General features: G+C 54.2%; 2 protein-coding genes across 3 annotated transcripts; one reads left to right on the forward strand and one right to left on the reverse strand.

Annotated features, from left to right (window-relative positions):
- The first annotated feature begins 5,879 nt into the window (after positions 1-5,879).
- Positions 5,880-34,248, forward strand: LOC144943517 (CD63 antigen-like). 2 transcript variants are annotated; one of them, XM_078871037.1, is made up of 8 exons: positions 5,880-5,999; positions 10,357-10,469; positions 30,146-30,334; positions 30,550-30,624; positions 31,010-31,105; positions 32,392-32,565; positions 32,679-32,762; positions 33,148-34,248. In XM_078871037.1, the coding sequence occupies exons 2-8, from the start codon at positions 10,404-10,406 to the stop codon at positions 33,211-33,213; spliced, it is 750 nt and encodes a 249-aa protein (XP_078727163.1). In that variant the 5' UTR covers positions 5,880-5,999; positions 10,357-10,403; the 3' UTR covers positions 33,214-34,248. The 2 variants fall into 2 exon arrangements, with proteins under 2 accessions (XP_078727163.1, XP_078727164.1); XM_078871038.1 differs by lacking the exon at positions 5,880-5,999 and adding an exon at positions 6,063-6,225.
- Positions 34,249-36,233: 1,985 nt separating this feature from the next.
- Positions 36,234-56,979, reverse strand: CCDC14 (coiled-coil domain containing 14). Its single transcript, XM_078870748.1, has 12 exons — positions 56,833-56,979; positions 56,270-56,325; positions 55,129-55,204; positions 54,230-54,302; positions 52,948-53,112; positions 42,847-42,992; positions 41,761-42,056; positions 41,091-41,492; positions 40,528-40,595; positions 39,303-39,530; positions 37,881-38,013; positions 36,234-37,313 (listed from the first exon to the last, which is right to left on the reverse strand). Exons 1-12 carry the CDS (start codon positions 56,869-56,871, stop codon positions 36,371-36,373), a joined length of 2,625 nt encoding a protein of 874 aa, XP_078726874.1. The 5' UTR covers positions 56,872-56,979; the 3' UTR covers positions 36,234-36,370.
- Between the last annotated feature and the right edge of the window lie 3,969 nt (positions 56,980-60,948).

The raw sequence follows: 60,948 nt of genomic DNA on the forward strand, positions 1-60,948 counted from the left end.
GGGGTGCAGGTCCTGACCAGGATGGCCCAGTGAGAGTTGCGTGTCTAACATGAACGTTGTGGTCCCGTCATGCTATGGCTGACGGCTTGACCTGACAGCCCGGAGATTGAAACACTCCGTGGCATGTCTAGCCTAGTGGGCTGTGCGCTCACATGGCTCAGAGAGTGTGGTCCCGTCATGCTGTCTGACAGCTTGACCTGACAGCCCGGAGATCGAGACACTCCGTGGCTTGTCTAGCCAAGTGGGCTGTGCGCTCACATGGCTCAGAGAGTGTGGTCCCGTCATGCTGTGTCTGATGGCTTGACCTGACGGCCCGGAGAGTGAGACACTCCGAGGTGCGTTGAAACAGTGGGCTGGAGATTCGTAAGGTTCAGGTGGAGTTGTCCTGTTACGTTGGGACTGTATCCCTCAGTTGTTAGGGTGCATGTTGTGCAATGAGTGAACGATGGGTCGTCTCAGCTCGGTCGGTACAGTTATATGCTGCGATGCGAGTCTTCGAGAGAGACTGGCTCGTCTCAGCTCGGTCGGTACAGCTATATGCTGCGATGCGAGTCTTGGAGAGAGACTGGGTCGTCTCAGCTCGGTCGGTACAGCTATATGCTGCGATGCGAGTCTTGGAGAGAGACTGGGTTAAAATCCCACCGATATGGCCGACGTGTGCTACTGGTTGTGACGCCGCGTCGGAAAGGCGGTGGGGTGGTAACATGGAAATTCCCCCCCCCCCGATATGGCCGACGCGTGCTACTGGTTGTGACGCCGCGTCGGAAAGGCGGGGGGGTGCTAACGGGTGACTGTCATTGCATGCGTGATTCTAACGGGGGGGGGGGGGGGGGCTGTGCTGGAGCGTAAGTGGGTTAGCCAGTTTTCATGTATATTTGTTGTTAATTCCCCGTTTTCTATGCGGTTCCCTTTTACCCTCGTCGATTCTGTATATATTACGTGATTGTATTTCTTATCGGTCGCCGGTCATTTATTGATGTTGTTGGTTCGGAGGCACACCTTTTCGATGTTTCACAGTTGTGTTACAGCCGGGGACGGCTGTGTGTTTATACAGGGGGGGGGTGATGTAGTGACAGAGAAAGGTCACTACTGTGTCGGCCCGTACGAAGGCTGGGGGCCCCAAGGGGGTGCCTGGGGGGTCACGTGGTGGAGGGATCCGGACCCTCCCAGAGGTGGGGGAAGTGAGGCGTGTCCTGGGAAGGGAGGCGTGGCCTGAAGAGAGCCAGCCACGCCGGGGCGGAGCCAGCCACGCCAAACCAGATATAAGCGTGGTGTGAACGCTGAGCGAGGCTGTTGTACTGCACTCCGAAGTGAAGACATCGGTCGTCAAGTCCCGAGTCGTCGTCCTGGGCCAGGCAGGCCGTTGCCTGCCTGGCCCAGTCTGTGTCGCGTTCCAGAGTGTTAGTGAGTTGAGGAAGGTGGTCACCACCTCATGTACAGCGTTATGTTATTTACCGTTTAATAAATAGTGTTACCTCCAAGCTGCGTGTGTGTGCACCTAATTCGAACCTACTAAATATGTACTAAGCCCGGTTAACGCGTCTGAATGTCTCCTCGACAGACCTATTCTCCACCTGAGGACGGCTACTTGCGTTGTGGCCGAAACGTCGTGAGAATTATTTTATTATGTTTTATTTTTATTCTTTTATTATTTCCATTCTACGTGACTTTACTGAAAGAACCAAGAAGATGAATACTTTTAGATGTTTTATGTGGAAGGGCAGATGTGATGATTTCGTGTTAAATGCGCTGTCACTGTACTTACCTCCGTTGCCGCTAAAACATTTACCAACTCAACGGTTTCGTCAATATCAACACTCGTGCGTGGCTTTAAAGTAAAGTAATATATCATACGGGGCGTTTCGGATAACGGTCTTTCTTCATGACATCATGATGATGACCTTCGCCGGGGACTCCCGCACCCTGGACCCCCCCCCACTCCACTTCCTGCTCCAAGTCCCCCCACCCCCGCGGTGCCACCCCCCTCGATCAATATCATACGCGACGTTTCAGATGTTCTGGTTTGGTGGTACATGTTGTTCACGTCGTTTATTGTGAAAATTCGGTCACAGTTCCTATGATCACTGTTACATTGCTTATGGCTTTATTTTGGTGATTCCGAAAAGTTTTTTGGTTTGGCCATGTTTTGTTTGTTGTAGTACGGAGTTAGACTGATGGCTTTAATCTAAGTTGTCTTGTGGTTGTTATTGTTGTTAGACTTGCATCCCACTGGGATTTTTGCACACAGCGTTAGTGTACGGTGCTTCTTCTGGAAGACTTTGCAGTTTTTTCCTGGATTTTTCTGTTTGCGCATAGCCACTTTAAGATGTTTTCTTGTTCATGTTTTTGTTTTTTGTTTTGTTGCGGTTGCACCCGATTCAATAGCCGAATGGTTCACAGGGCTATACCAAATAAACTGAAACTGAAAAAACACTGATCTCTATGATCATACTCTGTACACGCGATGGTAAAATAACACACACAGTGTTTACCGAAAGAAAACGCATACTGACGCCTATCTGAATGCAGTCACACCATCACCCCGCACAGAAATCTGCTCCTTATCAAGACGCTCATTCATCGAGCTAAGAAAGTGTCAGATGGTGACAGTCTGAGAAGTGGAATTGTTAACATGTTAAAGAAGCGCTGCAAATGAACCGTTACAATGATGCACAAATCAACAGGGCATTGAATACCAAAACCGAATCAAATAACAAGAGAATTTAAACTGCCCAAATAATTAAAACGATTAAAATACCGTACATTGCGGGAGTAACTGATAAACTAGCCAGATGTTTGGAAAAACAAAACATCCGAGTCAGATTTAGCTCGGTCAATGGCCAGGGTCAACGGCGGCGTGGTGTATTTCGCAAATATGGCTGACTGTGAGGGCGGGCACAAGCCGGCGTGAGTAGGTTAAACGTTGAGTTTTATAAGGGCACCACAGGGTGACCAGCCCCTCCCCACCCAGCCCCACCCCTCCCACCGTCCCCACCCAGCCCCTCCCCACCAAGCCACTCCCCACCCTCCCCACCCACCCAGCCCCTCCCCACCCAGCTCCACCTTCCCCTCCCCACCCAGCCCCACCCAGCCTCTCCCTGCACGACGGACGGACGGACACAATAATCCCCTGTGGGCTGGTGTAACCAGGAGGTTCCTACCAGTATAAAATACAGAAATGTGGGGAGCGGTGGCGTAGTGGTTAGCACGCTGCGCTACGAAAGCGGCGTTCCGAGTTCGAACCTTGTTCACGGTCAACACCAGTGCCTGTTGTGGTGTGTAAACATCACTACTAGGGAGACAAAGGCGGCCGGGCGTGGTGTTGGCAACCTAGCCCCTCGTGTGCCGTACCGGCCTTGATAAGTGCTACTCGCTTACAATACTTGCTCCTATAGTCCGTGAAGGCTATACGGGTGTCTTTGTGTGCGTGGGTGGGGGGGGGTGCAACGATTCGCTCACCGTGTTACCAACCTGGCCACCAAAGTTAAATTCCCACTCACGATCAACACCGGTGACGATTATCTTAATGGGACCTGGGCCTCCCCTAGGTGGACTCAGCCTCAAATGAGTCCCTGGTGTTGTGTGTAAAAATCGCCACTGGGGAGACAAAGGCAGCCGGACGTGGTGTTGGCCATCCACCCCCTCGTGTGCCGTGCCGGCTTTCTTCATAGGCGCTGCTTGCTAACAGCACTTGCCCCAACATCCTTTTAAGGCTATACGGGGGATCGTTGGGATGCGTGCCTCGTGTGTGTGTATCATTGTGTGTGTCATTGTGTGTGTGTCTTTGTGTGTGTCTTTGTGCCTCGTGTGTGTGTGTGTCATTGTGTGTGTCTTTGTGTGTGTCTTTGTGTGTCTTAGTGTGTATTTGTGTGTGTCTTTGTGCTCCGTGTGTGTCTTTGTGTGTCTTTGTGTGTGCCTTTATGCCACGTGTGTGTCTTTGTGTGTCTTTGTGTGTCTTTGTGTGTGTTTGTGCCCGTGTGTGTGTGTCTTTGTGTGTGTCTTTGTGTGTGTCTTTGTGCCCCGTGTGTGTGTGTCTTTGTGTGTGTCTTTGTGTGTGTGTCTTTGTGTGTGTCTTTGTCTTTGTGCCCATGTGTGTGTGTTTGTGCCCGTGTGTGTGTGTGTCTTTGTCTTTGTGCCCCGTGTGTGTGTGTCTTTGTGTGTGTGTTTGTGCCCGTGTGTGTGTGTCTTTGTGTGTCTGTGTGTGTGTTTGTGCCCGTGTGTGTGTGTCTTTGTGTGTCTTTGTGCCCCGTGCGTGTGTGCAATTGTGTTGACTCATTGCCTCACTTCCGACTGTAAGCTCACATCATGACTCAAGGTTCGTGAAAATAAAAGTTTTATTTTCCATGAATTTATTTTATGTTTTATTTACAATGCAGTATTTTTTACAGTGTTACATGGAAATGTACAACATTTCTTCTTGATTATGAGTTCAACAATACTTTCATTTTCGTTGAACCGTAACACATTTCATAACACTGACCTATGGACATTTCAATACGGTGCATGACTGTGTTTCGACTTACGAACAAATTAGATTCGTAATCCGAGGACTGCCCGAATACGGAGTAACCAGGTCCCCATAAATAGTTAGCCATTTATTGCCCAATGAATTTTTTTGCCCGTGCAGTAATAAAAAATTAGAAAAACTAAATGTGCTATGGCTGAGGAAGGGTCATTGGCCGAAACGTCACCTTTATATATTTTAAAGACAAAGCAAAGATCCCCCGTATAGCCTGTCGGGGGCAAGTGCTGTTAGCGAGCATCGTTGAAGGCCGCCTTTGTCTCCCCAGTGGCGATGCTTCTCATTTATGGCTAAGTCGACCTCGCGCAGGGAACAAGTCCGGTTCAGATATTCGCCACCGATGTTGACCGTGAACTGGGAATCGAACTCGGGTTTTCACCACGCCGCGTGTGAGTCAGGCTAGGTGCACACGCGCACACACACAGTTCCCGAGAGCAATCGATTAGTGGGCGTGTTCAATAATCGATAGTAATCGGTTAGGCGACGTTTCAGGCAATAGCCCGTTTTAACTGCACACGTGTGGGCCTCTACGTGGGCCTGTCATCGCATTCGTCAATAACAACACCTTGTGTGGCCTTAGAAGAACAATAACAGACGACGTTTCGGCAAATGGCCTTTCCTCATAAAAATCGATTAGGCGATTCTTAGCCCCACCTCCGTTCGCCCCTCCCCTTAGCCCCTTTCCCCTCCTCCCTCGCCCTTTAGCTCCTCCCCCTCCTCTTCGTCCCCCCTCCCCTCAACCCTCCTCCCCTTATCCCCCTCCCCTTACCCCCCCTCCCCTTAACCCCCCTTAGCTCCCCCTTCCCTTAACCCCCGCACCTTCCGTTAACCCCCCTTGACTCTCCATCCCCTTATCCCCCCTCCCCTTAACCCCCCCTCCCCTTAACGCCCCTCCCCTTAATCCCCCTCCCCTTACCCCCCCAACTCCCGTTAACCCCCCTCCACTTAAGCACCCTCCCTTAACGCCCCTCTCCTAACGCCCCTCCCCTTACCCCCCCCCCTCCCCTTAACGCCCCTCCCCTTAACGCCCCCTCCCCTTAACGCCCCCTCCCCTTAACGCCCCCTCCCCTTACCCCCCCTCCCCTTAACGCCCCTCCCCTTACCCCCCCCCCTCCCCTTAACGCCCCCTCCCCTTAACGCCCCCTCCCCTTACCCCCCTCCCCTTAACCCCCCCTCCCCTTAACGCCCCCTCCCCTTAACCCCCCCTCCCCTTACCCCCCTCCCCTTACCCCCCTCCCCTTAACCCCCCTCCCCTCAGCCCCCCTCCCCTTACCCCCCCTCCCCTTAACGCCCCTCCCCTTAACGCCCCTCCCCTTAACGCCCCTCCCCTTAACGCCCCTCCCCTTACCCCCCCCCACCCCCCGCGAGGGTGAGGCTGCTCACGTGACTGGCGCGAATCATTCGGAGCGAGGTTCCAGCGGCTGGGCAGCAAAGGCGACTTGAAGATCACCACCATCACCACCACCTCTACCTCGAGGTATTAAACTCTTACACCTTCTAAAGTACCACCAGCCACTCCACACACGCACCACTTACTGCTTCTGCCTCGCAGAGACTCCTTCTCCTCACGCGCACACCGATAGCTTATAAACTGATAACTTAACGTAGCGCGTTCATCTACTTCACCAACTACTGCGCGCGCGACGTCGCCGCCTCTGCTGAGTTCCTGACAGCAGCAGCAGCAGCAGCGGGGAACGCGATAGGTACGATGGCGGTGGTGGTGTGGTGATGGTGATTGTGGTGGTGGTGTGGTGGTGGTGTGGTGGTGGTGTGGTGGTGGCGTGGTGTGGTGGTGGTGTGGTGGTGGTGTGGTGGTGGTGTGGTGGTGGTGTGGTGTGATGGTGCTGTGGTGGTGATGGTGGTGGTGTGGTGTGGTGGTGGTGGTGGTGATTGTGGTGGTGGTTGTGGTGGTGTGGTGGGCTCGTTATGGTGGTGGGGTGGTGGTGGCGGTGGTGGGGTGGTGGTGGCGGGGTGGTGGTGGCGGGGTGGTGGTGGTGGCGGGGTGGTGGTGGTGGTGGTGGTGGCGGGGTGGTGGTGGTGGTGGTGGTGGCGGGGTGGTGGTGGTGGCGGGGTGGTGGTGGTGGTGGTGGTGGCGGGGTGGTGGTGGTGGTGGCGGGGTGGTGGTGGTGATGGTGGTGGTGATGGTGGTGGCGGGGTGGTGGTGGTGGTGGTGGCGGGGTGGTGGTGGTGGTGGCGGGGTGGTGGTGGTGGTGGTGGTGGCGGGGTGGCGGGGTGGTGGTGGTGGCGGGGTGGTGGTGGTGGTGGTGGTGGCGGGGTGGTGGTGGTGGTGGTGGCGGGGTGGTGGTGGTGGTGGTGGTGGCGGGGTGGTGGCGGCGGGGTGGTGGCGGGGTGGTGGCGGGGTGGTGTTGAGGGGGTGGCGGGGTGGTGTTGAGGGGGTGGCGGGGTGGTGAGGTGGTGGTGGTGGGGTGGTGAGGTGGTGGTGGTGGGGTGGTGAGGTGGTGGTGGGGTGGTGAGGTGGTGGTGGTGGGGTGGTGAGGTGGTGGTGGGGTGGTGGTGGTGATGGTGATTGCGATAGTAGTGACGGTTATGATTATCGTGGTGGTGATGGTGATTACTATGATGGTGGTGATTATGATGGTGGTGGTGATGATTATGATGATGGTGGTGATGATTATGATGATGGTGGTGATTACGATGGTGATGATGGTGATGATTATGATGATGGTGGTGATTGTAGGGTGAGCTGTAGTGTAGCGCGGTGCGCTACGAACCCGGAAGCCCAAGTTCGATTCCCTCTTCACGGGCCAATATCTGAACTGAACTGGTCCTAGTCCTCTCGTAGGTCGACTCAGCCTCAATTGAGTGACCGGTGCAGTGTGTAAATAGTGCCAATAGGGAGACAAAGGCAGCCGGAGATGGTGCTGGCCACCCACCCCCACGTGTACCACCCCCACGTGTACCGCCCTAGGCCTCCGTAGGTGCGCGCTACTTGTTGATTACTGAGAGAGATTCTCTATTGAGTCTCTAATTGAGTCTCTAATTGACGCTGAGTGGGAGTTGAGATGATGAGTGGGGTGAGGGGGGGACACGGGCAGTGAGAGAGACACGGATGGGTCATGGACAGGGGGGACACGGAAACAGAAGGGTTATATGCTTTGGGTCTTTAGTAGATGGGTTCAAAAAGCAATTAAAAAAAACTACGTTTCGATTGCAACACAAGCGGTCGTCGCCTGATTATCACCTGACAACGCCCGCTTGTGTTGCGATCGAAACGTCGTAGTTTTATTTTTATTTTAGTAACCTATCTACGTGACTTTACCGAAAGACCCAAAGAATATGAGAATTCCTGCAGTCACGAACGCTTTAAGTCAACAGAAGGGTTCTAGATAACCAAGGTGGCAGACACAGACACGGGGACTGAGCAGCAACACAGGAAGGGGAGCCGACAGGGTTGGGAGGGGAAGGGGAGAGACATGGAGACGGACAGATGCAATGAGGGACAGGCAGATAGGGATACGGAGGAAGACGCACACGGAGTGGTACGCAGTGGGAGACACGAGGGGCACACAGACTTCGAGATCTGACTGATGGGAGACAAGGAGTTGCATAGAGAGACACACACACACGGATAAGCGGAGACAGACAAGAGAGTGAGGCAGGGAAACGGACTGAAACGGAGAGCCACGTGGCGTTAGATATGGACGGACACGGAGATAAATATACAATAATGGGGGACAGACAAGACGGGGATAAACAGACGCACAGAAAGAGGGGGAGAGACGAGAGGGAGACAGCCAACCCGATATGAGGCGAGGGACAGAGAGACACACACGGGAAACAGGCCAGAGAGACGCAAAGGGAAGGAAAGCATGATATATGTAAGAGAACCACAGGGACGGACACCGAGAGAGACACAGGACACAGAGAGAGGCACAGACACACACAGAGAGACACAGGACACACACAGAGAGACACGGGGACACAGAGAGAGACACAGAGACACAGACACACAGAGAGAGACACAGACACACAGAGAGAGACACAGACACACAGAAAGACACGGGGACACATAGAGAGACACGGGGACACATAGAGAGACACGGACACAGAGAGACACAGACACAGAGAGAGACAGACACACAGAGAGAGACACAGACACAGAGAGATACGGGACACACAGAGACACAGACACACACAGACAGACACAGAAACAGAGACACAGACACACAGAGAGAGACACAGGGACACAGAGAGAGACACAGACACACAGAGAGAGAGACACAGACACACAGAGAGAGAGAGAGACACAAGACACACAGAGAGAGACACAGACACACGGAGAGAGACACGGGGCACACAGAGAGAGACACAGACACACAGAGACAGACACACAGAGAGACACAGACACACAGAGAGAGACACAGACACACAGAGAGAGACACCGACACAGAGAGAGAGACACAGACAAAGAGAGAGACACAGACACACAGAGAGACACAGACACACGGAGAGAGACACGGGGCACAGAGACAGACACAGAGAGAGACAGACACACACAGAGAGACACAGACACACGGAGAGAGACACAGGACACACAGAGAGACACAGACTCACAGAGAGAGACACAGGACACACAGACACGGGGACGTACACAGAGAGATGCGGATAAAGTTGGGAGAAAAGTGGGGGGGGGTCCGTGTGTGTGCGTGGCACTGCCCAGGAAAGCGTCACACCGCATGACACGGTGGAGGTGGGGGGGTCACAACAGTCCCACTACTCCCTGCCACTGTTATGGCCGCTGAGCACGAACGCATGGTTCCTTCCCATCCACACCCCGAACTTCACACACTAATTTATCGCCACTGCCTTATTTGTTATTACGGGAGCAGTCGGCACCGAGGGTAGTGTGGCGGTGGGCAGGGAGCGCAGTGGTAGCGCACAGCTCTAAGAACACGGCCACCCGAGTTACATTCCCGGCCACGGCTAACGTCAGGTGAAGTCTAAAGATAAGGACACTGCGTGGGGAGGCCTTCACCCAGTAGTGGATTGAGAAGGGACTGTGAATTACGTTGTAGTCACTCGAATTGTATCGTAGCATTCGTTGACAGTAATTATTCTACACGCGTGCTGCGTGTGCCGGATTTGGTCAAATGTGGGGAGCGGTAATGTGGTTAGCACTGCACTAGGAATCCGGCGACCCAAGTTTGAGTCTTGCTCATGCCCAATAACATTGGCAAATATTGGAATCGGTCCAGGGACTCCCTGGGTCGACTCGGCCTTAAATGAGTACTTGGTGCGGTGTGTAAAACATCAGCACTGGGGAGACAAAGGCGGGCGGGTGTAGTGCTGGCCACCCACCCCTTGGTGCACCGTGCCGGCCTTCATAGGTGCTCGCTAACGGAAATTGCCCCAACAGTCTGTTATTGGTTACACGTGGGAGCTTTGTCTCGTTTGGTCCGGTATATTATAGTTCTAAGTGTTCCTTTACATTCTTTGCCAGGGGTTGTCACGTTAAATTATTTATAACTTTTAAAACAACCGATGAAAAGTCTTTAATCTTTGCAAGACATTGATATTTGCCCGGTCTAGCAGTCCTCATTAGAGCCGTGTTGCTGTTTTAACGTGTAAACCGCAGGCCCGCTACTCCGGCTCTGCGGAATTAAATGAATCGGTGAGGTCTGTTTCTGCTGCGTTAACAGTGGTAGTGCACGAACACAGCCAAACACACCAACAGCTCCACGCCCTCCTTGTCATTAACTCCTCTGCCCTCAGAGGCAACCACAATGTGTAATAGGCGATGTTTTGGGCCGTGGGCCTTCTTCATGCTCTCACAGTCCATGTGGGGGTCTACCCCGTTGTGACCCCCTGACCAGCTGAACCTGCTTCGACCTCTGACCGAGCCACCACCACAGACATCAAGATGGCCGTGGAAGGAGCCAGCAAATGCGTGAAATATCTCCTGTTCGTGTTCAACCTTCTCTTTTTCGTGAGTCCTCACCGGTGCTCACCCTCGCCTCACCACGATGGCGCTCATCACTCCGCATTGTACAACACTAACACCACTCCTCATCACTCCAGTGACACTCATCACTTCTCGCTTTCCTCACCACACCAACGACACTCACCACACACATGCTCACCACTTGGCACCATGCCTGCCTAATTTACTCCTCACTTTTCCTCGCCACGCCTACTTGCACTCTCCTTTCCACACCAACACTCACCACACTGACACCACACACGCTTACCTCTCGGTGTCATACCTGGCCAACTTACTCCTCACCACCACACCGACACGCACTCCTCACCACGCAGCCACGCACTGCTCTTCACTCACTGCCACCCGCCACTTCTCCACATCCAGCACTCGCGCCTCCAGGATTTTGGTAATGGTTATTGTTTGGGTTATCTTCCTGGCTGTGGTGAGTGCAAGATCATGCACCTCAGCTGTGAGGGGTTGGGTGTACCCGGGTGATCGAGTGCGGGTGAGTGTACCCTTGGTGACTGTAACCAGGTGAACAGGAGTGAAGGATTGAACATGGGTGAATGCGTACGCAGGCGAGTGTGAGGTGGTGAGTTTGTGTACGCGAGAATGGCTTCAGGCGAGCGTGAGTATGCGTATGGGTGAGTTTACACACCACGTGGTGTTGGGGGGGGTGATGGGGGGGGGCGCTACTCGAGGCCTCGGTGCTGGAATCTCTGGTGACTCACCGCCGCCCCCCCTTTCTCTCTCTCAATGCCCGGCATCACGCGGCGGTGAGCGCGTGACACGGCCTTCCGCCGTTTGTGTTGGTACAGCAGATGTCGTAAGAGTTACGACCCCGACTGATGCGCCCACTGCTCATTTCCCTCGAGATTAAAACAGTCAGGAGACCGCGCGGGGTTAGAGGTCAGAGACGCCGAGGTGGCGCTGCTGAGATTTCCTGGGTTTCAAACTGGGTTGCGGCCACCGCCTGTGATCACGCCGGGCTCTCAAGTGTGGCGAGCTGATGACCTGTCGACTCACTTAGAGCCATAGACACACATAGAGACCTGTGGATTCGCATACAAACACATAGACTAAAGATCTGAGACTCGCATAGGAACCTGTATACTCACATAGAGGCCCATAGACTTACATAGCCTGGGTTTCTGATTCATCAGTGCTCTAAAGTGTCACGAGTTTATGATCTCAGCTCAGTCACCAATAATTTACTTATTGCGCCATAGACATAAAGACCTGCAGGCTCATAAAGAGACCCACCTTTTTAATCTCTTTAGCAAGGTGAGTGGTGGGAAAGTGCTCCAATGTGTGGTTCAGAGCACATCGAAGAGAAATACCGGGAGCTGTTGCCCTGTCAACTCCTGACCTTCAAGGACCACTCTTCCAGTCTCAACCAAACCACCCTTGTTGCACAGTCCCCGTGCCCTTTAAAGGTTTCTCCTATGTCAGGCTTGAGGTTTTCTCCATAATCTCCGACCTCCGTCTTGGTAACCTTGCCCTCCTCCATCTTGCACACGTGTCCCACCCATCACCTCCTCCTGTTTTATTGTACCATACTGTAAACTACAAGCATTCCTCCGGCCAGTTGCTTTGTTCAGAACCTCCCGACTTTGTAAGAAGCCTGTCCACCGACCAAACGGTCAACGGTTCCAATGTTTGATGTTGTGACGACACGTCTCGTGTGACGACACCCTCCTGAAGTCGTGTTAACGTTCAACAGACACCAGTCCAGCCGGGGCGGTGAGGCTCAGCTACCAGAGTTGCAGGGTTGGAGGGGGGGTGGGCGCTGGGAGATCTGAGAGGAGGAACTTGGGAAGGGTTTATCAGCTTCAGCAGAAGCATCATCACAATCACCATCAGCATCAGCAGCAGCATCGACACAATCATCAACACCAACAGCAGTAGCAGCATCATCACAATCATTATCACTACTCATCGCCAAAACAGCACGGATTTCATCATTGCGAGCACTCAGTCATGAACAGGAGTGTGGGAGCAAGGTTTCCGGGGAGCAGAGCGCGCGCCTGTGTGTCGGAGTCGAGAGTTGCGCAAGTGAACCGCTAACCTTGATTAAACAGACCAAGACTACATTTGTGAGTAGATTGATGACCCTGATTCCTGGTGACATTTACGGAAACTGGGGTGAGGGGGGCGGGCTGGGGGGAATAGTAAGCAGTCGGGCTGTGAATCATCGCTTTCACGGTACCCGTGACGCATGTGTGGAAAGGCTGAGGAGGAGGCGCATGTGGCTGGGAGTCGCCTACAAGTGGTGGTGTAGTGGTTAGGGGAGCCGGTGCAGTGATTTCCGTTCACAGTCGGCAACATCGGCGATGAACATTTGAACTGGTCATGGTCTTCCCATCAGTCAACTCAATTTCAAATGAGTTTTGTACCTGCTTGCGATGTGTGGTCAACATCAGTTTCCGGCCACACGACCTCCTCGTGTGCCGTGCAGTGTGAGTCTATCCCCCATGCTCGCCAGTGCAAGGCCCCTGTTCGCCAGCGTTGAGCGTCGCCCTGCATTGTTGTGTCAGGTGATCGCCACTTGTTGGGTCAGTTGGCTGTCTTGTGTGGACACTGCACAGGGTCCAGGTAGCCTTGTTGCTGGTTCGTCTCCGTTAGGAATCGTGTAAACAAAACTGTGCAAGCACACGTAACGAACGCTGCGTGTAGAAGAAATACAAAAATAACTCGCAGCCCTTTGTACATAAACTGCTGGGTTGAAGGCCTCACCAGGGGGTAGGAGGTGGGGGGTGGGGGGTGTTTGGCCGGGAATTTCACTCGAGTTGCTGGGTCCGTATCGCGGTTTCGGTAGCCACGCTGCTCAAACCCCGCGGTCACGCTGCGCCTGTACCCCTCGGAGTAGGGGACGTTGAAGACAAGACGGCAGTCCAGTCCAGTAAGGGATCCTCTGTTGTGTTGACCGTAGCTACGAGATGCGTAATTTTGAAGGTTATAATAGTGCGGGATAAATATGGCTGGCATGCACAATAAGTCCACTGAAGTGCGCCGTGCCGGCTTTCATAGGTGCAGCACTTGCCGCCACAGTCTGTGAGGGGGGATCTTTGTAAGTCTGCCCCCCACGCTCGCCACCGCCAGCACAAGGCTTCTTTCTGCCTGTTCAGCGTTGCCACACGCGTGTGTTCTAACGCCCACGTGTTCTCTAACGCCCGCGTGTTCTAATGCCCGCAGCGGAGTGTTACATTTAAATAGAAGTCGCTTAAAACATATATCTTGTTACTGTCACCCCCCCAACAAACTTAAGACCACAGACCTTGGGTCCTTGGTGTTGTTGGTGCGGTGTGCGGCGAGTTCCATAGGCGTGAGCTGGGGGTGGATTTTGTCGACTTGTACCCCGCAGATCCACGTCTTGGCATTGGCTTGCGTTGGTGGGGCAACCAGACTTTGTGCGTCACATGCGCGGAGGTCACAGCCGTCACATGGCGTCGTGTGACATTGTAACGTCTGTGCAAGTGAATGCTCATATGTATCTCGTCTCCAGCTATCTCATCTCTGTGTCTTGTTGATCTGTCACCTCACCAATCATTTCTGGTTAATATCTTATCTCACACGGCCTGTTGTACCTCGTAATCTCTCCCGTGGGCCTTGTCTCTGAGCTGGCCACCCCGATGGGCCATTCTTCCCAGGCCACAGTTGGTCCCTGGGCCCCCAGTTGAAACATTGCCAGCAGTCTTGCGGTGACGACACGGACGTGCGAGGTGACGTCACAGCGCGGTTTGCGTCAACTCGGGTTCACGAAGGCACAACCGCGTTCCACAGCCTAAGCCGTTGCCAACCGATCGCCTCGCCTGGCAGTCTGTTCAGCGCAGATTAGCATCACTTTTTGTTCGTCAAAAATGTTTTCCTATTTGGCCTAACATGCCAATATAGAAAAAAAATAACAACAGGCTTGACTCTGTTCCAGCAATAACATTGCTGTTGATATGTTCACACACCAAATAGATACCTATTGCAAGGCATCAAGTACGCATTAACAACGCATGCTTTTGGTAAAAACATGCACACAAACATGATTTGATAATATTGTATGAATTGTCTTTGAAACCGATTGGTCTACACCAGAGACGGCATCGTTAGTGACCTTGTCTCACCAGTATTAGACCAAAAGGCGAACAGCACAAAGGCAATGCAAAACACCTTAACACCTGCCTTGAAAGGGTAAAACCTATTTTTTTTTTCATTTTGATACTGGCAAAAAAGGGTCATATAGCTATGCCAGTTTAGGATCACAGAGCTTGGGCAATTTGATGGTAGCGTCCGTCCTGGCTGCCTTCCCACGTGTCTGTGGTGTCCCCGCTGTGTGCGTTACAGATTTGACAGCGGCGTGTGTTGAATTGCGATTTGCGTGAACGACGACGCCACTATTTGTAAAAGAAAACGGAAACATTAACATTACACGTCAACAAAGGGCAAGATTGTGCCTGTCCTGTTGGGGCATCAGGGGGAAGGGAGTTTTAGGATCTATGTGCCTTAGTCTGGCTCTCTGTGAGCCTTGGAGTAATAGCATTGAAACGCCAAGCACTATAAATCAGCCATAAAACATGCTTTCATGATAATGTATGAATTGTCTTTGAAGCTGATTGGCCACGTCTCAACAGTGTTAGATAATAAAATGTCAAAAGGCGAACAGCTTTAAAGCAATGCAAATACAAAAGCAGGAGCAGATCAGCCTTAGTCTGGCTCCGTGAGCCCCGAAAGTTAATACTTAGCCCAGAACAACCATAAATGTGCCTTATTCTGGCTCTCTGTGGGTCTCTTTACTATCCGTGTAGTTATGCAAGAAGGTACAAGTCCAGTTTCAGATCACTTTTATTCCAGTGTCTCAATCCACTGTTGAATGAAGGCCTCCCCGCATGCCATGTCGCTCCACGGTTTTTGACCATACTTGAGCATGTTGATCAATTGTGAGTTGGTGAAGGGGGAAGGATGGCGGTGAGCGTGGGGGGGGGGTGCATAGGGAAGAACCGTGCCTGGAATAACTCCGACAATGAGCGACCGGGAATTGAACTCAATCACCAGGCTCACAAGGTAGCACGCTAACCATTGTCCACCTGCACTGTATATGATGTTTATGTACACTGGGCGGTGGCTTGTACCGTGCCTCGCACTTTACCCCGCCAGGCTAATTATTCTGACGCAAGGAGTTGGGGGGGGCAATGGCGAAGGAAATGGGGACACTACTGGCTAGCATCGCTCTGCTTGCACGCGGCGTGAGCCACGAGGATGGGAACCAAGGTCGGTGTGGCTCTAGGCAGTGGTGTCAGGGGCTGACACCAGGACTAGGGTCGCCACCGTTTCCACCGTAGACCAACCCCCCCGGACGTGTTCCTCAGTCGGCACTGGGTCTGTTATATTATCAGAGCTGTGCTGCAGTCCTCTGTAATAGTGTGCAACGTGACCACAGCACCGGTATAAACTGAGTCTCGCTACAAATAATTTCCTGCTGCCACCCTAACACAGACGATGCCGGTTCCCGGACTGTACCGGGTCACAGCGGGGCAGCGGACAGGTGGCGACCCGAGGGGTGGTCACTGGGGTCTCAATGTGAGGGACGGATAGAGGATCGTGCTCCAGTGTCAGAGCGGCCAAATACACAGTAAGAATGTGGAGGGTAGCGGTGGAGGTTGTGTATTTAGGAAGTAGTGCGTGTTACACGAAGGACGAGGGGGAGAGTTGTCGAGGGACGTCGCGTCTACAGAGAGCGGGTTGTGTTTATGGGCAAAACTGAGTAGATTTGAAACGTCACGATCATGGACGGGTCCATGCTGGGCCCTTGTAATTGCTTGCCATGTTATGGCGCTAAAGCAGTTCAAGTTTCTTACTCGTGCGGAACTCGGGAGACTTGGATGAGTTTCAACTGCTAGAGTGACCTGGATGGCGATGATTGCTGCTGTGCGTGTAATCCCAATTCGTGGTGTAATTTTTTTAATTTGTCAAATTTAAACCTTGACGCCGGCGCACAACGGATTACACTTGTGAATGACAAGACGCGTCGTCGTCGCCGTCGTTATTTTAAGCAGGGTCGAAATTTTGTTGTTGTCAGGAACTCGTTATGCGTGTGGAGCATCGTGGGACAGACTTGCATAGAGACCCACAGACTCGCGTAAAGATCCATAGACTCGCTGCGTTGTGATGAAACCAGGTTCTCAAGTGTAGAGGGCCGATGGTCTCAGCCCAGTCACCAACAACTGCATGTCAAAACTATCGTCGCATTGTATTAGTTTTTTACACTTAAACTCGCGGCCTGTGCGTCCTTCGGCAGTCAGCCAAGCTTTTCTTTAGAATATAGTATGATAGCATATCCCGTGCGCTTGCTTTGATACCAGAGGTCGCAACCGGGTACCCGATACCCATACCCTACCCGATACCCGGCTACCCGTACCCGGCCGGGTACGGGTATCCATTTGCGAGCCTGGTGCGGCCGGGTACGGGTACAGCTAGACCGTGAGTCACCGTTTGTCACTCATTTCCCAACGTCTTGTCTCTTCTCACAATTCAAGTTCCTAGAATCAACCCACCCACGCCTGCAACATGACTTAATCCCAGAGGTCGCAATCAGGTACCCGATACCCGTACCCTACCCGTACCCAGCCGGGTACGGGTAGGGTACGGGTACGGCCGGGTACGGGTCCGGGTACCCGTTTGCGACCCTGGTGCGGCCGGGTACGGGTACGGGTAAGGAATCAAAACCCGTTTGCGACCTCTGTTTGATACACGGGACGCGGGTGACGTCACCACGCAGATGTGCGCGGTGACGTTACCTGCCCGCGCATCAGGATGCCAGCCAGGCTGCCAGAAATCCAGCCAGCAAAACCTTCTTTTTCTAATACAAGAAATGTGTGGCGCAACGCCATCTCTCGGACTCGACGTGTGTGAGCTGCTGACGTGGAATGGATGTTCTTGGCAGGGCATTAGCGGGTGTGGCCCCCAGCGGATAAAGAGGGCCCACCTGAAGTGACCTCAGAAGAATTTCTGTGATGTCATCTTCTGCCCGGCATGCATTGACACGTGGGGGAAGGGGGGGGCGGTGGTGGGCACTGCCTTGCCGTATTGTTCCAAATTGGGAATTTTCTTAGTGTTCGTGACTCAGTGCGTGTAGCACACTTGGTGTTTAATTAGGGAACCACATACACACGTGTGGATATGTGTCATACAGTCCGTTTAAGTGATCTGCTGCTCAAATGAGCGTTGAGGCATTGGCACTAATCTCCTGTTGACAGCCCTGCAGAGCCAGTGGTGGAAATTCCACATTCATCTGGTGAGAGGCGAGTCTATCCACGACTACAACCACAGTGGAATTTCTCCACAAAGTGGTGTACCTTTTATCGACCCCAGAGGGATGATGGGCTGAGCCAAACTTCCCCACCAGGATATGAAATCGCAACCTTCCGAGTGCGAGCCACTCGCTCCGCCGCTGGGCTGCGTAGAAACGATTTGCACAAAAATACATAAAAAAATAACCTTTAGGTCACACCGCGGAAAGTTTCTTGCACCCCCCGCTCCTCCCCCATCCTTCTCCCTCGCCCCTCCCCCGGCCCGGAATGAAATGTCGACAGACCTGACATGCGGTCAACACCAACGGCGGTCATCGCACCGTCTCTGCTATGCACGGAGACTGCATGGAGATGGCATGGAGACGATGCGTCAGCGCTTGATGGCGGTGGTGACAGCGCTTGAGTGGAAACAGAGGGAAGGGCGAGAGGGGAGAGCGCTTGGGCATTCAGAGCGGAGAACAACAAAACCAAATCGCCCCCCTAGTGCTCTCAAATTCCCTTGTGCCTACAGATGAGAGGGGAGGAGGGCGGGGGGGATGGGTGGGTCGGTGGGAAGTTGAGTTTTAATGGAAACGGTGAAACGTGTGGACGGCCAGACGACGTCTCCACCGTGGCCCCGGTGAACGTCAAATGGCGCACCATCCCGGCACGCTTCCTGCAGCACCAAACTCCCCAGCGTAGCCGTCGGCGACCCTCGCAAACGTTGCCTGCACCGCGACTTTTCGGCAAGGGAGGGGAAGACTTCCGGGTGGGGGGGGAGTGGGAGCCGGCGTGGGAGTCGGCGGGGCTTGTAGGTGTGAGTTTCTGCTCAGCCCAGCGATGGAGCATTGGTGCTCATTTCCCGAGTGAGTGGGAGCCGTGGTCTTGTGACCACCGGTGTGGTGGGTGGGTGTTGTTGTTGTGGTGGTGACGACCTGCGGTGTGGTGCTGGTGGGGGTGTGTGTTGTTGTGGTTGTGACGACCTACGGTGTGGTGCTGGTTTGTGTTGTTGTTGTTGTGGTGGTGACGACCTGCGGTGTGGTGGGTGTGTGTGTGTTGTTGTTGTGGTGGTGACGACCTGCGGTGTGGTGCTGGTGTATGTGTGTATTGTTGTGGTGGTGGTGACGACCTGCGGTGTGGTGCTGGTGTGTGTGTGTTGTTGTTGTGGTGGTGACGACCTGCGGTGTGGTGCTGGTGGTTGCACAGTGTATGGTGGACGAGACGAAGCAGTCCCGTGTGGTTCGACCGAGCCCTCAACATGGAAGGGAGGAGGAGTTGACCAGCGATTGGTGGCGGGGGTGGCTGCCTCTACGGTGTGGGGGTGCTCCCATACTTAGGGGTCCCGTATCGCTGTGAGGGTCCCACCCGACCTGGGGGTCCCGCCCTGCTCGCCCGCCCTCGTGTTCTTTTGCGTCTCCCCGTGGTGTCACAATGAGGCTGGTGGAGACGTGATTGTCAAAGCAAGTTCTTGCTTTGTTGGTATTTGATGAGCAAAGCCTGTTCGGGGGTTATTGCACATGCCCATGTACGCACGCACACACACACACGTGGTACCTCGCGCACAAAGACAAAGATCCCCCCCCCCCCCATAGCCTGAAACAGACTTTGGGGCAAGTGCTCTTAGGGAGCACCTATGAAGGCTGGCACGGTAACACGAAGGGGTGGGTGTGCCAAGCACCACGCCCGACCGCCTTTGTCTCCCCAATGACTATGTTTACACACTCCCTGAAGTACTAATTTGACGCTGAGTCGACCTAGGGTCCAGCTCGGAGAGCTGTCACTGTCGTCGGCTGTGAGCGAGAATTGAATTTAGGTTTCCGGGTTTCGTCGCGTAGTGAATTAACCGCTACTCTACCGCTGCCCACGGACACACGTACTTATAAACGCAAACGTACAAAAAAATATACATAACCGCATACTGTACACGTGAACGCACATACACAACCCTCTGCCCCCCTGCCTCTCACGCACACACTCTCTTTGTAAGCCGTACGACTTTGTTGATTTTTCCCTTGCGGAAGCTGTGGCCGAGTTTGTTGGTTTAGGAAGTTGCACACAGCCCTGTTCCTGGGCACAGTGCCGCACAGGCCCCGCACAGGCCCCGCACAGGTGCGCGGGATTGGGAGGTGTTGATTTCGGCGTCTGGGAGCGCCGTACACGAGATGAGCGACTCGCATCTGGTTACGATGGCGGGTGCTGTGATGATTTTTTTTAATGTGATGATCGCCATGGTGACTGAGATGATGGTGATGACTGTCATCTGATATGGTATGTGTGTTGAACTTCTTTCACACCATACATGGTCAACCGTGCTAATCGGAGGTGCAGGGAAGGACAATAACTAAACGCAAAAAGCAGTTCTCAAGAAATTAGTTTTCAATCTCGGTTTAAAAGTGCAAAGCTCCAGTGGCTTCCTCATATCGGAAGGAAGAGCGTTCCAGGCAGCCGCAGAAGTGCATCTGAAATTGCACGATGCGGTAACCGTCTTTGATCCATGGCTAGCCAAAAGCCGCTGCGAGGATGATCTGAGTTCACGTGATGGTTTATGCTTCTTGACAAGATCAGCAAATTATTGTGGTTCACTTGTGGCAAGCACCTTTTGTGTAATGTATTCGTTCGGTAACCGGAAGCCAATACAGCTCGGATGAGCATTGGACGGTCATGATGATGTGTGACGATGATGATGGAGACTGATCTTGCGTCACGATGATGTATGGTGATTATGATGAGGATGACTGCGATGACCCCAGTGGTGTGTGATGACGACTGCAGCGATGATTGCGATACTGATTTTAGGGATGAGTCGGCACGGGTGTGGTGTCGACCGCGATGATCGCCGTGGCAACTGTGTGGCTACGACCCGATATCATCACAAGGTTGGATGTGACCCTCCTTCCCCGGTCACGATCCTGCCAGCTGAACCGTCAGTCAGCTGACTCAGATTCGGCCTTTAGTCAGGCGGGGGACACAATCTCAATCAGCTGACTTGGCCTTAATGGGGTGACCTGCCTTATGCGCCCGCGGGGAGCGGGGCTACGTGCCACCCCAGCCCAGAGATTTGGTGAATCGCTACGAATCCAGATTGGGATTTTGATTCGAGAATCGGTTGTTGCCGGTCGTCTCGTTTGCGTTGTTTCTAGTTTATTCTCATTTTGTGCAGTTTTGTTCGCTCCCATTAGCCCTCCCTCCCACTCGTACGTGCGCGTGCAAGCGATCATTTGCATGCAGTTTGGTTGCACTAAAGACAAAGACGAAGATGCCCCATGAAGCCTTAACAGACTTTTAGGGCAAGTACTGTTAGCGAGCACCTATGAAGGTCGGCACGGTGGGTGGCCAGCACCACGCCGAGCCGCCTTTGTCTCTCCCGTGGAAATGTATACACACCGCACCAGGTACTCATTTGAGGCTCAGTCGACCAAGGGGGAGTCCCAGGGCCGTTTCAAATAATCGTTACTCGTGTTTCTAGATTTGAAGCTTTCGTGACTGCAAGGATTCATATTCTTAGGTTTTTTTCGGTAAAGTCACGTAGGTAAAACATCAAAATGAATAAAAATAAAATAAAATAAAAATCACGACGTTTCGGAGGCAACACAAGTCTCCGTCATCAGGTGGGACCTTGATGCAGCTAATCTGGCTGTGACGGTCCCACCTGATGACGGAGACTTGTGTTGCCTCCGAAACGTCGTGATTTTTATTTTATTTTATTCTTATTAATTTTGATGTTTTACCTACGTGACTTTACCGAAAAAAACTAAGAATATGTTACTCGTGTTGGCCATGAGTGAGAATCGAACTCGGGTTGGCGGGTTCATAGCACAGTGCGCTAACCCGCTGCACAAACTCTCCCTGCTGGTATCCGGACACGCGCATGTGCACACACACGCATGTGCACACGCACGGGGGTGCGGGATGGTGCAGCGGGCGCAGTACGGCGGTGTATCTGGATGCGCAAAGTTCGCTACGGGGCAGAAGTGATGTGGTGTGTCGCGCGCGAGCGACTCCATTTCATGCATCGCAAGATGTTGAACATGAAAAATCAGGGGACAGTAGTCGACAAATCCCACTGCCTCCCTCGCACGGCTCCGCTCGGGAATTTCCTCCCCCCCCCACCCCGTCGTATCAACCCCTCCGCCAAGCGCATACAGTACAATAAATAACCTCGCTCAAATCAAGAACTGCGTTAAACTTTTACCCGTTACAACTTTGATAGTGCTGGTTGCTGCTGGCCACTTACTGCCTTTTGGCACTTTAGGGGCCCTGTGCTCGGCAACCGTGTTACGAAAAGCAGCACTTGCGGAGAAGGGGGGCAGCCTAGGTCATGTTTTTTTATGAACTAACTCTAATTTAAGTAACAAGTTTGGACTGAGCTGTGCTCCGTGTTTTTGTTACAACCCGAGCAGCAGCGTGTGACCGAGTGCAATGTGGGCTTCAGAATGAATGGCCAAAGTCCAGGGGGTGATTGTATGCCTTGCTCAAGCGAGCCGTGACCCAACGGATCATAATCACAGGGCCTCGTTACCTGTTTTGCTTTGCACAATGCCCAGTTTTTTTTCGGGGTTAGGTCGTGTAAATATAAATGTGTCGTTAAACCAGTCACCACCCCACACAGCCGCTTAGCAAGGTTTGTCACATTTGCAGAACATGCCAATTCGTTACGAGTTCAATGCTGTCGGTTTTCTCTCTCAATACACCGGTGTTCTGTGCTAGTAACGTTGTGTTTACTTGACAAACCTCACTAATTGGCTGTGTCAGATGGTGGCGGGTTTTACGACCGAACCCCAAAACAAACCTTATGGATTTATCTTTTATTTATATTTACTCGAGAAAGGGCAATGAGTAATTATTTGTAGTATCATTCATATAGGGCCCAATTGAACAAACATCTTGAAATTCTTCTCGAAGAAGGTAAGATGGCAGTAGATCCGCATGCCGACAAAAGGCTGCGGATTGAGAACGCCACCGCTGCCGGAGGGTCACGTACGGCAGGCGCCAGCTCTCGCTGCGAAGCTCGGAGGAGGAACCCGCCAATCTGGTTGTGGCGGTGGCGCGGTGGTGGCCTGCACACGACCGCCGCAGTCTCACAAAGAGCCAGGGGCACACTTGCGTTCCCGTCCGGGGTGTGACGGCGCACCCGTCGACGCGTTCGTGCCCAGCTGCGCGCAGTGACCCCCCCCCCCCACATTGTTATTCGTTTTCAGGAGGGTCCTACCAACTTTTTTGCAGTATGGGGGCGATGCTGCTGCTGCTGCGTGTGATCCACATTGAAGAATTAGCGGTGTAATTTTTCAGCATTGGGATGTTTGGCCAATAGCAGTTACACTGTGTGTTTGCTTAGCTATGGCAGGAAACTGGAGAACTCGGAGAAGACCCAAGCGGAACAGAGGGAGAACATACACACTCCGCCACGGCGCTTCTGCCAGGCTAGGTGCATACTGACACACACTCGCACTGCAGAACAGGGGGATAACATACAAAGTCTACACAGAAAGATGTAAGAGTTGGCAATTGAACTCAGGTACTCTTTGCTGTGAGGCACCATTGCTATCGCTGCGCTGCTGCCACAATGCAGTCCTCGCATGGTGAGTGGGGTTGACGCATCACAAACCGACAAGGCGTGCGACGATTTCCCCTTGGGCAAAAAATATAGAAATTCATATTTCGCGATTCAATTAATTCCATCTCGTTTGTATTGTTTGCGTGTTCCGTCACGTTCCGTCTCGTTCCCTCCGCCTGAAGGCGACATCGGCGAAGCTAACAATTTGCACCCCTCGTCTGATAATTAATTGATTCTCAAGCGCGAGGCGTTGGCGCGGCCCTTGGCTGCGAGGGGGAGGGGCGCCGATGCCGGTGCCCAGCATGCGAGGGCCGCGCGGCCCGGCGATTGCCGCTGGTCATGGACCTTCGTGTCCGGGCAGCTTAAACCCGAGCGAGATGGCGAAGTGGGTAGCACACGTGGGGCATCTGCCAGTCACCTCAATTTCCCTTCGACATATTGTTACCTCAAAGTGCACTTAGCCTGGCACAAGCGCTGCGGTGACGTCACCTTCACTTAGTGGCGAATGGCGGGTATTGTCGGAGTGGTGGTGCAGTTGGTTTCACAGTTTGCTAACCTCCGTGACCCTATTTCGATTCCCAGCCACGGATAACATCAGTGTGTAATCTGTGCGTGTGTGAGTGGGTGACGGTAGTGTCACGGTTCGCACACTGCGCTCTGAATCCGGCGACCCGAGTTCGATCTCAATTCCTGACCAACACCAGTGACGATTATTTGAATCAGTCCTGGCCCTTCCCTATATCCCCCTAATAGCCTCTACATACTTGTGGGGCAAGTTCTGTTAGCGAGCACCTGTGAAGGTCGGCACAACACAAGAGGGAGTTGGTGGCCAGCACCACACCCAGCCGTCTTTGTTTCCCTAGTGGCGATGGTTACACACAGCACCAGGTTCTCATTTGAGGCTGAATTGACACACGTTAACACACACTATTATGTGTACAGACATGTACACATACAGGAACCCACTTCCCCACCAGTTCTGTGCTGATGAATGGGTTCTGCTTTTGACTGCACTGAACGATGTCACAATATCCCTCAATTGTGGAACCCAACTCGCTTGCGGTGGCTTGGCCAATTCAAATAGCCATTTTGAACACACGCCCGGACACAGTGGCGCATGTCCGCAATCATCTGGGCCTTTGGAAGCGAGGGTTGGTGGATCACACGTAAGATTTTGCGGTGCCACTGGTTTACCTGTGTGGCCAAGTGGTTTGGTTTTGTTGTTATAGCGTTCTAGTGTGCTGTAGCATGTGTTATGGGTTGCCACACATTTGTGTTATAGGCTTCACAGCGAAACCAGTGGTGCCACACATTCACACGCGCTTTCCTTCATGTTCCAGTTGGAATGGTGTGGGTAAAGTGGCTTCATTCCGAATGTCAAACAAAGATCAAACTTACAACCAACTTCGGCCAATAAGTTGCCTACGAGTAGGCTTTCCTGAATAAATGAATGTTATTTAAAATGTAATGTAGCCCTTGGCGATTTGGTGATGTGCTGGGACACATGTGCAGTATGGAGGTGGATGGAGTGAGCAATCTGGCAGGGAAGCGTCGTTGACGTAGTCGGGGGGGAGGAGGAAGGAGAAAGTTGCAATGGCTGGGACGTAGCGCAGGTTGGAGCAGGAGGCCAGGTCACCGACAGGGGCATTGGAGTGGCACCCAGAGGTCATGTGACCAATGGGAAGGAAGCTCTGAAGCCACATGTCGGTGGTGGCGGTGATGAAACTGTAAGAGCGGTCCTGGAAGGCCGTGTGGACAATGACAAGAGTAAGCCCTTGAGCCAGATGGTGGTGGCGGCGGCGATGATAATGTAACGAGTGAGGTCGGGAGATAACTTCCTTCACAACCGTTTTGGGAATCTAGCAGAAGGAAGGGAGTGATGGCCAGCTGTCACGCTGTCAAGTGCTTTGATACGACAATGTTCCGTGCAACGACCGTTGGCTGGGTTTGAACTACGCGTGGAATTGTGGCAGTGCCGGTACATGACCAACGTCGAGAAATTTCCGCCGGTCTCCCCCGCTTCTCCTCCCCCTCCCGCACACTGTGATGTCGGAGAGGGTTTTGTGCTGAGGTATGAATGGGCATAAAAAGAGCGTGCAGGAGGCATTCAGGTCACCAGAAAAACTCCAACCAACTGCTCTTGTCAAGTGAAATGACATTTCCTTCCATTGTGATTCCGCTTGCACTGAATCGTTTGTGTGTGTTGGCGGGCATGGTGCAGGCCACCCACCCCGTCGTCGGCCGTGCCGTCCTTCATAGGTGCTCTCTAACAGCACATGCCCCTCCAGTCTGTGAAGGCTACACGGGAGGATCTTTGTGTGTGTTGGGGAGCAGTAGTGTCGTGGTTAGCGCGCTGCGCTCCAAACCTGCAGACCCGAGTTCAATTTCCACTCGTGGAAAACACCAGTGACAGTTATCTGAACCGGTCCTGGGCCTCCCCTAGTTGTATTCAGCCTCAAATGAGTACCTGGTACAATGCATAAATAACGCCACAAGGGAGACAAGGCGGCCAGGCGTGGTGCTGGCCACCCACACCATGTGCTGTGTTGGCCTTAATAGGTGCTCGCAAACAGCACTTGCCCCCAACAGTCTCAGTCTACAAGGGATCTTTATCTTTGTGCCGTGTATGTTGCATTTTGGGCCCAGGCTTTTGAAGCCCCCGATTACACCGGCGTTTCTCAACGTTTATTTTTTGCACGTTTACATACACACGGCCCTCGTTGTCAAGCCGTGGCTGGATGAGTGCCGGTGGCCCGCTCCCGTGTGCCTCCGCCACTGCGCGGTGCGCGCACCCGGGAGTTCCACGCGTCACTGTCAGGCAACGCATGCCAGCACGCGTTGACCGCAAATGCACGCTAGCTTGTCATCGCCCAAACAATGACGGCACCCACCCCATGGGCGCTCTGCCCCTCGTTTTAGCAAATGCAGTGCTGGCTCGGCGAGGGGGGCCCCCCGCCCTCGCACCGTTGGGCGATTCGTGAGGACTGCGTCGAGCGTAGGAATCTGCGAGCACGCGGATTGACCGGGCGAGGTCTCGCTAACTGGGCCTTCGCCATTCTGCCGCCAACGCCGATTCTGCGCGTCCGGGTAGTAACCGCTGACTGCCACTGAGTTTGCGGTTCTTACTGAAGTCAGCGGTTCCCAAAGCCTTACAGACTGGCACAGGCTGCGGCATGGATACCGTGCAGGAACATCTGCCTTACTAACACAAATAAGACACAAAACATTGAGCTACGATACATTCGTATCAATTGTGGGTAAAAATGATCAATCTGCCTGGCATCTTATCCGGATGAGAACATGCTCCTAAACCTATACCTGGTGTCAGGAAAGTTAAACAGGTCTAATCTCAAACACAAGACAAAGCTCCCCTATATAGCACCTATGAATGCCACAACAACACACGAGGGGGTGGGTGGCCAGCACAACGCCCGGTGGCCTTTGTCTTCCGAGTGGCAATGTTTACACGCTGTATCAGGTACTCATTTAAGGCTGAGTACACCTAGGGGAGGCTCAACCGGTTCAAATAATCATCACTGCTGTTGGCCATGAGCGGGAATTGAACTAGGGTCGCCGGGTTGGTGGCGCAGCGCACTAATAACTGCACCACCACTTTCCACACACAACCACCGCCATTCGCCACGATGTGGCGGTGACGTCACCACGACGCTTGTGCCAGGCTATGTGCACCTTGAGGCCACGTGAAGCGCACGCACACACGCGCGCACGAGGTTATAAACGTTTTTAGTGTTCGTCGCATGACAATCGCAGCTATATTTTAATGATCAGAGTTGGAATTTTTGCCAAATTAAGTGCAGAACCAAATTTTATATAATTGTTTTTTTTAAGTCAATGGTTTAGACCATCAACCCACTACACTTGCTTAATCATTAACCTGGTCTTAGTCTATGGGGTCTCAATGCGAGTCTACAGGTATCTGTGTAAGTCTGTGGCTCTCTGTGAGTCTACAGGTTCATACGTACGTCTGGTTCCATAAGTAAGTTATTGGTGACCGGGCTAAGACCATCAACTCCCTACACTTGAGACGAAAGTTTAATCAGAAACCCGGTCTACGTAAGTATGTGGCTCTCTCTCTTGGAGTCTACAGGTCTCTATATACGTCTCTGGGGGTCTCTTTGTGAGTCGACGAGTCTCTCTGTGAGTAACTCAACAATTTCTATTGGTGACAGCTGAGAGCACCATCAACTCGCTCGACCTCGGACCCCGGTTGAATTGCAGGCGTTGGCTGAATCCCAGATAGGAGCCCAAGCTATCAGCACCGTTGCCAGCTCAGCGTTTCTCCCGTGTAGGCCACACTTTGTACGTGACCACTGCTACGATTATTTTTACTCTTACCGCGGCTGTAGCGTATAGTTGCTGACTCTTGTCCGAGGTCGGGTGTTTGTTGGTCATGCGGTTGTGGCTGTTTTATTTGGTCAGCGTTGCACTTTGCAGATAATCTCCCCGACACACGGAACACCTCTTGCCGTACGTTCTCCTGCAGTCAACCACGCTCTCTTACATGGCAAGCCGAGGTGGACGCCTCGTGCGGGCTCCACATCCCAATCCCCACGTGATCCAGCAACCCTCTGGTCGCTGCGTTTGTACGAGTGAACTGCTAATACTCCAGAACCAATTCTTGTTCCTCCGTTTTTACGTGGACATTTTGTACTGGACCGTCTCTGCCTGAAGCCATGTTGCAGACGCGGGTGGGTTGACTCTAGGAACTTGAATTGTGAGAAGAGACAAGACGTTGGGAAATGAGTGACAAACAGTTACTCACCAGTGACTCACGGTCTACCCGTACCCGTACCCGGCCGCACCAGGGTCGCAAACGGGTACCCGTACCCGGCCGGGTACGGGTAGCCGGGTATCGGGTAGGGTACGGGTATCGGGTACCCGGTTGCGACCTCTGCTTTGTTGTGACCTGTAAACATATCTATACGCTTGCACACCCAGGAAGTCTCAATACTTTTTTTGCAGGTGGGTCCTGCCAAGTTTTTGCGGTAGGGGGCGACAGTTGCCGCTGAACCGTTTTCCAGTCGAGTAACTTGCAGGGTCATGTTTCTAACATTTTAGTTTATAACATTTGTTAATAGACTCTGCCAAATTTGGACCGTGATGCTGGCACGTGACGGCAATGCTCTTCTTCGGAAGACGCCGCCGGATCTGTGCCGCCCGCTGTAAGGGAACCCAGACCGTGCGCAGTGCTCTGCACAGGTAACACGCGCTGCGTTTATTAATCGGGGCGGCCTGCCGGATTGCAACTGCAACGAGCGGTGAAGGCACTGCTGCAGGACCGTGCCATCCTCACAGAGGATACGCGTGCAGCGTACTAGGTAGCGTAGCGAATCGCGTAGCATAGCGGGTTACGAATCGGGTTTTGAATTGGGTAGCGGTTTAATCTAGGTATGTTGAACTTCTTTCGCGCCGTACGTAGCCAACTGTGGGAATGGTGCGCGGAGGCGCCGGTCACTACCCATTGGGCTCTCATGACGTGCGTGTTGAGCAGAGGTCGCAAACGGGTTTTGATTCCTTACCCGTACCCGGCCGCACCAGAGTCGCAAATGGGTACCCTACCCGATACCCGGCCGGGTACGGGTAGCCGGGTATCGTGTAGGGTACGGGTATCGGGTACCCGATTGCGACCTCTGGGATGAAGCCATGTTGCAGGCGCGGGTGGGTTGATTCTAGGAACTTGAATTGTGAGAAGAGACAAGACGTTGGGAAATGAGTGACAAACGGTTACTCACCAGTGACTCACGGCCTTCTCACTCATTGGTTGGGATAAGTCACGTGCGGCTACCCGTACCCGGCCGCACCAGGGTCGCAAACCCCGGCTGGGTACGGGTAGCCGGGTATCGGGTACCCGATTGTGACCTCTGGTGTTGAGTTGTGAGCGTTTGTTTTACGTGATGTGCAAAGTGCATGCAAGTTCTATGCTAATGTTGCCTCCAGGCCAATCGAACAAACGAGCAGAAAACCTCCCAGACAGGTGAATCGAGACGGACGATGGAAAGGAAACGGACGAAAGGAGACGGATCGGACTTGAGAAACTATACAAACAAGAGGGCGCAAACAAGACTAAATGTCATTGATTCTGGAATCACAGAATATTTGTCCATTTTCTGTGGGGGGGTTGGGGGGGGGGGTTGTGCTGGGTGTGGTGGAGAGTTGCTGCCCATGGTTGTCAAGTGATGAGTGGCCAATGTTTACCGTGCACAGCTGCCCGGGGGCTCACGGTGGCTCCTGCGTCAGCCACTCTACCCCCCCACTCACCCCCACCCCCTCCACACGAACACCCCCCTAGCGAAGCGCCAATCATGTCAACCTTCATAGGTCGGGCAGGGGGGGGTTAGGGCAAAGGTCTCCCGTATAGCCTTAACAGACTGTTGGGGAAAGTGCTGTGAGCGAGCACCTATGAGATGGGTGGCCAACACTACGCCCGACCGCCTTTGTCTCCCCAGTAGCGATGTTTATATACTGGCAACTCGGGTCACTGGGTTCAGAGAGTAACGCTCTAACCGCTGTGCCACCGCTCCCCACTGACCCAGCCAATGATGAAGTGCTCATGTTGTTGTTGGAGGGTGTGTTGATGGGTAGCTACTGTGTGTCGGTAGGTACGTGTGTATGTGTGTGTGTTGGTCTTTGTGGGTAGGTGCTTGCGAACAGTACTTCCCCCAAACAGTCTGTTAAAGGCCATATGGGAGATCTTTGTCTTCGTAAGTATTGCGTACCGCGTGTATTTTATCAGTTTGTTACGTTGTCCACTGCGGTGGCCTCTCGTACGTTCCCACCCGGCCAGCCACACGTACACATCCAGCTGACAGGTGACCGTGTGTGGCGCGCAGGTGTCCGGCTTGGGCCTCGTGATCGTGGGGGCGCTGGCGCAGGCCAAGGTGGGGGCCTTCGGGAAGCTGTCGGACAACGCCACCACAGGGGCCCCCGTCCTCCTCATCGTCGTCGGCTCCATCATCCTCGTCGTCGCCTTCTTCGGCTGCTTCGGCTCCATCAAGGAGAACCGCTGCATGCTGGGAACGGTGCGTCGCAGGGCGTTCTGCCGTGCAGGGCAGGGTGCTCCCATGCAGGGTGCTCCACGCAGGGTGCACCATGCAGGATGCTCCCTGCAGGATACTCCGTGCTTAGTGCTCTGTGCAGCGTAAGAATGGACTTGAATCGCCACTAAACGTAAGTCATCGCACTGCAAGGTCTTGACATTCCCCCCCCCCCCCACTGCTCTCCCTGCGTGCCACAGTTCACGGCGCTGCTGGTGATCATCTTGCTAGTGGAGATCGCTGCCGGCATCGCCGCCTTTGTCTTCAAGGACAAGGTGAGGGGATGGGACGTTAGTTGAGTTCGCTTTGATTGTGTTCAACCCAGGTGAGAACCCAAGCGAGACCAGGGTAGAGTCTCATCTGCCATAGTGGCCTTGGGGGCGTGCGCGTGATCCCAACCCGAGTGATTTTGTGGCATCATTTTTCGAAGTTTGAAAATTTGGACGGCGAGAGGCCGGCAGCACGCAACGGCCCGCTCTTGCGAATGATGTCGCAAGCGAAGCGGGAGAGTGCATGGTGTTAACTCGGTTTTTCGCACGAACACGCGCCGCGGTAATGACCGTGGTCCGCCCGCCAGATTCTCGAACTGCGAACCTCCACAGTGAGCAGCAAACGCGCCGGTGCCGTGTCATCACCGCTCGCCCCGTCCTCTCTCCGCAGATCAAAGGCTACTTCTCCAAGGACCTCACGGACCTATACAACAAATACCCCAGCAGTGCCAGCGATGCCAAGGTCATCGACGACATGCAGCAGAAGGCAAGCGGGCCACGGCCACTCTCGCTACGACCGCCCCCCTCGGGGCCCACACGGCGCCGGGCTCTGTGGGTCCTTGGCAGCCTGGATTTGGACCCCCCCCACCACCCCCCTCCCCTCCACCGATCACGGTCACCCCCACCCCATCCCACTTTCAGGGCCAATGTTTTACTTATTTACTTACCATGTTCTACTTATTCATCCACGAGAGCCACATGGAGGCACGAGGTTCTTTTTCATGACCCTGCCTGCTGCATTGGGTTTTTATTTGTAAGATGTGTTCAGCCGATTAACGATGATGAGTTGCGTTTTGTATTCAAGTGGAAAGAGGAAACCCGAGCACCTGGAGGAGAAAAGCCACGCCTTGTGCGAGAGGGCAGCAACGGCTTTATCCCCGTACAGATGGAAACAGATGGAGATTAGTCCACACTTTGCTTTACCGCCTTTTCCTGGGCGAGCCAGGGTACGGCTCCTCAACGCCCACCCACGGGAAAGGAGTTTCGCAACACCTTGTGCGGTGGTTCACCGACCCTCGCTGCTGCCTCCACAGTGCTGGGTTACAGGCAGCCACGCGCAGCGTAGCCAGCACGAGTGAGTCGAGAGACACAGCCTCCACACAGGGAGGCCTTAATCCAGCTGTCGACTTACACAGCGCTACACGTTGTCGTTGTTGCTGTGATTCTCATCGCCTTGGCGATTATCCTGGATGGCGCACGGTGAGGCGTGTTTGATGGAGATGTCCTCTATCACGCCGGGAGTGGCGTCCCAGGGACGCTCTGCATCTCCCAGTGGCAGCTGTCCCTGTGCGGTACAAGGTTACTCGGCACCTCATGTGCGAGCGGGCGTTAATTATGATGATAAGCACATTTATTTGACCAGCACCAGTTTTATGTCACGAAGCCAAAGCCTGTCGTGATGCCCGAGTGTAGAGCGTTGTCAGTAGGGGCGATGATAGCTGCTGATGCTGCCGCTGCCGCCGCTGCTGCTGCATAATCCCATTTGAGTGATTCGCGGTGTACTTAATCGAATTTGGCAAAGTTGGACCGTGAGGCCGGCACACAACGGCAGACTCGTTTTGAATGATGTCGCGGGATCTTTACCATCCGCTGTCAAGCATACGGTCACATGGTGTTTTAAAGTTAATACCACCACCGTGGGTAATAACCAGGGAGACCTCTCAGGTTCGAACCGCGAATCCGCGCAATGGGCGGCGGTGCTGCTGCCGCCGCTGGGCCCAGATTTGGTGCCAATTGAGAGGCGACGGTGTGTTCCTGTGTCCGCGCGTGCAGCTCAAATGCTGCGGCGCTTCAAACTACACGGAGTGGCTGAATTACAACGTCTGGAATCAAGATCCGGTTAACCATGGCAACACTCCGGACTCCTGCTGCGTAAACGTAACAACTGGCTGTGGCAAGGGCGAGGCAGCCAAACTGGTGCAGGACGTACATAAAATCTACACAGACGTAAGTAGACACGGGGTGGCGTGAGGAGACACTGGGTGGAGTAAGGAAACTGGGTGCTGTTGGGGAGACACGGGGTGCGGTGACGAGACATGGAGTGCGGTTGTCTTCCCCAGGCCTGTGTGCCGAAGCTCGAAACTGAGCTGAAGGAAAGCCTCGTGTTGATCGGAGCCGTCGTTCTTGGCATCGGTCTGGCCCAGGTAAGAGGGCCACCCTACACACGCTGACCTCCACACGCTGTCCTCTATGCGGTAGTCAGTCAGGAGGCTCTAAGTGTGAAATTAACACTTTTTTTGTTTTACTTTTAGCTGGAGGCTAAAATTCAGACTGAAGGTTGCACAGAGATGCAGGAAAAACAGTGAGGCTCATGGGTAATGGGCAGGGGAAATAAGGTGGCAGGGGCGGGGCCATAGCACCCACCCCAAAACTCCCTGCATCACATTTCGTGACCGAAGGGTGAATTGCTAAACATTACAAGAGACGAGGGCCAGTCTTGAGTCACCGTGACGACCTGGCGACTCACTGTGGCCACCTCCACCCCCGCCTCACTGGCCGTGTGTGTGCACTGCCATTCTTGCGTTGCAGATAATCGGTGTCATCTTGGCCTGCTGCCTCATGAAGGGGATCAAGGACACGTACGAGACCTTCTAGCCCACACGCCGCCACGGCCCCCGACGCCTGTCGCCCACCCCCCCTACCCTCCCCCTGTCCTCATGTCCCAAACACGATACCAAATCCCACACTATCAACCTCCTTCACTATTAGTCCATCTGGAGTTTGCCACCCTCCTACCCTGCTTCCCCTGAGAGAGCAGTGCAAGCGTTGCACTCCGCTCTGCGTTTGAGTCGTCTGTGAACACCCCCCCCCCTGCAGGGCCAGCGTTACTTATCCCATTGGTCCCCGTGGCCACAGCTCAATTCGGTTCTGCCAGAGGTGGCACATCTTGCTTGTTGCGATCGCTGCGTTGTTGTTTGCTTCTGCTGCTGTTGTGTACGGCTTCGTGAATAGCAACTTAATACCGCTCACTGTGAATGTCCAATAATAATAGCGACGGATTGTGCGTTAACTTGCTTGTCAAACAGCGTGAGTGCATACTGTGCTTTATTGACGGTGTAGAGATGTTGGCACAGCTCAAGGGTTGCTGTCTCAAGGTGCGACCGTGGCCGCGGGTTGAGGGAGCAGGGGGGAGACATCACGGGGATATCAGACGGAGGCGGGGAGGATTGTGAGAGAGCGGGGCAGGGGTTTTGTGAGAGCGACCGGGCCATGGCCTCGCACTGTAAACACCAGCAGTGAGAAGCGAGCGAGATGTTCCATCGGTGTCATCGGGATTGGAGATTTGGATCAGGCTCGGCTATGCATTTTATGGCTTGGACCAATTTGGTTCGGGTTGGGCCCCCCCGATTCGCTGATGCCATCATAGAAACGGCTCTAGAGTTCGTCTCTCATTGGCTAGTATGCTTTCTCCCTGACCCCCCTAACCCCGCCCCCAACAGATTGCACTTACCCTTCCTGTTGCCAGGTGTGGCTGTACACAATTGCTTTTCGCTGCACGCATATTCACAGCCCCTCCATAGTGATGGCCAACCATGGCCCTCTCCTGGCCACGGCGGATCTAAACCCACAAACTCTACAGCTCCCTCCCCATCTTCCTTCCAGCTGCTTCCCCACCTCTCTACCCCCTTATACGACTTAACAAAACATTCCAGCCTGTATAAGTAGACAAAATAACATAACCTCTTGTTTAGTAATATTTTCTCGTATAATTTGAATGTAATTGTACTTTCTATGCTTGCGTAGACTCTAGTGTCATTGCTTAAAACTATAGTAAGAGCTATATCTGTAAAGTCCCACGGGAAAATCCACATCTTGATGACGGTGGTGGCACGTGGCGATCTCTACGAAGGTCGAACGTCTGCCAACGTGCGCATTGGATCTCGCATCTTCGTGTCGCGCGTGCCACTGTCCGAGACGGTGAGAGCGAGAGGAATAAATCTGCGGACCCATTGAGATCTGTTATTCAACAACTTAACCCTCAGAGATTTATACTAGCAGAGCAGTACTGCACCGACTACCCAAAGACGGTCATGCACGTGGGCCACCCATTTTTCAGTAGCCATGTGGACTCGCGGTGGCGATTGTCACCGAGCATCGCCGCGGTTTGACAGACTCCCAACAAAGTCGTGAGTTCACATCCCGTTTGCGGGGGTCGACTCAGCCACACAGACCACCCCCACCCGTGTGCATAACCCCCATCACTCCCCTAAAATAAAACCGACTTTCAGAGTCGAGATTCGATTCCGGAATTCCCTTCTGCCACTGGTTGGGCCTGCATATCGACTAAATCGTAGCTGCAGTGTTTATGCGAATCCAACCTGCTGTGTCATGCAGTTGTTTGGTGCGTGACGCGAGCGGAAGAATGGGACTCCGTTGAGAGGCACTCGCTCTCACGACCTTAAGAGTGCCGCTGCTGTCGAGCTAACGCAGGCACCCGCCTCCACGCGGTGCTGAAGCCCGAGGTGTGCGGAGCACGGCGGTGAAAACTCAACCCTGGCCGGCCGTCTCCAGTGTGCATCCCTCCGTTTGATAAATCAATAATAAAGGCATGGTCTATTCGGGGTTGACAGCCGTCCGAGCCTCCTTGTGTGTACAAGTCTGTGGAGCCTTCCCCCAGGAACTTCGGTCTCCTCCCACACAACAAACTGAAGGAGCTGAAATGACCTCAAGGATGCATCAAGCCTGGCATATGCGCTAGTGACATCACCGACGTTTCGTGGAAAATTCCGACTGAAGGAATCCATGTCACCTAAAGGTTTTTGGTGGGCTGGAGAAAAAATGCCAAACGAGGCCCACTCAGCCCTCTGCCCCACCTAAACTGCCCCCAACCCTTCTCAACCTCTGTACAGCAAAGTGTTGTGGGTTTAGTTGCACAAGCCACAGAGAGTAGTGTTTGTATGGTATGTGCCATGTGGTGATGTATAGCAGTATAATAGCAATGCTTTACATGGCAAGTGCCGTCAAATTTGTAAAGCGTGCAGATTTTCAAAGTCAACAGTTAACCAAGCTCTGATCCTATATTTGGATGTTTGGTCCAAGTAGTTTGGTAGGTGCAGCTATGTAAAAAAAGCAGGTGCCCGGAAGGTGCTTTGCACTCAACTCTCCAGAAAGAGTATCGACGAGATTGTGGAGCTTAGTCCAGCTCTTGCTGGGAGATCTCCATGAATCGGGTCACATGCTATACAGGAGTAAGTGGGTTCGATCCTGGACCCTGGTGATGCCTGTTGTATCTTTGGAGCCCTACGTGTTTGCTCTCTCCCCATGGTGGTCATGTGGTTTTGTCCTCTGTTTAGAAACATCCATTTACATTGTTTGGCAGCAACTATAAATGATGCCCACATGCGATGGATCAGATGATGTCGAGTTCTGGACTGGTGGCAATATTGCTTCTAAGGCAGTCCGATGCACAATGGTGGTGCGTGCGAGTGATTTTTGTACCACAGCCCTCTAGATTTGTCTGTGGTGTGCACTGTGTGCCCCAATGTGATTCAAGTTACCGAGTCACAGATGCAGGTTAAGGAAATAGTTTTAGTATTTTTTTAGACAATAAAAACGCCGAGTCTGGTATCAAATCTAAATGATCATTTCACTTTTGATCAAGGTGCCAATATAAATTTTGATCAAACTTGGCGTTTATTTAAAAAAAACCCAACATTACCAATATACAAAATGTGTACATTAATTACATCTACACACTGCATTGAGCACTCGCGCACAAACCCCGTTCCCTTTCAGGGGGACAGGCATTCGCTCACGGCCGGAGGCGCGACGTGAGCGCGTGCTGGAGCCGCGCTATGCTGGCATCAAGCGAAGCCAGGCCGTGGCGGAACGCGTGGTCGTCGCGCGACGTGAACGTCGACGTCGACGCTAGCGACCCAGAGCCCACTGATGAGAAGCTCCAGTCAGGCAGCGGCCGCAGTGGCAGCAGCACGGGAGGGGGGCGGCACGCGTCGCTCCCCGCGTCGCTCCCCACGTCGACCTCCTCGCCCCCCGCCTCAGCCCAGCGTTTCGCCGACCCTCCCGGGGGGCCCCAGCCGCCACCGGCACCGCCCGCCTTCGATAGGGGGGACGCGATCTCCGAGCCGGGGTAGCTTCCCGCGGCCGAGGGCCACTTGGCTGCTGGGGGAGCAGGGAGCAAGGGAGGAGGGTAGGGAGGGGGCTCGCTGCCCATGGGCCGGGCGGGCGCGGGGTCGAGGTAGTCTGTGTCGTCGTGGGTGGTGGACAGCGGCGTGCTCGAGCGGTCCAGATGCGTGGCGACGACGCCCGAGGCCGCAGCGCTCGCGGCTGCGGCGGTCGTGACGGAGGTTGACGAGCTAGCGGCCGCTCTCAGAGCTTCTCCCGAGGGCTGATCGAGTGTAATCTGACCCCCGTGACCCTGGCCCCGGTCACCGTAACCCCTACTGGTCTCCACCGTGACACCTTGACCCGTGCCATCGTTACCCCCAGCACCGTGAGCTGCACCGCCCAGGACGTCCCAGTGGCCCTGACTCCCCCCACCACCACCGCCGTGACTTGCGCCACCCATGCCCCTCTCCCAGTGCCGTGCAGAGCCGGGAGCCCCGTGCTGGAGCGGGCCTTGCGGTGCGGGTGTGGGGCGGGCGAGGGGCGGTGCCACGCTGGGGGGCGAGCAGGAGCCCGGCCGCACGTCACTGCTCAGCTCCGACAGCAGCCGCGTCATGCTGCCCTGCAGGGTCCTGCTCCGCAAACAAAGACAAAGATCCCCCATTGAGCTTTACCAGACTGTTGGGGCAAGTGCTGTAATGATGGCCAGCATGGCACACAAGGGGGTCGGTGTCGCCAGGACCACGCCTGACCACCTTTGTCTCCCCTGTGGCGATGTTTGTACACTGCACCAGGTACTCGTTTGACGCAGAGTTAACCTAGGGGACCGGTCAGATAATCGTCACTGATGTTAGCTGTGAGCATGAATCAATCTCAGGTCGCCTGGTTCAAAGCGCAGTATGCTAACCACGGCGCCACCACTCCGCACAGGCAGATGCACACATCGGAGTGTGTATATATGTGGATGCGTGCCTGTCCATGTATCCACGTGCGGTCCATGTGTGTGCTGCGTCCCTGCATGTTTGTGAATGTCCCGTGTGTGGCCGTATGTCCATACAAGTGTGTTCTTGTGTCCTTGCGCATGTGTTTATGCACCTATCTCTATTTCCCTGCGAGAACGCCACTGTGTGTGTCACTGTGTGTGTCGCTGTGCGCATGCGAGTAGTGGACGTGTGTCCCGTGGGTCTGCATGTCCGTACGCTGAGAGTTGGCGCAACGAATGCAGCTCCTGCTCCCTCTGCACCAGCGCCGCGCGGAGCCCCTCGGCCTCATCACGCGATGCCTGCAGCTGCTCCCGCACAGAGCGCAGGCAGCACAGCGCCTCGTCCACCTCTACCGGGAGGCAGTGGGGGGGGGGGAAGGGAGAAGGCACACGGGGGGTCGCGGGGAGACGTGGGGGGGGACACACGGAGAGACACGGGAAGATGTGGGAAGACATGGACAGGGATACAGGGGTGATGCAAGGGAGACATGGAGAGACACGACCCAGGGCACGGGGCCTGCATGTGCAGCTGCCACACAGGGTGGCACTCAGCTACGCTGTCGACAAACACCCGAACGGCGGGGCCTGAGATTCGCCACTCACGGCAGTGGCCCTAACGATGACAATCACCGCTTTTGATTGAGCGCCTTTTTGTGCTGGGGCGTCTTAAGAGCAGCTGTCCCAGTACGCCACAAGGGGACTCCGCACCTGGCCTGCAAACAGGTATCAGTCTGCCGATAGGGGGCAATGATCGCTGCTGTGTGTGATCTCAATGGCGTCATTTACGGTCTCATTTTAGAATTTGGCAAGAAGAATTTAGCCCATGACGCCAGCAACAAAATGGTCTATTCTTGCGAATGACGTCAGGATATCTATAACTTATGATCAACACACCCACAGTGATAAGCTGGGTGGGCCAGCCAGATTCCAACCGCGAACCTCTGCAACAAGCGTGGGACACGCCATCGCTGGGCTGCATTACCGTGTCGTTAAACGTGGCCGAAATCGCGCAGTGGATAAAATAAGGCACCTGGCCCTCCAGGCCGCGGGCCCAGGAGGAGTTCGATAGCAAAGCCCTCGCGTGGTCTCAAACAGCGTGACCTGAACACCAATTCAGTGCTCGCACAGCGGCGAGACACCTCTGCGCGTTTCACGTGTGGATAGCGCGATTCTGCTTTCCTTAAATGACTATTTGCAGCTACGTTTACTACGCGAGGAGAGCCGATCGTGTTACGGTCGCGTCGTAAACATTCACGACCACATGGGTGGCAGTGCAGTGGTGACACTCGTGCCTCGCCGCAAGAAGTTGCTGAGTTCTATTGCCAACTTGGGCACCGTTCTGCATGGCGTTTGTCTGTTCTCCCCCTATTCTGAATGGGTTTCCTCCGGGTACTCCGGTTTACTTCCACAGCTAAACCCACATGTAGTGTAATCGGTGTCGTCCAAAACATCCCCAATGCTGTCAAAATTCCCCGCAAATCACTCAATTGGGATCACACAATCAGAAACAACATTGCCCACTATTGCGAGAAACAGGACCCTCCTGAAAAAGAGCGAGGCATCCCTGGACGAACGAGCGGAGTCACGACCACTAGTGACAAGCCGCTCGTGTAGTGGGATTCACGCCAACACGACGCACCCTCACGCACGCGCGCTGCCTCCTCCTCCCAGTGCGCCGTCCCCAGGCTCTCGGGTCCTCTCGCCTCCGTGCCCCCCACGCCCTCCCTGCCGTCGGGTCCCGGCCCCCCCCATATTCGGCCGAGCTGGCGGGAGAGCTGGTCGTGGCGCCCCCGCTCGGCCTGCGTCTCTGCGCGACTCCGGCTCAGCTGCTCCTGCAGCGCCGCGTTCGCCGCGCGCAGGTGCGCCACTGAAAAGACACGCGAGGGAGACGCGAGGGACGCGAGGGAGACGCGAGGGAGACGCGAGGGACGCGAGGGAGACACGTGAGACGCGAGGGAGACACGTGAGACACAAGGGAGACACGTGAGACACAAGGGAGACATGTGGGACGCGAGTAGGACACGTGGGACGCGTGGGAGACACGCGGGAGATGAGGGAGATACGAGGGAGATGAGAGACACAATATGAGGTAGCACAATGGAAGGGACATGAGAGATACAGCTTGAGATGTGAGGACGGAGGCACGACACGCATCTCACCCCACGTGTTGCCAGTCGTGCGACTGGCAGCGCAATGTCACGAGATGCAGAGGCGTTCATTTAGAACTCTTGTGGTGAGCTGCGACTTGGGAGGTCACTCATTCTCAGCACTAGCGGCACACCGTCTCACACTCTCCGTAAAGAGCATTTGTTTGCAAGCCGGTGGCGGTGGTGGCTACTACGCTGTGCCATGCCCTGTAGTCCATCGCTATAGAGGCAACAGCAAGGGTTGGTGGATCACACAGACGTTGGGAAACTCCCTTGCCGCGGATGGCACCGAGGAAGTTGTTGAAATTATCCAATATGAAAACGACAAGCTAAAGCTAACCGACAGCTCAGTAGACCCGAGAAGCTGGTGATGATCTCAGCCCAGTCACCACTGGGTGCACAAAAACAACCACTTAATTTAGCTGAATTACAGTGTTGGTTTGAGACTGTTCTGTGACAAACATTATTCCGAGTAACAGGGCAGGTAGGAAGATCTGCTCCTAATGTGTGGATCAGAGGCCACTTGAAGAAGGGATCTCAGAGGTGGCTCTGCGATATCCGCTTCCGTGGGCCGTGCTCTAACAGTGAGGGGTTGCGCTGCTCTGCAAAAGACCCGTGTGGTTACACCGTCCGTGACGTCGCACCACCGCCGAACGCATGATCGCGTCAAGCCAGGGGATTTCGCGCCGTGTTTGTAGGGCAGGGGGCACCACTTACACTCGGTGTTCGAGCCATGGTCCGGCCGCTCCCTCTCCCTCAGTTGCTGCGACAGCGTCTGCACGCGCCTACGCACGACACACGCAGTGTACAGAGCGTGCTACGTGGTTTCAAGAGACACGGCACAAATTCTACACCAGCTGCGCACATGGAATCGCGTCGTCACGAGAACGTAGGCAGACGCACACTTATAACTCCAACGTCGCACGGCCTCGACCGTGACACCCGGGTGTACGGCCCGCGTAGACTCGGCAAGCGGGTCTCTCCCTGTACACGGGAGGGGCCACAACACTCAGATGCCCTGCCGAGGGTGTTTGCTACAAGCTCACCCTTTGGAGCCCGAACGTGGCAGAGCGAGCAACGACCCAAACGTAACACAATGGTTGTGCAGTCATTGGAGACCGAGCTGAGAGGATCTGTGGTGAGTGGTATAGCGTGGTGGTGAGTGGTGGATAGTGTGATGCGGTGGTGAGTGATGGTGAGCTGTGGGTACTGGCGAAGTGCTGTGGTGAGCGGTGGTGAGCGGTGGCGAATGGTGGCGACCGGCGGTGAACGGTAGATACCGGTGGAGCACCGAGTTCTCGCTTCGCATGAGCGCCAGGGTGCGTGAGGGTGACCCCGGCGACCCCGTGGGCTGCGGGAGCATTGCCTCCGCCTGCTGGTCGGGCTCCGGCAGGGCTGTCGCCAGCAGCACCACGCTGTGCTCCAGCTCTGCCAGCAGGCGCACGCACGCGCGCACGTCCTGCCGTGCAAGCAGCTCGCGCAGCTGCGCCAGGCCGCGCGTCACCGCTCCCGCTCTCCTCGCCGCCTCCCCGTGCCCCCCACCAGCCTGCGTGCCCCCCGCCACCGCCTGGTCCGAGCCCACGTCGTCGCGGTCGTCGTCCAGGCCATCCCGCTCGGCTCTCCCGTCGGCGCCGAGCGCCGTCACGGGGCCACGGTGGCCCCACGCCGTTTGCTCAAGGAACCTGCGTGGAGGAGACGGAGCGGAAGCGTATGGGGTCACGGGGCGCTCAATGAGCATCACGGGATGGAACAACGTGTACTCACACACTCTGTAGTGCAGGGGGAGAATGTACCAACTCCACATAGGAGTTGGTAGGCTAAAGCCTACGTGTTAAACTCCACACAGGAAGGCGCCCGAGTTGGGAATCAAACTTAGGCCCTTATTGCCGTTAGGCACGAGTGTCAACACTGTGCCGTCACCCGACGTGGTTGCCTTGGCAGTGGCCGCACCTGTCCTGGGGCACGTCCTCTTCCCCACTGGCGTCCGTCGTCACTCGGGCCTCCCACTCGGGCTGCAAGGCCATGAAGCGCGCATGGGCCCCGTCAGCCCGCGCCAAGTCAGCCCAGCGGCCCCCGGCCCAGGGCGCGCCACCCTCGGACGTCGGCGGGAGGAGAGAAGAGGCCATGCCGCGCGATGCCGTGGCCGGCATCGTCACGGCAACTGGAGAGGTTGCCGCGGTCACCGTGGCGGTCGCCGTGGAGACGGGGACGTAGGCGGAGTACGCGCGCTCGCTGCTTGTGATCGCCTGCTCGCACGGGGCACAGAGGCGGTGCACATAACCGCGGCTTTTTGTTGCCGTTTCTAAATCAGTGGCCGAGCACAGAACCCAAGGCCCTAAACGCCAAGTGGCCAGCAACCAACAACACTACTGAAGGTGCAATAGAACCCCAGGTCTCCCTTGCAAAATAAGCTTATCTCACGAAGCTCTGGGATCAAGGCAATATATGTGATTATTCCTGGCCTCGTATGTCATGTGGCATCTTCATCTGGCCTGGGCTTCATTTAAATCAACTCGCCCTATTATTTTTAATCACGGTTCTTGAGCAGAGACACAATGCCCCAAACGTCCAAGTGTCCAGCAACAGACTACACTATGAACGTGTAATAGGTAAGAGTGTAATACGTTTCTTGAAATGAGCGAGGTTATTATTGCTAACAACTTGTAGAAAAGAGATGACAGATGGAGCTGTGCGAGGGAAGAGACTAAGTCTGGTGCTCAGGAGGTGGGGGCCGATGGTGGGCGCATGCGTGTGTGCGTATCCATTTGTGCTTGCCTGAGTACGTGCGTGTCCAAGCGTGTATCCACGTATGAGTGTATCTGTCCATGTGAGGACATCAATGTGCATTAGCCTGTGTGCATGTATGTTCGTGTGTGCGTGCGTGCACCTGTGTGCGGGGGGGGGGGGGGTGCGGTGGGAAGTTCAATTCCCGCTCATGGCCAAGATGAGTGGGGAATATTTTAATCAGTCCTGGTCTTCTCCTAAGTCGATTACGGCCTTAAATGACTAACTGGCGTAGCGTGCAAACATGCTCACTCGGGGACTGCTGTTGTACGAGTGCCCTGGCGTGGCGGGCGGCGTTGTGGGCTTGGTGGCGGGTGGCGGGGCACGTGGCGGCGAGGCGAGCGTGGGCGTGGAGGAGGCGAGACGTCCGTTGAACGCCGTGCTGCCACCAGCTGCCACTGGGAAGCGAAGCGGGCACAAACCACGCGGTGGCATTAACGGCGCAACGCAACAAATTTTTCTTGCAGTTGGTTACATGCCTAGACCTGACATGCAGCTGCATTTACATTCTATAATTTGAATTTGTAACATGCGCAGTTTCCGTTATATCTCGAGGAGAGAATTATTGAAAGGCGCGGGAAAGCTAACCCACTTGTTGTACTGCCATCACACCATGGGAATAAGCCAGGAGATGGAGACCTTGACGCCCACGGGTTAGGGAGGGAGCTTCACAAATTGAGTGATCAACCAACCATCTCTGCCTCCAGTGCTCAATTACAGGCTTGCACCGTGAGCCGTGATCTATCCACTGCGAGCTCAAGGCCTACCCAAGCCGTCACAATCCCTCAGTCCGACAAGGCAACGTTCCCTCGAGTGCGCTCCCTCCCTCAGCTGCCTCTCCATCACGAATCTCGTCATTCTGCAACCACCCCATCTAAACCAAATGTTTTCATTTTCCTTGAATTATGAAGTTTCCTTTGCACTTGGACGTTGGTTGCTGCATAAATACATGAATATTTCATTGATTTGAATGTCATAGGGTTAATGAACAATCCCACATCTGGTACAAATGTAGTGGTGATACGCGCTGGGTGTATACGTCGTGTGCCAGCGCGTATGTACGGGTGTGTGTGTGGTGACGCGCGCTGACGGGGAGGAGCAGGCGTCAGTGCGCGGGTGAGGGTAGTGCTGCTGATTGGCTGTGTGCCGGTGACGCGCTGAGAGGGAGTGATCGGGTGGCAGCGCGGTGTGATTGGTCGGGGAGTGGAAACACGCGCTGGGCGGAAACGGATCGTAGAGATAGCGCGTGGTGATTGGGTAACTGAGGAGCGGTGCCGACGTTGAGGTCCGCATCCGCTCCGTCTCCCGGGAGGAAGAGATATATAAGGTGATGCACAGAGGAGTAGAGGGCAGAAGTGGAACCATCTAGGAATGAAGACGAATGTGCAGAGATAGAGCCCGGAGAGGAGAGAAATGGAGAGTAATGTATAAGTGTGTAGCCAGAGAGAGAGAGAGGTCTACACGAGCTGAGTAATGTATAGTGTGTAGCCAGAGAGAGAGAAAGGTCTACACGAGCTGAGTAATGTATGGTGTGTAGCCAGAGAGAGAGTGGAAGGTCTACACGAGCCGAGTATGCATACGGTGTAGCCAGAGAGAGAGTGTAAGGTCTACACGAGCCGAGTATGCATACGGTGTAGCCAGAGAGAGAGTGTAAGGTCTACACGAGATAGGTACTGAAGAGTGTGTAGCCGGAGATGTAAGGTCTACACGAGACGGGTACCGAAGAGTGTGTAGCCAGAGGTGCAAAGTCTACACGAGACGAGTGAAGAGTGTAGCAGAGGCGTAAGGTCTACACGAGACGAGTGAAGAGTGTAGCAGAGGCGCAGAGTCTACACGAGACGAGAGAAGAGTGTAGCCGAGGCGCGGAGTCTACACGAGGCACAGAGAGCCAGCAGCACAGAATCTACGAGAGTCGAGAGACGCGTAGGGCGGAGAGAAGAGGTCACGAGTTGTACCGTTGTATGGTGACCGCATTGTGAAGAAGAGAGGCCACGCGTTGTATCGTTACAAGTCAAGATTTAATAAAAGAAGTGTGTTCCCGTCAAGGAGTTTCCTGCCGTCATTTTCCAATACTTCATCTGGCGTCAGAAGTGAAACGGGCTTCCAAGCATGGAGACAAGGAAGACCCGTAGGACCCACGGGATTGACCGCGAGGAAAACTTGGACGACTCGGAGCCGCTGGTGGCGGGGGGCGAGGAGGAGGACTTGCCCACGCTACAGGATCCGTCGACGGCGCCGGGCGAGCGACCGGGGACCGAGGCCGTGCTTCGTGAGGCGCACTCCCGACTGGCGGAGCTGCTGCTGGCCGCCGCGTCCATCTTGGCGGAGATCAGCTCGTCGGGAGGAGCGGGGACGGTGGGGGACATTTTACAAGGTCGCCCCGCAGATTCCCGCCAAAACGAATGGGGGATTCCCGCCATTGCGCCTGGGCCTACTTTTGGCGGGAACGGCGAGCGCCACGTGGTGGTGGGTTCCCAAGCGCGCGCATCGACGTCATCAGCGCGCGAGGGGGTCCGCCATTTTACGTCTGCTGCTGGAGCCGCCATCTTACACACCGACGGAGAGGCGGAGAGGAACCACGAGGCGGATGACTTCATTTTTCAGCAGCGTCTGCCCACGTTGTCAGCCTTCAAGGCGGAAGGCGGAGACTGGGGCCAATTTCAGCGAAGGTTTTTGGCGCATCAAGAGATGTCAGCGTGGTCCGATGCTACGGCGCTGCGGGCGTTGCCCGCCATGCTGGACGACGACGCGCTCGCGGCCTTCAGGTCTGCACGGAAGTCGGACCGCTCCACGCTGAAGGATGCGCTGGGTTTGTTGGCCAGGGTCTACGGACCTCCCTCGGCGTGCCGCCATCATTTCTACGCAAGACGGAAAGCGGCCACGGAGACCGCGCTGGCCTATCGCACGGCGTTGCTGGCTCTTGCTGATGCTGCGTTCCCTCGGATGGACGAGGAGGGCCAAGACGCGATGGTTTTGGAGCAGCTGCTTAAGTTGGCGCAGGACCTGGGGGTCCCTATCAACACAGCTGACGAGATTGATATTTCTTCTTTGAGAGTCGCCACGAGTATTCAAGCGCACGAGGCCCTACAACGGAAACAAGGCGTTGGTTGCAACGCTGCTGTCGTCGCAGCCCCGGGTTCGGTGGTCACCGAACCCCAAGTCGTCAGCCCACGAGAGGAGGCGTTCGCCACGGGACGACCAGGGGACTGGAGGCCGGGGGCCCGGTCGCCTCTGCGATCGGGCCGAAAGTCGGAGCAACCAAGATCTACTCCGACCCTCGTCACGTGCTATAACTGCGGCCTCCGGGGCCACGTGGCGTCCGGGTGCCGCGCTCCGCGTCAGCGCGCCATGGGAGCTCGGCTGGACGACGACCGAGAGCCCAAGTCATCTCTACAATCCCCGGCAAGTCGCGGCACCTCACACGCTCGGCCTGTTTATTCGGCACACATGGGACGCCGCGTTGCGGCGGAGGAGGGCCGGTTAAGGTTCGGGGATTCGGTTCGGCGAGGGGGGTTCGGCCGGGACCAGGGAGACATTGAATGGGCGGAATTGGGGCATAGAATTGTGGCTGCTTCGGCGGGTTCGTCCGTTGTTACGGGATCTATTGATGGGGTCGAGATTAGGGTGTTAGTGGACACGGGGGCATCGGCAACTATTATATCGGACCTCATTTATAATATTCTTCCAGTCCAATGTCGTCCGCTGCTTCCAGTGGATGTGCCATTTTACGCCGCTAATGGGGGATCGTTGGGCATTATCGGTCAGGTTAGGGCGTCCATTTGCATTGGAGATATCAAATTGTCGGGACCCGTTTTCGTTTCGTCTTCTTTGGCAGTTCCGTGTCTTTTGGGCACTGATATTTTGGCTAAAATGCCTATTAAAATTCTTATCGATCAACGATGCATTGAACTGCCATCGGGTCGCCGGATTTCATTTTTGACGAGCCCTACTGACATTCGGACGGCGTGCGCTACGATACAAGCGGTGGCGACACAGACCGTGCAAGTGCCCCCGGGTTCACAGATGTTGATTCCCCTCCGGTTGCGGAAACCATGGGTGAGGGAGGCTTCGGAACAAAGTATGCTTTTGGGTCCTTCTAACAAGGCTGTCGGGGGTCTTGATTTATCGGTGGCTCACACTTTGGTGCGGGCTGACAGGGATCCGTTTGTGATGGTTTTGAACGCGGGGTCGCGGCCAGCTGTCATTCCGCAGGGCACCGTGCTGGCTCACGCGGCGCGGGTCCCTGTGGATGATGGGTTGGTTGCGCAGGTGGGCTCGCGCCCCGCGCGGAACTTTGAGCCAAGGGAAGACCTTGAGTGGGTCCATTCGCTATGCGCCGCCTCGGACGATTTGTCGGCGGCGCAGTTGGGTGCGCTGCGCGAGTTGCTCATAGAATTCTCTGATGTGTTCAGTAAACATAAGTATGACATTGGGTGCACGGATTTGTTGCACCACCACATTGAAACGGGCGATGCGGCGCCGGTCAAGCTAAATCCCTTCCGACTGAGTCCCGTGGAGAAGGAACACGTTCAGTCGGCTGTTAACGAAATGCTAGAAGCCGATATTATTTCGCCCTCCTCTAGCCCGTGGGGAGCGCCTATTGTGCTGGTTAAGAAGCAGGACGGGTCCCTGCGATTCTGCGTTGATTTCCGTCGCCTGAATAAGATCTCTGTGGCTGACGCGTATCCGCTCCCCAGGATGGATGAGTCCCTCGATGCATTGTCTGGTGCGCGATATTTTTCGACTCTTGATTTGTTATCGGGGTTTTGGCAGTTGCCGCTTTACGAAGAGTCGAAACCTAAGACAGCATTTCGGACTCCAGGGGGGCTGTTCCAGTTTAACCGGTTACCCATGGGACTTCACTCCTCTCCAGCGACGTTTCAGCGACTTATGGAGTTGGTTTTGTCGGGCTTGCAGTGGGATACATGCTTGATTTATATGGACGATGTCATTGTTTTCAGTAAAACGTTTGAAGAACACCTCCAGCGATTGAGAGGGGTGTTCTTGCGAATGCGATCGGCTAAGCTGAAATTTAAACCGGCCAAATGTCACCTCCTTCGTAAGTCGGTTAGATACTTGGGTCACATTGTCGATTCTTCGGGGATCTCCACCGATCCCGCGAAGACGGATTGTGTCGGTTCGTGGCCGACACCTACGTCCGTTTCCGACGTGCGTAGTTTCATCGGGTTTGCTTCTTATTATCGGCGGTTCGTTGAGCACTTCGCCACTATTGCAAAACCCTTGCACGCTCTAACGGCGAAGGGAGTGAAGTTCAAATGGGGACCGGAGGAGGAGGCCGCGTTTCGCTCCCTCCGGGACGCCTTGGTGGGTGCCCCACCCTTGTGTTATCCCGATTTTGCGAGTCCCTTTTTGCTGGACACGGATGCTAGCAACACGGGCATTGGGGGGGTGCTATCCCAAGTCGTTGGGGGTGTCGAAAGAGTTGTCGCCTACGGTAGTAGGGTGTTGTCTCCGGCGGAGCAGCGCTACTGCGTCACCCGTCGCGAGCTGCTTGCCATTGTCTTTTTTGTGCAGCAGTTTAGGCCATATCTCTATGGTCGTCACTTTACGGTCCGAACGGACCACGCGGCGCTACAGTATTCATTGAGGGTCGCCCAACCCTCGGGCCAGTTGTCGCGTTGGTTGGAAGTCCTCCAGGACTATCAATTTACGACTACGTACCGTAAGGGGTTGCGACACACAAATGCCGATTGCTTGTCGCGGTTGTTGCCTTGTGATGAATGCGCGTGTTTGTCGGGATCGGCGCGCTGTAAACCGATGCTTGCGGGGGAGATGGGGGCACTGGCTGCGACAGCGGGCGCACGAATCGTGGATGATTCCACTGCCTCTCAGGGTCGGGACTCGCTGCTCTCGTTGTCGCTCAGCGAATGGGGCCGTCTCCAGATGGCGGACAGCTCGCTGCTAGCATTGCGCCGTAAGGTTGGGGGTCCCGAGGGGGACCAGGAGCGTACCGGCTCCTATGTACTTAAGCAGGGCATGTTGTTGAGATGGGACAGTTTGTCCCGGCGGAACGCACTCGTGGTGCCTTCCGCTGTAAGGGGGAGGGTTGTCTTGGCGGCACACGAACGCCTCTTGCATTTGGGAGTTAACAAGACGCTTGCCCTGCTTCAGCGTGACTATTACTGGCCGGGAATGGGAAGTGATGTGGTAAATATTCTGAAGGGGTGCGTTGAGTGCGCCAGGCGTAAACCACCGCCCGTGGCAGCTAATCCACCGCTGCAATCTATTCAGGTCTCGCGTACTAACGAGCTCGTTGCACTCGATATTTTGGGCCCCTTCCCAGTCACGCCGAGAGGGAATAAATATTTGTTAGTGGGGGTCGAATACTTTACCCGATGGCCTATGGCGTGGCCTCTCGCTAACCAGTCGGCAGCGGCTGTGACGGACGCCTTCGTCCAGGGCTATGTCCTGGACAAGGGGGCTCCCGAACGCCTGCTGATCCGACCAAGGTAAAACATTTTCGAGTAAATTGTTGCAAGAGGTGTGCGATCTGTTGGGTACCAAGAAGGTGCGTACCTCCCCGTACCACCCGCAGACAGACGGGATGGTGGAGAGACTCCACAAAACTTTGACTTCCATGCTGTGCCAGCAGGTGTGCGAGGCACATGTAGATTGGGACCTGCAGGTCCCGGGAGTCCTTGCCGCGTATAGAATGGCCCCCCATGCAGCTATGGGGTTTTCCCCATTCTATTTGATGTACGGTCGGGAAGCTGACCCGCCAATGGAAACGCAACTTGGCCTGTCCGCTCCACGAACTAATTCTAAATTGGCAGAACATATTAAGTTTAATATTCACAAGCTGACAGAGGCGAGGGAGGCCGCACGGCTTAATTCGCGGGCTCGCCAAATTGCTAATGAACGGTTGCGGGCACAGAAGGTGTCCATGCACGAATGGAAACCAGGTGACAGGGCCTGGCTGCATTGCCCTCAGGCACCCTTGGCTACGTCGTCTAAATTGTTGAGACCGTGGAGGGGACCCGTGGAGGTCGTGCGCGTTGCACGGCCCCAGTGCGTTCAGATAAAGTGGGGAAAGCGCCGTTGGTACGTTCACCCCTCCCGACTGAAACCGTTCTCGCCTCCATATGGCCTCCCCTTGTGTCGTGATGGCCGGGCGTGTGACGTGACCGGCGACCCAGAGGGGGAAATGTCTCTGCCTGATCCACACGTATTTTCGCCTGATCTGCTCCCAGGTGTCTCGGAACTGACAGCTGCCGATCACCGGCGGCCGGATCTCCGCGGCGGGGCCGGCCCTTTCAGGCCCGTTCCGCGCCGTCTGGAGCAGCCGGAACCGCCGGACGGTCGTCAGTGTCCCGCCCCATACGACGGACCAGCCAGACGGACTCGCGCCAGGTCGTGCTACTTTGCGTGACCTGCCTCGTGAGGAGTCGGGGCAGTTGGAGCGCCTCGTCACTGCGTGTAGTCGCAGGGACGTGGGGCGCGTTCTTTTTTGGAATTTGCTTGTATTGTGTTATTGTTGACTTTTCGTGTTCATTGTCAATCTGTACATAGTTCTTGTTGTTGTTGTTGTTGTTATGTTACGGGGCACACTGGGGGGTTACAGGGTTTTTTTTGTTTGGTTGTCGTCTTATCGTTGCGGTTGGTTGTTGTTAGCAGCCGGGCCGGCTGCGAGCTATGTGGGAGGGGGTGATGTAGTGGTGATACGCGCTGGGTGTATACGTCGTGTGCCAGCGCGTATGTACGGGTGTGTGTGTGGTGACGCGCGCTGACGGGGAGGAGCAGGCGTCAGTGCGCGGGTGAGGGTAGTGCTGCTGATTGGCTGTGTGCCGGTGACGCGCTGAGAGGGAGTGATCGGGTGGCAGCGCGGTGTTATTGGTCGGGGAGTGGAAACACGCGCTGGGCGGAAACGGATCGTAGAGATAGCGCGTGGTGATTGGGTAACTGAGGAGCGGTGCCGACGTTGAGGTCCGCATCCGCTCCGTCTCCCGGGAGGAAGAGATATATAAGGTGATGCACAGAGGAGTAGAGGGCAGAAGTGGAACCATCTAGGAATGAAGACGAATGTGCAGAGATAGAGCCCGGAGAGGAGAGAAATGGAGAGTAATGTATAAGTGTGTAGCCAGAGAGAGAGAGAGGTCTACACGAGCTGAGTAATGTATAGTGTGTAGCCAGAGAGAGAGAAAGGTCTACACGAGCTGAGTAATGTATGGTGTGTAGCCAGAGAGAGAGTGGAAGGTCTACACGAGCCGAGTATGCATACGGTGTAGCCAGAGAGAGAGTGTAAGGTCTACACGAGCCGAGTATGCATACGGTGTAGCCAGAGAGAGAGTGTAAGGTCTACACGAGATAGGTACTGAAGAGTGTGTAGCCGGAGATGTAAGGTCTACACGAGACGGGTACCGAAGAGTGTGTAGCCAGAGGTGCAAAGTCTACACGAGACGAGTGAAGAGTGTAGCAGAGGCGTAAGGTCTACACGAGACGAGTGAAGAGTGTAGCAGAGGCGCAGAGTCTACACGAGACGAGAGAAGAGTGTAGCCGAGGCGCGGAGTCTACACGAGGCACAGAGAGCCAGCAGCACAGAATCTACGAGAGTCGAGAGAAGCGTAGGGCGGAGAGAAGAGGTCACGAGTTGTACCGTTGTATGGTGACCGCATTGTGAAGAAGAGAGGCCACGCGTTGTATCGTTACAAGTCAAGATTTAATAAAAGAAGTGTGTTCCCGTCAAGGAGTTTCCTGCCGTCATTTTCCAATACTTCACAAACAAGCAATATATATGTTGGTATATAAAAAATATAATTTTGCACGTGAGTTTTCCAATATTATAATCATTGTCCACTTCGTGGCTGGAGAATGAATCAGGTGGAATTGGTTCTGCATGTAGAAACAGCTAATCATAGTCTCCACAGGTGCAAATGATTGAATCTCACAGGTGATGGGTCAAATCAACCAATGGGCTGGAAGCAGTGATTATTCCAAGTCTGCCCAGTTAGGAGGATGCAGCAACTGAAGCACGACAGCACGATGGACCAGGAGGACATCAGGTGGTCAGTCAGGGACAAGAACTATAAAAGATGAGGGTGTCTATGGGTCGGAGAGCCGATTAGGGTTACCCCCTCTGTGTTCAGGGAGTCTGGTGGGGAGAGCCAACTGAGGAGCAGAGGTGAGCGAGTACGGGAGTGGTTGGGCGTGGCCCAGAGTCCCCAAGTGCCTGCTTTGGGTGTCCTGCTATGTATCTAATGTTGAACTTCTTTCACGTGTAATCTCGGAATGCTGTTCCCACCATCGCACCGCAATCGTGGTTTAAAATTTGATACACAAATGGGGGGCAAGGGTCCCGAGGACCCCCACATGGGCCCTGGGGTCTCGCACCCGAGCCTCCTGTGAGACTGTATCAAGCTTTTTTATTTAATAATTTGGGGAATTTTATCTAGCTTGGATCACAATGGGTAGGAGCCTAGAGTGTGTGGGTCTACGTGAGTCTATGGCCTCTGTGTGTTTCTATGCGAGCCTCTGCAAAAGTCTATGGGCATAACTGTTAGCCCCTGGGTCCGTCAGTATGTGCAATTCTATGGGTCTGTCAGTCTATTGGTCCTCTGTAAGTCTATGGATCTCTTTTAGTCTATGGTTCTCTGCAATTCTCTGGGTCTCATGGCAGTCCATGGGTCCTCTAATTGTGGGTCTCAATAGCAGAGCATGGTCTCCAAATGTAAATCATGGAACTTACAGCCCTTTATCAATCCACCGCTGAATGTAAGAGACATTACCCATGTAGTGTTGGTCACGGGGTGTTTGACCAATGGTTCACCATGGCTGATCCGTGCAGGATATATTGGCTTATTACAGCAGACTTCTTTTATTGAAGGATATTTCCTCGCCTGTTTAAAAGTACAGAAGTTTTACTCCACCATGGCGCAGTGTTATTGCGGCCACAGCCCTTGATACCACCACCACCGCACCTCACCGCGACCAACGCGTTCTACCCCCTCCACCAGATAGTGCAGCTTCTACACAGTTGACATAGCGACCTCGAATATCTACCCTGACACCATGCCACCACCTGCTCTAAGACTTCCCCCTTGGTGGCTGCGACTCGTGGAGACCATTATCTCGGTAACTGGCCCTCATGCGGGCTCCATACATGCCCGACCTAGCGGAACCTTTTCTGCCCAAGCATATCTACAACACTCCTACTTGTGCTGGTGTCAAACAACCCAGAACAGCCTGGGTGTGCCTATCAATGCAACCATCTTTAACACAGTTACGTCACGACACGCAGCACATGACGGCGAAGCGCAAGTACATATCCAATCCTTCTCTGCCCCCCCCCCCTTCACGGTTCTATGAATAATTATTAGCCCATCGGCGAGCACTTACAAGTCTCTTTCTTGATGGCGGGGGCGCTCGTCCTCCGGGGCTCCGCATGGGCCTTGCCGACTCCGTCCGCTCGCGTCCTTGACAGCGACCTCTTAGCCCGGGGCCTTGAGGGGCCACCGGCAGAGGACTTGGCGGGGCGACGCTGGGACATGGCCCCCTGCGGCCCTGCATCATCACGCAGCAGGGAGGAACAATGTTACAGTTAGACACCAAGAAAAATAAAAGCGGCTCTAACACCACTATGTAGTAGTAGGTTTTTACCCTTTTAACTGGTAAAGGTGTCAGTTTTGTACCAGTTAAAAGGGTAAAAACCTACTATTATATTTTGCCACTGGTAAAAGAGATCTCATAGTGTAAACCACTATGTAGGTTTTCGCCATCGTGCTGTAACATTACACTCCGGTGTTTTCAGGATGTATGGCGAGTTGTTTGGAACTATTTCTGGCTTAACGCACATAGAATAGGCCACATGTTGGGCTAGGAGTATAACTACAAACGAGAGATAAAGTTTCCCTTGAACGCTCCCTGGTTAGGGGCTCTTGTGGAGCTGTTAATCGGCTATGGTGGTGTTATAAATGGAGGACGGTGAAACTGGAAGTCCGTGTGCGTTTGTGTCACCGTGCATGAGTGTTCCGCGCTGCGTGCCGGAAGCATCTGCCAGCAAGTAGAGCGAAGCATCAAACGTGCTCAGAGAAAGTAAATTAATATATTGACTTTTAGGAGCGCTGCGGTAGCGCTCTTATGACAGCACGGGAGTGACTGTCATATTAAATGAATATCCACTGCGGCGATGTTACGTCAGCGAGACGCCAGTCACTTTAAATGGGTTGGTAAGGAGGATAACGGAGCTCTGGTTCATCTTATTCAGCATCTGGCCATGTTAGATGTTACACCCACATGGCCAAAAGTTGTTTTAACATTACTACCAAATCAACAGACCCCTAATCTCACCTAGATGTCCGCCCGGTTAAGTTGTACCTTCCTGGGCTTGGTTGCTAGGCCGCAGCGGATACAAGGCGAGAAGGTGCAGGCAGGAGAGCGTGGCAATAGAGGAGATGGAGCGAGATGTTTGGTCTACACTAGCTGCCTTGTGTGTTTGCCGGTGATATGATGAAGATGATTAGGAGCGTGCTTTGTGATTTTGGTCTAGATGGGAATTTCTGAAGGGAAAAGGTCGGCAATGAAAGCCAGGATGCCCTGGTCACAGTGTTCTCAGGAGTAAGTGTGAAGGTTGGTGACCAGAGTGACGGGGCGCTCCGGTAACGGTTAACGCAGTACTCACGTGAGGGCTCTGTGAGCAGGAAGTCCTGGAGCAGAGCAGCGCAGCGATCCAAGCCACGGTGTATCACAGCCACCTGCCGGAGGAGACGCACAATTACAGTACAAGTTTCATTATTAAACATTTACCACATTCAATGAGGGCGACCCAAGTAAAGGGGTTAAGCTGGTGTCATTAACAGAAAGAGGTGGAAAACTCTCATTGGGCCCTGTCGTCCATAAAGAGAAGACGGGAGGGAACAAAACACAACATTTTGCAAATTTATCAAGCATCGAGACTTGGACCACCATTCTGAACTCCCCCGCATTACGGCTCAACTTTGGAGTTCTCCTTCCCATATTTTTTTGCCAACCTCTCATAATAAGTGTAACCTTGCTAAATTCAGGAAACCTGTCACACTTATCTGCTACAACTTTTAAAGTGATGTTTTGGGCCTTTCGGTCTGTGCTCGGCAACAAAAAAGACAACACAGATAGGCACAAGGGCGGCAAGGCAAGAAAATTGTGTATCATTTTCACAAATGGCAAGCAGTGGATTCTCACACGCACGATTCAACAATCAATTGGAACTCTTTTTAACACAGCGGGACCACATGTAACGCACTCTCTCGTCGTCAAAGAACGGAGCGCGTCTGAGAGGGACGTCCACTGAGGAGATTGAGTGATGAGCGTTTAATTGTTGCATTGTAGGATCGTGAAGGATGGTGGTGGTGGCTTGGGGGCCTTCATCCAGCAGGGGATTGATGGTGGCAGGTCATGATGATGAGCACTCATGAGGGCCATTGGGACAGCCAAAAAAATAGGTGGGCCAATTAAATTGAAAGATCCATTTGGGCAAATTAGGGTTCATCCACGAGTCACAGCACGCCCAGCGCTTGGACAACGATTATAAATCTGTCGCACCTGGTCCTCCGACTCGGTGGAGTAGAGCGAGTATCCCGAGTCTGGCGACACGGCCCTCCTGCCCAGGCTGCTCGACCTGCACACACAAGGTCAGGGGATCTCAATAACAATCTCAACTTGTAGTAAAGCGCCGCCACTACCACACATCAGAATATTTATCTATACTGGAGGAATCCGATGAGCTATAAAACATTTTTTCACAGATGACAGTGGGCACTCGCTCGGGAGCCGCGAGGAGGAACCACTAACGAGCAGGAAGGTACCAGCCACACGGTGAGGAGCTATTACCAAATGTTGGCATTGCTCTGCACTCCTATTTTATGTTAAGGTGTTTTCAGTCTATTAATGAGTCTCTATATGTGAGAAGAAGCCGAAACGCCCGGAAAGATGGACATTAGTCGACATTTTGCTGTACCACCACCATGTGAACAAGGGTGTGGCAACTTGACACCCACAGGAATAATCAAAATTCAGACTTATACATGTACAGCACCCTTCAAGAGTGGAGTATTCGCTCCCTCTCATGGACTCTATATGTGAGGAGGAACCGCAGACAAGCGGGCCGGAGCAGCCACGCGATGATCCAGCGTCAACAACTGGCCATGCTCTCTGGTTCCCTCTATATAAAGATGCTATGGTCCAATTGAATGTTAATACACGTTGGAGGAAACCGGCGAACCCAGAGACAACCCACTTGTGCAAGGGGACAACACTCGATCCCATGTAGACGAAACGGGTGGAGTCCACGTTTTTGCTGTACCGCATTCTCCTGGCAAGCCAGGCTATGGCTCCTCCTTGACGCCCACCCACGGGAAAGGAGCTTCACATCATCTGTGGTTCACCAACCCTCGCTGCTGCCTGTAATCCAGTGCTGAATTACAGGCAGCAGCGTTGTAGGACAGTCTCTGAGCTGCAATCAACCAATGATTATGTCGATGAGATCTACTGTCTGATATTCACAATTGCACCCAATATAAAAAACCCACGTCTACAGCTACCACCACCCCGACTTAACACGTATCAGGTTTTCACAGCTAAAATTTACGATTCATATATTTTTTTGGGTTAGGCCACTAAGTGATGTGGCCAAATCTGTGTAGTGGCCGAGTGACGGGTCTGCATGGCTGAGCCGCTCATCCACCTCCGCTTGCCGCCCTTGTGCTTGGGGGGTCCGCTGAGCCTGCCAGACGACACCATCTACACATGGGACGACGACAAAATATCCCATCAACATATTGTTTGTATCGTCAACAAGTAGCGTCTAATGAAGGCCGGCAAAGCACACGAGGGGGTGGGTGGCCAGCACCACGCCCGGCCACCTTTTAACTCCACATTGGCAATGATTACACATTTCACCAGGCACTCATTTATCGCTGCTGATGTATTTGCTACTGCTTATCACTATGCTGATTACACTACTGCGAATGCTGATGATACTACTACTACTGCTAATGGTATTACCGCTGATACTACTAACGTTGCTGCTGTTACCTCTGCAAATGCTGATGCTCCTGATGATACGACTGTTCATTATGCCGATACTACTGTTAATGCTGCTTCTTTACAATATTTCTAATGCACCTGCTGATGGTACTAATGCTGCTGATGATGCTAATGCTGGCTCTGACGATGATAATGATAAAAACCGGTGCTAGTGCTGCTAATGATGATGATGTTGGTGGTGGTGATGCGAACTCCTCTCACCTGGCCAAGCGGCCTGTGTCCCCCTGCGGCCCTCGGCATCGCGGGGCGAGACGAGGCCCGGGCAGACGAGAAGGGGGGCACGGGGGGCCACACGGGAGAGGAGGCAGAGACAGACGAGAAGGGGGTAGACAGAGCGAGAGGGGAGAGGACAAGGCGTGTAGGGAATCTGAGGGTGTACAGATGGCTATGGAGTAAGGTTGTATATAGAGGGGAGAGGACGTATTTGAGAGTATTGTACAGAGTAGGGAGGGTGTACACTAGGGGTGTATTGACTAGTGGCGGGTATAGAAGCAGTTGTGTATAGAGTGGTGTGTATAGTTGTGTATGTGTATAGAGTATGAGTGGTGTATAGTTGTGTATAGAGTACGAGTGGTGTGTATAGTTGTGTATAGAGTACGAGTGGTGTGTATAGTTGTGTATGTGTATAGAGTATGAGTTGTGTGTGTGTGTATAGAGTATGAGTGGTGTGTATAGTTGCGTTAAAAAAAGTATAAACGAGTTGTATGGCGTATACTAGGAGTGCAACTTTGGTATAATAATAGACAGCAGAGTAGAGTATGTTACGGGTTGGAGGAAGTAGGATCGGTGGTGTAGCTACTGCTGCTACTGCAGCAGTAGCAGCTACAGGGGCGCACGTAGCCGGACACCTTCTCCCTGCGCCTCTCCTCCTCTAACCCCCCTCCTCCTTCTCAGTCGATCGGCATCTGTCACTCGCCGCCAAGGAGACGCGATCCCCATTCACGCGCCTCGCTCCGTCTCCTCTTCAGGATTCATATTCTCAGGTTTTTTCGGTAAAGTCACGTAGGTAAAACATTAAAAGTAATGAAAGTAAAATAAAATAAAACAAAACAAAAATAAAAATAAAATTCACGACGTTTCGGAGGCAACACAAGTCTCCGTCATCAGGTGGGACCGTCACAGCCAGATTAGCTGCATCAAGTGAAGCAATGATTCAAAATGTAATCCCGGCGCGGCCACAGCGACAACTCCACTCGAATGAACCGCCAGCTCAGCCGCACCACCGCCCTACTAACAAAAACCCTACACCCCCCCTACTTATAACCTACCATCATGACGTCACCGAAAAGTAGTTCGTCTCTGATTGGGGGCGTTTTTTTTCTTCTAAAGGAACGCGCGGTTAAGTTTTTTTAGTTTTTATTGAACGCGTTTTGTTTTTGTATTTTCGAGTGAGGGGCGTTTGTGTCCTGCCGGGGTGGAAAGTGTTGGCAGGAGGTGGAGGAAGGAGGGGGGCGGCCGTGTTGTTTGCAGGCGCATTGATATTAATCTGCTGGGTCACGTGATTTGGGGGGGGGCGTCTCCCGCCAAAAGCGAGCGCGGCTCGCGCCAGGGGGTGGGGTGAAGGGGAGGGGTCGCGTGGTGACGTCATCTCCCGCCAATCCCCGCCCCCCCGCGCGCGCCTCGTGGCGTCCGTCGCCGTGGCAACCCCTTGGCAAGTGCCATGTGGGTTTCACAGCTGATGATGGTTGCTTGTGTTGCAATCGAAACGTCGTGAGAATTTTGTTTTATTTTTATTATTTTATTATTTTCCATCGACGTGACTTTACCGAAAGAATCAAGAATATGAATCCCTGCAGTCACGAAAGCTTTAAATCGAAATTGAGTGCCCTACCTGGTTAGAGACAACTTCAGACCTCATTGGTCAACCACGTGTCCCCTATAGATCCCAACGTGTATCCTACAAAGTCCCGTCACAAAAGGGTGAAACGCAAACAAATAGACAAAAAACATTTGTTTTTTGCCCCCATTGAAACGGCTGTTACGCCGTATGGACCTGAACACTAAATTTCCCTGTACAAGAATAAGGGGTAAACTGTATGGGTTGACAGGGATGCACTCCACTACTATACCTGTCAACCCCTGATCAGTGCCTAACTTATTAAAGAACAAAGACAAAGCTCCCCCGTGTAACCTACACAGGCTGTTGGAGGCAAGAGCGTTTACCGAGAACGGCCGCCTTTGTCTCCCCAGTGCGAGACACTGGACCACTTCACCATTACATCGTCACCATGGCCGGGAATTTAACTCAGGTGGCCGTCTGCTACAGCTGCTGAACACAGACACGAACGCCAGAGCTCTGGGTTACATTGTCCGCTCGTTCGAGGTGGGGGGGGGGTCCCTGACTCTCTGCTCACAATCATCTGGGACATTGATCACGGTGGTGGGCAGGCACGGGCAAAGCTGCGTGGACGGGGGCCGGAGCCCCCCACCATGGGGGTGCGACACGTCCCGAGATCTGGAGATCGTCTGGGTCAGCAGAAGGTCGTGGAACGCGACTGATGCAGCAGAGAAGGAAGAGACGGAGCTGCATCGGCTCTGAACAGGCGCGACCCCCCCCCCCAGAAGCAACCCCCCCCCCCCCAGATGCGACCCCCCCCCCAACCAAAGGCGACCCCCCCCCAACCAGAGGCGACCCCCCCCCAGATGCAACCCCCCCCCCCCCCAGAAGCAACCCCCCCCCCAGATGCAACCCCCCCCCAAATGCGACCCCCCCCCCAACCAGAGGCGACCCCCCCCCCCCAGATGCGACCCCCCCCCCAACCAAAGGCGACCCCCCCCCAACCAGAGGCGACCCCCCCCCAGATGCAACCCCCCCCCCCCCCAGAAGCAACCCCCCCCCCAGATGCAACCCCCCCCCAAATGCGACCCCCCCCCAACCAGAGGCGACCCCCCCCCCCAGATGCAAACCCCCCTCCCCCAGATGCAACCTCCCCTCCCCCAGATGCGACCCCCCCCCCAACCAAAGGCGACCCCCCCAAATGCGACCCCCCCCCCAACCAGAGGCGACCCCCCCCCCAGATGCAACCCCCCCTCCCCCAGATGCAACCTCCCCTCCCCCAGATGCGACCCCCCCCCCAACCAAAGGCAACCCCCCCCAAATGCGACCCCCCCCCCAACCAGAGGCGACCCCCCCCCCCAGATGCAACCCCCCCTCCCCCAGATGCAACCTCCCCTCCCCCAGATGCGACCCCCCCCCCCAACCAAAGGCGACCCCCCCCAAATGCGACCCCCCCCCCAACCAGAGGCGACCCCCCCCCCAGATGCAACCCCCCCTCCCCCAGATGCGACCCCCCCCCCAACCAAAGGCGACCCCCCCCAAATGCGACCCCCCCCCCAACCAGAGGCGACCCCCCCCCCCAGATGCAACCCCCCCTCCCCCAGATGCGACCCCCCCCCCCAACCAGAGGCGATCCCCCCCAGATGCCCATCGAGTGCACAATAAAATGTGAGTGGATTGTTGGTGTTGTGCGGTAATTGGCTGAGAGCATCAACTCCGTCCAGTCGTCCTTGAGCTGCTTTCCTTTACGGCATTGCCTCCCCAGTGTTAGACCAGCGAACACCAAAAGGCGAACAGCACGAAGGTAATGCAAACATCAAAGCATGAATAGCTCGGGTTGTTAATATCTCTGTTTTATCCTAAAGCATTATAGGCCAATCAGTTTCAAAGCCAATGCAGATATTATAATATAGATGCTCTGATAATTATCAGAGCATGTTTGTTTGTAAGTTCATCACAAATACGTGTGGTTAATGCAGACTTGATTCCCTGAAAAGGGTATCTATTTGGTATTTGAACATCTTAACATGTCCTATTGTCAGATAAGGATAAACCCTACTCTTATTTTTCATCCTCTGATGCTTTCGGCGTCTTGAGAGCAAGCATCGGAAATCGGTGCGCCCGGTGTCACGGCATCCAATCGTCCTGCAGGTGGCGCTGTTGCCTTTTACAGGAGAGGGGGCACTTTCCCAGACGCTCCGAGTCGTGGACACATCATTCTCCGTCATGAATGGAAAATTAAAGACAAGCCACCTCCGATGAGCATGGCTGGCCACATACGGTGCAAAAAAAGTTCAACTTACACACATGGGAGTGCGATTGTGGCCATGTAACCAAAACTATGGGCCATTCAGTAAGCCACCGCTCCTCAAAAGCAAAGCCACACAAGCTCTCGTAGCCAGCAGACCTCAACATTGCCATTTATCTTATACACACATTGCCATACACAAGGAGAGAATAGAGCTTAGGTCACCGTCGCTGACATCAGTAATTGTGTAATATTAGCGATGGCGAACTACTCTCTGGGCCTCGGAGGTTAG

The sequence above is a fragment of the Lampetra fluviatilis genome, chromosome 31, assembly GCF_964198595.1.
Source record: "Lampetra fluviatilis chromosome 31, kcLamFluv1.1, whole genome shotgun sequence".
NCBI classification, from domain to species: Eukaryota; Metazoa; Chordata; class Hyperoartia; order Petromyzontiformes; family Petromyzontidae; genus Lampetra; species Lampetra fluviatilis.

Excerpts from the sequence above, each read along its gene's own strand:
- LOC144943517 (XM_078871037.1), top strand. The coding sequence starts at position 10,404 with ATGGCCGTGGAAGGAGCCAGCAAATGCGTGAAATATCTCCTGTTCGTG. Across the intron at positions 30,335-30,549 it reads ACCGCTGCATGCTGGGAACG|TTCACGGCGCTGCTGGTGAT; the intron begins GTGCGTCGCAGG and ends TGCGTGCCACAG. Across the intron at positions 32,763-33,147 it reads TTGGCATCGGTCTGGCCCAG|ATAATCGGTGTCATCTTGGC; the intron begins GTAAGAGGGCCA and ends CTTGCGTTGCAG.
- CCDC14 (XM_078870748.1), bottom strand. The coding sequence starts at position 56,871 with ATGCCGAGGGCCGCAGGGGGACACAGGCCGCTTGGCCAG. Across the intron at positions 53,113-54,229 it reads CCTGCTCACAGAGCCCTCAC|GGCCGCAGGGGGCCATGTCC; the intron begins GTGAGTACTGCG and ends GTGATGATGCAG. Across the intron at positions 41,493-41,760 it reads GAGGACGTGCCCCAGGACAG|GTTCCTTGAGCAAACGGCGT; the intron begins GTGCGGCCACTG and ends TCCTCCACGCAG.